Source organism: Camelus bactrianus, chromosome 30, assembly GCF_048773025.1.
Source record: "Camelus bactrianus isolate YW-2024 breed Bactrian camel chromosome 30, ASM4877302v1, whole genome shotgun sequence".
Classification (NCBI taxonomy): domain Eukaryota; kingdom Metazoa; phylum Chordata; class Mammalia; order Artiodactyla; family Camelidae; genus Camelus; species Camelus bactrianus.
This window is the reverse complement of record NC_133568.1, coordinates 14,367,789-14,439,877: the sequence shown is the minus strand read 5'-3', so window position 1 is coordinate 14,439,877 and position 72,089 is coordinate 14,367,789. Positions and strand designations below refer to the sequence as shown.

The 72,089-nt window shown below is 36.3% G+C and overlaps 4 protein-coding genes across 10 annotated transcripts in view; 1 reads left to right on the top strand and 3 right to left on the bottom strand.

Moving 5' to 3' along the window:
• LOC123618641 (uncharacterized) overlaps window positions 1–5,214 on the bottom strand; it is a 14,430-nt gene extending 9,216 nt beyond the window's left edge. The window contains exons 1-4 of the mRNA XM_045521444.2: window positions 5,064–5,214; window positions 2,577–2,807; window positions 1,880–2,086; window positions 388–618 (exon numbers count right to left, since the gene is read on the bottom strand). Coding sequence (XP_045377400.1) covers window positions 388–618; window positions 1,880–2,086; window positions 2,577–2,807; window positions 5,064–5,147 — 753 coding nt within the window. The 5' untranslated portion in view covers window positions 5,148–5,214. The remainder of the gene's footprint in view (window positions 1–387; window positions 619–1,879; window positions 2,087–2,576; window positions 2,808–5,063) is intronic.
• A 20,349-nt stretch (window positions 5,215–25,563) lies between these two features.
• On the bottom strand, window positions 25,564–49,234 carry C30H18orf54 (chromosome 30 C18orf54 homolog). Of its 2 annotated transcripts, none has more exons than XM_045521522.2 (9): window positions 49,040–49,234; window positions 48,352–48,447; window positions 46,427–46,755; window positions 44,745–45,050; window positions 43,783–43,933; window positions 40,885–40,987; window positions 36,208–36,339; window positions 34,173–34,243; window positions 25,564–30,455 (listed from the first exon to the last, which is right to left on the bottom strand). In XM_045521522.2, the coding sequence occupies exons 3-9, from the start codon at window positions 46,707–46,709 to the stop codon at window positions 30,383–30,385; spliced, it is 1,119 nt and encodes a 372-aa protein (XP_045377478.1). In that variant the 5' UTR covers window positions 46,710–46,755; window positions 48,352–48,447; window positions 49,040–49,234; the 3' UTR covers window positions 25,564–30,382. The 2 variants fall into 2 exon arrangements, with proteins under 2 accessions (XP_045377478.1, XP_010959644.1); XM_010961342.3 differs by having other exon boundaries at window positions 44,265–45,050; window positions 49,040–49,233.
• An 85-nt stretch (window positions 49,235–49,319) lies between these two features.
• Window positions 49,320–64,364, top strand: STARD6 (StAR related lipid transfer domain containing 6). 3 transcript variants are annotated; one of them, XM_010961345.3, is made up of 9 exons: window positions 49,325–49,502; window positions 50,090–50,149; window positions 50,771–50,854; window positions 52,257–52,350; window positions 52,551–52,600; window positions 54,364–54,490; window positions 57,535–57,652; window positions 59,904–59,997; window positions 63,842–64,364. In XM_010961345.3, the coding sequence occupies exons 4-9, from the start codon at window positions 52,261–52,263 to the stop codon at window positions 64,038–64,040; spliced, it is 678 nt and encodes a 225-aa protein (XP_010959647.1). In that variant the 5' UTR covers window positions 49,325–49,502; window positions 50,090–50,149; window positions 50,771–50,854; window positions 52,257–52,260; the 3' UTR covers window positions 64,041–64,364. The 3 variants fall into 3 exon arrangements, with proteins under 3 accessions (XP_010959648.1, XP_010959647.1, XP_010959646.1); XM_010961346.3 differs by having other exon boundaries at window positions 49,320–50,149; window positions 54,424–54,490; XM_010961344.3 differs by having other exon boundaries at window positions 49,325–50,149.
• Window positions 64,365–69,772: 5,408 nt separating this feature from the next.
• The window catches only part of POLI (DNA polymerase iota), a 22,094-nt gene continuing 19,777 nt past the window's right edge, over window positions 69,773–72,089 (bottom strand). For 2 of the 4 annotated variants that reach the window (XM_074355368.1, XM_074355367.1), the window contains exons 11-12: window positions 71,267–71,299; window positions 69,773–70,609 (exon numbers count right to left, since the gene is read on the bottom strand). In XM_074355368.1, coding sequence (XP_074211469.1) covers window positions 70,532–70,609; window positions 71,267–71,299 — 111 coding nt within the window. In that variant the 3' untranslated portion in view covers window positions 69,773–70,531. The other 2 variants (XR_012503337.1, XM_074355369.1) reach the window with 2 other exon arrangements.

Sequence of the window (72,089 nt, the reverse complement as noted above, 5' to 3'; positions counted from 1 at the left end):
GATGAAAAATACCTATTTCTCAGGACAAGTGTGGGATCCTCTGCATTAGATTAAGAAAACGCAATTACATTTTGAGTAGCAAAATTTTCCTTGGTGAGCTTATGGCTTTTCAAAGATGAAAATTATAGTAATTTTTATTAATTATATCATAACCACTGAACCAATTCATTACAGTTTCCTACAGAAGTCCTTCATAAAGGAAAACAAAGAGCAATTCAATTTCAACGAGTTTTATGTCTTTAGTAGAAACACGGGGTATGTTCTTGAGCTCATTACCCAATTGTTACCTTGTTGACTGCCACCCTAGAACTCGAATACCCATGCCCTCTTTGTACCTATGTAATGCATACCCTCGTGGTGGGATCTGTTCTTAGCAGTGGTACAGACCTTAAGTGACCTGGAAGCAATGTCCTCAGGTGTGGAAAAAAATACATCATCAACATCCAGGGTCTGAAGTTCATCATGTGTGGAAAAGAAGAGCAAGAAAAAGCAGTCTTCATTCCCCACATTCTTTATCCAATGTACTGTGTTTTTAGGGAAGAAGATCACTTGGCCGGCCGTAACATTGTACGTGGTAACTACACCACCATCATCAACCACCCCAATCCATGCCGTCCCCTGAAACATAAACAGAAGGGCACAACCAACATTACTTTAGAGCAATGTTTCTCAACCTCTTTTCCTTACCTCCCTTCTAAGGTACCAAATTAGACTTTTTTTTTCTAATCACTACCCTATGAAATATTAACGGTACACATGTACTGTAGACCTGTATACTGTGTACACATATTGCTTATGTACTATATGTACATCTATAATTTACACACAAAAAGAGTAATGTTTTTTAAACTCTAAGAACCATTTCTCATCCCCTTTGGGGCGATACCACCCTCATTGAGCATTTAGAGTTCTAAGTTCACGCTAGTTTGAAAAGACTGCAGGCACATGTGTGTGTTCATAGGGGCTCACATAGATATGCATGTGTGCGCATGTGTGTGTTTGTGTGTGTATGCATACAGGTGAATTGTATTTTCCAGGTGAGAAAAAGTCTGCATACAGTTTTAACAGTGATAACAATGCTAATAACATAGTGCTTTTACTGTGTGTCCAGGTTTTCTTCTAAGAAAGGTTTAATCTCATATAGATAAGATTCTCTCTCTCTTCCTGTCATAAATTCTAACTTTGAATGAATTGTCCAAGTACAAAAAAAGGAGTTTTATTACCAACAACAGAAACATGTCACCAAAACAACTGGCTGATCTATTCACAAGATCACCAGGATAAGACCAGACCCTGAAAGTTCTATGAGAGCTTAGTCACTGCCACTTCCCCAGTGTCTGAAATACAGAAGCTAACCCATAAATACGTTTCAGAATTAATGAATTATTTGAAATTCAAGTAAGTACACTCATTTCACTCCCAGCTCTATTTCACTTGACTTCCAGAGAATTCTGAAAGGTCTAAATCACAAAAGGGCATTCAATTGGCCTGAGCTCAGGGACTCCAGGCTGAACATTAGTGAACTAGTTTGTTATTCCAGTCACTGCTATTTCCCTTAGAGGGAAACTATAGTCTCTTTGATCATTAGATCAGAGCTACCAGTTTTAGCTTTGGCTCAAAGGATGGAACAGTGATCTTGGTTTAACAATGTATGAAAAATGATTTCATACTGAAGAAAGAAGTTCAAAGTGTTGCCAAGAATAATTAAAACAAACAGGTTAACGCTTCAAGGCACTGCTAACTAATCTAATTGAGTACACAGCTAAAGCCTGGATGCTGTCTGTCACTTGGTTAAGGAGATTTTGCAACAACTAAAATAACAGCCTAAGGACCCACAGCATAAATGCTTAAGTGCAGAATGCGGGCAGACTGGTTATACCTGAGCAAGATAGCCGTGTTCATTAGCATTGAAGTGCCAGTGAGGGGCCCGGAGGCCATTGCTTTTTATTCTCAGGGTCCCCAGAGTCATCTGTGACCTCTGTCTGTTCAAGCTGCTGCCAAAGGCCTCTTCTTCAATGCTGACATAGTCTTTGACGTTGTTCCTGTACCGGGCCCACTGGATTGCACCACCAGGGAACTCAAACACCTGCAAAGTCAGAAGCAAACCGTCAGCACTGGAGGCCATCTCCTGAGGAACATGAGGCCACCATGGCCTACAGAGTAAGAGGGAGGCACAAGAGAAAAGGCAACGGTGGTGGGGTGAATACTGGAGTCTCAAAAAGGAAGAGGAACTTGGTCTGCAAGACTCACAGTAGGACGTGCAGTGCTATCAGCCCGTTAGACATAAAAATGAACACCTATCCTGGCAAGAGAATAGAAGGCTTTCCACTTGTCCATCTGCACGTCTCCCCTCCAGCGAAACATAGAACTATCTACTAAAGGAAAACTCTTCCTGGAGCCAACATCAACCCAATGTTCCCCTTTCGCAGTGCCTCACCTCCCTTCATCCTGATGGCCCACAGCTGCTTCCTTCCAGTAAGGAGAGAATCAGGCTTAGTAAACAAGCAATAGAAACTTTGTTTTGAAATCACCATTTAGAATAGAGGATTCTTTTTCCCAGTATGAGCAATCCATACCTTGGACTTAGGTAAATGATTAAGAAACTGGAATTTTGTATCAACCACCTTTTGCACCACAGGAATCGTTGCTGTCTGCAGGGCTTCCAATCCTAAATGAACTTCTGAACGGGGCTGAGAGTGGTTAACATAAACCAAGGAGAGAATCAGTACTCCTACTGCTGTGGTAATGGTGCAGGCCAAGAGACACACCAGGAAAATTCTCATCAGTGACCACTGCCTCTTCTTTTCCTAGGAGAAATTACGAAGCCATTATTCTCTATTCGTGATGCATTAGAAACATTGCCTCCTTTCTCAATTTGATTTATTTTCTTTTTTATTTAAAAAAATGCATTTGTGGGATAAATATACTGAGTAAAATAAGACATGTGTAAATAAATACACACACACATGCACTCACTGTATGGTCAGGCTGCATAAGATGGCTGCTCTCACACTCTCTGTACATCCCCTGCCCCACCTGCCTCACCCTTACCTTATGCATATGATCACCTCCCCTTCCTAAACGGAAAGTTTAATCAGTAACTATCCGCATGACTGGCCCAACTCCTGGCTAAGGATTGTTCCAGCCCTCAGACCAGAACAGCTCCAATATGTTCAGTTATCAACAGGCAAGAGTGGCCCCAGCAACGGTTGTTAACCCAAAGAGCTGTGGGGGCGCGCATTTCAACAGTTCCCTCTCCCTGCTCCCAACTGTGGCAACCAAGGAGCCTTTCTAATGTCCTGCCCCCTATAAATGATAGCCTCCTCCTCCCTGGGTAGGGAAGACTGCCGTCGTGTCCCGCCTGCCCTCAGCCATACGCGGTGGGGTGGCACCCCAGAACCTATGCCTCTGACTTCTAAGATTCCCTGTCCCTTAAATCATTGACACCTCTGTCCCTGACTCTGGGTTCTTTCTTCCATCTGGTGGCTGAGCAACTGCAAGGACTGCAGGACTGTAGGGCGCAGCCCAATACTCACACACACTCCATATGCCTACAGCTGACATCAATGGAACAAAGATAAAAATAAACAAACACTTTTGGTTCCAGAATGTACAAATGCATTTCATGTACAGGTACATGCATGGGAATCAGAACATCAGTAATCAACGGGCCTGACAGGTCTCTCTCTATCCCTCCCCTTTCATTGAAATAGCTTCATTAAATTCCCTTCCTTCCCTACACTACCTATGTAAGCTACTAACCCATCTACCAAGTCACAACATTTCCACGTATTTCTGTTACTATTTCCTGGTTTCACACCACAGATATACACTAAAAACAACAGTATTATTTCTCTGAGTTACAATCCACATTACTGAAAGCTGCCAAGAAAATACACACCCTAACCTGCCCTATTTCTCTGACCACTACAGTAATACTCATAAGCAATGACGTCAAGGACTCCTTTTCCACTGCTGTCTGAGTCCCTGGCCTTTCTCTCTGAGTAAGTGTGTCTTTGATCACTAGTAAATCTAACATAGACACTCCCGCTTTAACATTCTTGAATGTTCAAAAGAACACAAATAACAAGTGTTCCAAGGATGTGGAGAAAAGGGAACCCTTGCACACTGTTGGTGGGAATGTAAATTGGTGCAGCCACTGTAGAAAACAGGATGGAGGTTTCTCAAAAAAGTAAAAATAGAACTACCATATGATCCAGCAATTCCACTCCTGGGTACACATTCAAAAAAAAAAAATTCCCACTAATTTGAAAAGATAGATGCCCCTCAATGTTCATAGCAGCGTTATTTACAATTGCCAAGATATGGAAGCAAACTAAATGTCCATTAACAGACAAAAGGATAAAAAAAAGATGGGGGGGTGGGTTGCATACACACACACATACACACACACAATGGACTTGGAGGGCACTACGCTAAGTGAAATAAGTTATACAGAGAAAGACAAATACTGTCTGATATCACTTACATGTGGAATCTGAAAAATACAACAAACTAATATATAAAATTTTAAAAGACTCACAGATTTAGGGAACAAACTAGTAGTTGCCAGTGGGTGGGGGGCAATGTCAGGGTTGGGGAGTGGGAGGTACAAACTACTGGGTGTAAGACAGGTCACAAGGATATATTGTACACCATGGGGAATACAGCCAATGTTTTGTAATAACTGTAAATGGAGTATAACCTTTAAAAATTGTATGAAAAATTAAAAATTAAAATAATTCTTAAATGGTATATTTTGAATAGCATAATCACTCATCAACATGTTCAGTTTAACATTGCATGAGGGTATTATATTGAAAAATAAATAACGCATTAATGCCATAAGCCACAATTCATAGACAATTGGGCCATTAAACAGCTAAAGGAGTGAAGAGTTCATGAGAGAGAAGGCAAGTGGGGAAACACTCAGAACAGGAGATTCTACTCTGACGAGGATCACCTGAAGAGAGCTGGTCTAGAGAGCAGCTGTTTCCTGAGCTCTGCATCCAGGTTTTGGGGGGAACTGATCTCAAGATGAGAATCCCCATTTACATTCTTACCATTCGGGAGGTGGCGTTCATCTTCCCTGCAGACACAGCATTCTGCTTTGCATCTTCATGCATTTCAAATGCTAAGTTGTCCATTGGCAAAGAGGGGCAAGCAATTCACTGAAAGTGAAAAAGTAGGGAGGGATGTAGCTTTAGCAGGAGAGATCCCTGAGAGAAGAATGACACTTCTCAAACAAGGGAGTACTTATATAGAGCTGCAAGTTAAGGAAAGGAAATAAGGAAGCTGTTTCTTAAGCAATAATCTTGATTTAAAAAAAAAAAAAAACAAACCCTAGAAAGAACTGCCAAATTAGAGGCCAATAAAACATTCATTTTGGTCTCCAGCTCCTTGCTCACTGATGACACATACACAGATAATAACAACTATACCTAATATTTATTTCCTTCCCTAAGTACAAGGTACTATACTAAGTGCTTTACATACATTGTGTGATTTATCCTACAGCAATCCTGTCAGGTACTGGGACAATTACTCTCATTTTGTAGCTTAAGAAACTGAGCCATGAAGAGGCGTGATACCTGCCCCAAATCACACAACTAGTTTTAGTGCTGGAGCAAAGCACTTTATCAAAAGAGTCTTCCATAACGTTGGTTCTCTGCAGTTTGACAGTGGGTGCTTAGTCTAGCACAATCTTTTGTCACCCAAATCAGTCCTCATTTTTCTGTGTGGTTTATTGGATAATTTTGTTACCTGAAAGTTAAATCTTCATTTAAAATTCATTTTGTATCATCTTTCCTGGGGATGAGTTGCGACCTGAGTCATCTGAAACCTACTACTATCATCCACAAAGCAGCCATCCACCCTTCTTTCCTTTCTATCTTCCATTCTTTATTTCTTCAGCAAACATGGTTGAATGCCTACACTCTTCCAAGCTGTATATCACTCTGCACATTAAGAAATCTTTTATTAGCTTATAATCCGGTAGGAAAAACAGAAAAGAAAACAAATAGTTCCCCCTCACCCCCAAATGTGCTGTGTTATGATAGAAGCATGTCCAAGGTCTTGTGAGGATAGAGAAGAGAGTAATTGTATCTGAGATGGGAAGTAAAGGCAAGACCACTCTGAAACTGTAATTCTGAGCTCAGCCTTTGAGTCCCAACATGGCTTCACTCCGTAGGCACACTTACTTGCATTCTACTTCACATTTCTGGCTTGTCTACAAGTAGTTTAGTAACAGACCGTGTAGTAAAAACACAGACCCTATCTGCGTCAGGCAGCTCAGGCTCTGACAAGACTGCACCTTAATCTATGCTCCAGTGATGGGGAGCTGACTTTGTGGCTTTCCTACCATTATCTCCTCACGTCTAAGACGCACCAGTTACTCATATCAATTTAGCCTTTTCCCGGAAAGACCTAGAATGCAAATGTATGGCATTGACTTCTGAGGTCATAAAATATTGAAAGTAATTGTTTACCTGTGGGGCCGACAAGGTCATTTCCTCATCTTCTTATCAGAGAACCATAAAACATATTTTTCATGTTAAATTTTCCTCCTGCATTTGTTAGCTGGAATGAATTCTACATTTTAACATCTATAGTGTGTTTTACAACAAGTGGTCCCTAAGATTCAATGACAATATAATATGCCACTTTCCTTTGACCTTATCAGTAAATGATACTCTATGAATCTTCAAAGCAAGTTTTACAGAATTTTCTGTTTTGTTGCTCTTCTTTCTTGGAAGTATGAAGTCACATCCCTCTGTCCCCTGCCTTACTTGGGAGCTACTTTCAGCAGTTATTTAAATGAAAAGACAAGCAAATCATCCACTACACTACACAAAGACTCACTTTAGCACTCAACCAAAGAATGCTGCAGCTGGACGAGGTCCTTCTGACCCTTGCATGTAAGAGAACAGAGGCCCAGAGAGCCTAAGTATTTTTCTCAAAGTAACTCAGTGAGTCACTGGCAGAGCCAAAACCAATGTCCTGTTCTCTCACTTTCAGCCAGAGCTTTTTCTACAACTTCTATTTATTGTACAAAAACCTCATGCCTTTGGTAATAGTTCAAGGTGAAGTGAAGCAGGACAGCTGAAGGCAAGAATATTATCAAAATCATTTTAAAATATGTGAATATAATTCCATGATATAACCTGGAGGTCACCCACCCTCCCCCCGCCTGCCCCCATGGGTGGTATGCCAGCCATTCACATAGCCCTCTGAAGGGAGTAGTTTCCATCAGACCAGAAATATTTGGCAAGCTGGGAAGAAAATAAGCAGAACTGTAAACTGAACCAGATTCTACAAATAGCAGCCAAATCACGAAGCAGGTGCCAGGCTTACAGAGAGAGAAGGACACTGGTGACCCCGTTTAGATTTCTTTGCAACACACCTAATCACACATCTGATAATCACTTTTAAACAAGAACTGAGGGTGGGCAGGGATAAATTGGAGCTTGGGATTTGTAGGTACTAACTACGTATAAAAGAGATAAACAGCAAAATCCTACTGTAGAGCACAGGGAACTATATTCAATACCTCGTAATAGCCTATAAATGAAAAAGAATATGGAAAGGAAAGTATATATATGTATGTATAACTGAATCACTATGCTGTACACCAGAAATTAACACAACATTGTAAATCGATTCAATTAAAAAAAAAAAGAAAACAAGAACCATATACTTACACCTTGTGGCCAAAGACAAACAAGGGTTCATGCCTCAAAACTGGAAAGAATGACTAACAAATTCATGCCCGATACTTTCATTTTCACCTCAAAATGTTTAAGCTCCAATCATAAATATAAACACCTGAAAATATTTCCTGAGGTTCAGTTTTCCTGTCAAATGTACTTGCTCAATTCAAACATAATTAGGAAACATTTGTATTCGTCAGGGGCCATGTTATACCCAAAATATTTAACCACCCTTAGGGCACAGGCACCAAGCAGTCAGAACAGGAGAAGTTACTTGGTGTGGCCACACCAGTATATACGAGATGAATATTGGTCCTGCCAATGGCTATAACCAGGGCACAACTTGATAGTATAGTGGTTAAGAGTGAAAATTTTGGAGCCAGACCACCAAGATTTGAATCCTAATTCTGCCACTTATTAACTGTGTGACCCGTGACAAATTATTTAACCTCCCTGTGCCTCAAATTCTTCATCTGTACAATGCGCCTAATAACGTTCCCCTCATACAGGTATGAGACGATTGAATTAGTTAATATAAGTAAAGCACCTAGCAGCGCCTGCACATAGTAAAATGCCCAATTAATGTTAGCCTTTTCCTTTCTTAATAAGCACAAGTAGACGTGCTATTTTAATATTACCCATATTTTAATACGGTAGAAGGACCTATGAATTCATAAACCACCTATTACCCCTCCTAGGAATTCACAGTACTACATCCTCACCTATTACCTTGAATGCTGTATGGAATTGTCCTTACTTTAGAAATTAGAAAATCAGAATAAAAAGACCTGCTTATATTAAGATAGTAGAATTATAACTAAGACATTGCCATGACCGTGAACTCCGGTCTGGACCACATCTAAGTACTACAGAGCTGTGGCAGTGTATCGCTTATCTTTTAAACCTTTCATCTTCTTCTAACTCACCCTCTCTCCATTTAACATCATTTAAACCATGGTCACTTTAGTCTCCGAAGTGGGCAGTGCTAGGGGGATATCTTACCTATGTAAGATATTCATTAGATATCCACCAAAAAACTCTAGTTTTTAATGAAGGAAACAGAAAATCATTAGATTACCACAGCTGCAGGCAAGATGCTTTGGTGAGCACTGAAATTACTGGTTGAAAGCTGGAAACAGAATATATGCATATTCTTAAAGTATCTCTCCCAAATATTTGATAATTACAAAGGGAGAAACTGTGATTTTATAGTGGAGAATCCTGGCAAACACCACTCTGGCCAAGTGATAAAGGTTAGTATCACCCATAATACATACTGGCAGCACGTACCCTGCCGTGAACTGATGCACAAAAACGGGCAGATCGCCTCCTGTCTATGATTCCTTCTAAATAACGTATGTCCCCAATCTAATCATGAGAAAAAAAACATCAAACAAACCCAAACTGAGTGACGTTTTACAAAATTACTGACAGTAATTACTGACTCTTCAAAACTGACAAGGACACGAAAAGCAAAGACAAGAACTGTCACAGATGAGGAGATGAGGAAACTCAACCACTAACTGGACTGGATCCTGGAACAGAAACCAGTGAAATCTCAATAAGGTCAGTGGTTTAGTTAACAGTATTATGCCAGATTTGGAAAATTGTACTTTGGTTATGTAGATGTTAGTGTAAGAACCTGGGAGATTAAAAAATGGAAAGATATTCCATTCTCTTGGACTGGAAGAATCAATATTGTTAAAATGGTCACACTGCCCAAGGCAATCTACAGATTTAATGCAATCCCTATCCAATTACCCAGGACATATTTCACAGAACTAGAACAAATCACAATAAAATTCATATGGAACCATCAAAGACCTAGAATTGCCAAAGCATTACTGAAGAGAAAGAAAGAGGCTGGAGGAATAACTCTCCCAGACTTCAGACAATACTATAGAGCTACAGTCATCAAGACAGCATGGTATTGGTACCAAAACAGACACATAGACCAATGGAACAGAATAGAGAGCCCAGAAATGAACCCACAAACTTTTGGTCAACTCATCTTCGACAAAGGAGGCAAGAATATACAATGGAATAAAGACAGTCTCTTCAGCAAATGGTGTTGGGAAAACTGGACAGCAGCATGTAAATCAGTGAAGCTAGAACACTCCCTCACACCGTACACAAAAATCAACTCAAAATGGATCAAAGACTTAAACATAAGACAAGATACAATAAACCTTCTAGAGGAAAACATAGGCAAAACATTATCTGACATACATCTCAAAAATTTTCTCCTAGAAGAAATAAAAGCAAGAATAAACAAATGGGACCTAATGAAACTTACAAGCTTCTGCACAGCAAAGGAAACCAGAAGTAAAACAAGAAGAAAACCTACGGAATGGGAGAAAATTTTTGCAAGTGAAACCGACAAAGGCTTGATCTCCAGAATATATAAGCAGCTCATACGACTCAATAAGAAAAAAATAAACAACCCAATCCAAAAATGGGCAGAAGACCTAAACAAGCAATTCTCCAAGGAAGACATACAAATGATCAAAAAGCACATGAAAAAATGCTCAATATCACTAATTATCAGAGAAATGCAAATCAAAACTACAATGAGGTATCACCTCACACCAGTCAGAATGGCCGTCATTCAAAAATCCACAAATGACAAATGCTGGAGAGGCTGTGGAGACAGGGGAACCCTCCTACACTGCTGGTGGGAATGCAGTTTGGTGCAGCCACTATGGAAAACAGTGTGGAGATTCCTCAAAAGACTAGGAATACACTTACCATATGACCCAGGAATCCCACTCCTGGGCTTGTATCCAGAAGGAAATCTACTTCAGGATGACACCTGCACCCCAATGTTCATAGCAGCACTATTTACAATAGCCAAAACATGGAAACAGCCTAAATGTCCATCAACAGGTGACTGGATAAAGAAGATGTGGTATATTTATACAATGGAATACTACTCAGCCATAAAAACCTACAACATAATGCCATTTGCAGCAACATGGATGCTCCTGGAGAATGTCATTCTAAGTGAAGTAAGCCAGAAAGAGAAAGAAAAATACCATATGAGATCGCTCATATGTGGAATCTAAAAAACAAAAACAAACAAACAAAAACAAAGCGTAAATACAGGACAGAAATAGACTCACAGACAGAGAATACAGACTTGTGGTTACCGGGGGGTGGAGGGTGGGAAGGGATAGCCTGGGATTTCAAAATTGTAGAATAGATAAACAAGATTACACTGTATAGCACAGGGAAATATACACAAAATGTTATGATAACTCACAGAGAAAAAAATGTGACAATGAGTGTGTATATGTCCATGTATGACTGAAAAATTGTGCTGAACACTGGAATTTGACACATTGTAAAATGATTATAAATCAATAAAAAAATGTTAAAAAAAAAAAAAAAAAGAACCTGGGAGAAAAGTATTCAAGGAATGTCTTTGCAAGTCTAAGTTCTAAAATGTAAAATTATCTCACTATAAAAAGCAAAATGAAAAAGCAAGAAAGAAAAGGAAAGGGAAAAGAAAAGAAAAGAAACGAAACGAAACTGGGAAGGATGGATGGATGAAGGGGAGAAAAAGAAAAAGACAATTTTTTAAAATATCCTTCACCTCTCTTTCTTAGGCATATGACTAATTTATATTTCCCAGCATCTGAAACAGTTAACGAGTGTCCGTGTGTCTGAGTTTTAGTCAATGATATATGGGCAGAAATGCTGTGTGCCATTTCCAAGCTAAGACATCTTAAAAAGAGGGTAAGCCTCTGTCACTCCTGCTCCTCCTTTCACCAGCTGGTTGCAGTGATGCCCTGGGGGGAATGACAGAAACTCTAAGAGGGAAGGAGCCAAATCCCTGATTTACTATGAAGAGGAAACGCACTTGCCAACCAAGAACACTCATCTCAAGCTCTTGCATAAGCAAGTAATGAAATTCTGTCATATTGCACCATTATACATTTGGGCAGCCTATTTTTTTTTTACCACAAACAAAACCAAACAAATGTATATCCTCGTTAGTCCTTACTTCCACTAAAAGTATACTGCCAGGTTTATTCTTTGAATGCTTATCTGCATCACAAGGACTAGGAGCATATTAATAAATTTGACAAGTGCTAAGAGCAGCTGATTACAGTACCTATCAAAGGGATAAACTGAATACATATTAAGATATAACTCTTCATTAAATGACTTGAGTTTATTTTCCTGGAACACATCCAATCACACACACACACACACACACACACAAAAATATTTTCTTAGAAAAACTGAGCCACCTAGATTCTTCCTTTATGCCATGCTGGTAGGGGAAATAACAGTGCTTCTATGTTCAATAAGAATATTTCCCCAGCCTTCCCCATCTCTAAGTTATCTGCCTTCTATAATGATTCAGGTGATAAGATGATAAGACAATGTTGGGCAATTCTTTCTGATTACTTACTTTAAAACGTCTACCTGTAACAAGATTGATCAATGGTCTTATTATGCAAATGTCTCTTATCTGTTGCTCAACTGTCAGACGACCAGACACTGGAGACAGATGCCAAAATCATAGAAGATATAGACCCTTGTCTCAAAGACTCACAATGATTCATAGCAGCTAACAAATGCACACGGAAAATTAAACAAGAAAAAACACTATGTTTTACATGGTTCCCTAATAAAAAGATGAGGAAATCACCTTACAGGCCCTACAGGTAAAACTTAAATTATTTTAGGTATTTTGTCACCTCAAAATCAATTCCGTACCTTTCAATTTCAGATATTTGTGAGAAAAGGCTCAAGACATGTTCCCATGGCTCCCGAAGCCCACCGTCACCTATTCCAGAATGTTCTCAGGAAGAACTCTAACATGACAGGTGTTATGTGAGTAGAGCTTCTAAAATAAGTGTCAGAGAAGGGAAGAGGAGCTGGGAAAGGGCTCTGAACTTGTGAAGAAAATGAAAATATTCTATTCATGCAGCTCTACATAACAGTCTGACCTTGGGCTAGCTCCTTGACCTTGCTAGGTTGGCTTTCCTCATGTGTATAAGATTAAGGCTAGATTAAACGACGCTTAAGGCTGTCTAGCTCCACCCACTTGAATTGGAGATATAATTATTTTGAGAAATAACACTAAACTGCTAGATTCCCAACACTCCCGCTTTTTTTCAAGATCCCATTCACATAATAAATCAAGATATTCAACACCCCAGCTGCTTGTTCCCCAAAATAAGCAATTCATGTGTAATTTACAGTGCCAATCCGGCAGCGTATTAGAAGGGAATGCTGTTGAGTGGTGATGTGAACAACAAAATCAGCTGAGTCCAACTACAGAAAAGTGTCTGTTACAGCTCACGTGCATTCATTCAGCAAATAGTGGCTGAATGCTCACTATGTGTCAGGCACTGTTCTAAGCATTCAGGATATATCAACAAACTAAGTAGACAACAATTCCCTGCCCAATGTGCAGCTTACATTCTATGAGAAGTCAGGACAAATAAACCAATAAATAAAAAGTGGTGACATACAGACTACATTTAAAAGTGGTAAGTGCTATGGGAAAAGAATAAGCAGGGGTGGGCAGAAGATGTTGGATGAGAGTGGGCAAGTTTAATAAAGTGATTCCAATAGGTCTTGTCGGCAGTTTGCTAAAATTTCCTAGAAAATGAAGTTTTATGCTAGTCTCCACTTTATTGGTGACAAGCCATGTGCCCGTAGACAAGTAATATACATTCTTTGTCTTTCTTACTCTTCAGGTAAGTGGATGAAGTTATAAGCCCTTTCCAACAATGTATCTCAGAAGGTTATGGTAAAAATTCAATGAGCTATAGAAGAAAGGGCTTCAGTAAACTTTTAAACTCACCATAAAATTAAAGGGATTAGTAGTTGCCTGTCTTTCCTCTTCAGAGATAAATTAATATACATCTAGGTTTTTCACATTCCTGCCGATGCTTCCATATCACTGGTCCTTCAAATTTTCACCTCTCCTATCTGCTTTCTATCCACTCCAGAGAAAGATGTTAAGATCCATTCTTTAAATAAATTTAAGAGAGGTTTTGGGTAACCCTTCTGAAAGATGATCAATTCTCTCAAAGCCAGGTTATTTCTCAGACATTTCATACTTCATTTGACTGCTCCACACACCTAGAACAGTCTCTTCCTCTGACACCGTCTCCTGAACTTGCATCCCACAGACTGTAATTTTTTAACAGACAAAAGCAAAAACTCAGGGTTAAGAAGGAAGCAACCAAGTAAATCACTATATACAAGGATCAGTCCATGGACATGAAAAAACTATGACAGCAAAACTAACAGATCAACTGATAATGCACCAAGCACTTGTACTATACAAGCAGTGTGCTGAGGGGCTGAATGGAATACCGCAAAACATACCCCATGATTCAAACCCTCAAGAAAAAAGCTGATATTCATTTTCATAGCAGCTGACCCAGGGGAAAACAAACACATCCAAAAAACCTCTGGACCATTCCAAGCCTTGCCCACTAATGACTCAAGTATATAATGTGAGAACACAGGTAATGAAGGCAGCATCTCTGAGGCAATCATCCATGTTTGGGGAAAGTTGTTTTAAACAATGTCAGTGTATATTTGCTGACAAACACTGACACTGTGACTGGCTGTCACCATGGTGGCACATTCTCACCTCTTTTGCATTCTTAGTCTGAACTAACACAGTCGGCAAACTTTGATTCTTTTTTTTATTGATTTGCAAAGCTTTGAAATAAAAAGTAATAAATTATTTCTTTAAAAACAGCAAGGCTTCAAGAGCTACAATTTCATCTCCTGTCTTTTTTTTTTCTATTTAAGTATAGTTCTTTCACAATGTTTCAAAGTGATTTAATTATACACATATGTATACATATATACTTCTTCAGATTATTTTCCACTTTCATTATAGGTTACTATAAGATAGTGAATATAGTTCCCTGTGCTACACAGTAGGTCCTTGTTGTTTATATTTTATATATAGTAATGTGTATCTATTAAACCCAAATCCCTAATTTACCACTTTCCCCATGGTAACCACAGGTTTGTTTTCTATGTTAGTCCATCTCTATTGTATAAATATGTTCATTTGTACCTGTTTTTAGATTCCACATGTAAGTGATATCATATGTTTGTCTTTGTCTGACTTATTTCACTTAGTGTGATAATCTCTAGGTAATCTCTAGGTCCATCTATGTTGCTGCAAATGATATTATTTCATTTTTTATGGCTGAGTAATATTCCATTGTCTGTGTGTGTGCCCCCCACACACACACACACCACATCTTCTTTATCCATTCATCTGTTGATAAACATTTAGATTGCTCCCATGTCTTGGCTATTGTAAATAGTGCTATGAACATTGGGGTGCATGTATCTTTTTCAGTTTTCATCTTTTCCAGATACATGCTTAGGAGTGGGACTGCTGAATCATATGGTAACTCTATTTTTAGTTTTTTAAGAAATCTCTATACTGTTTTCCATAGTGGCTACACCAATTTACATTCCCATCAATAGTGTTCCTTTTTCTCCATATCCTCTCCAGCATTTATTTATAGACTTTTTGATGATGATCATTCTGACTGGTGAGGTGATATCTCACTGTAGTTTTGATTTGCATTTCTCTAATAATTAGTGAAGTTGTCTATTTAAGTTTTCTGCCCATTTTTTCATTGGGTTGTTTTTTTTTAAATATTGAGCTGTATGAGCTATTTGTATATTTTGGAAATTAACCCCTTATTGGTTGCATCCTTTGCAAATGTTTTCTCCCATTCTGTAGGTTGTCTTTTCATTTTGTTTATGGTTTCCTTTGCTATGCAAAAGTTTTTAAGTTTAATTAGGTTCCATTTGTTTATCTTTGCTCTTGTGTCCCTTACTCTAGAGGATGGATAAAAAAAAAATATTACTGTAATTTATGTCAAAGAGTGTTCTGCCTATATTCCCCTCTAGGAGTTTTATAGTATCTGGTCTTATATTTAGGTCTTTAATCCATTTTATTTTTGTATACGTTAAAGAATGTTCTAATTTCATTCTTTTACATGTAGCTGTCCAGTCTTCCCAGTATTACTTATTGAAGACACTGTCTTTTCTCCATTGTATGTTCTTGCCTCCTTTGTCATAGATTAATTGGCCATAGGTGCATGAGTTTATTTCTGAGTTTTCTATCCTGCTCCATTGATCTATGTGTCTGTTTTTGTGCCAATACCATACTGTTTTACTGTAGCTTGTAGTATCATCTGGAGTCATGGAGCATGATTCTTTCAGCTCCACTCTTCTTTCTCAAGATTGTTTTGGCTATTTGGAGCCTTTTGTTTATCCATACAAATTTAAAAATTTTTTGTTCTAGTTCTGTGAAAAATGCCATTGGTAATTTGACAGGGATTGCACTGAATCTGTAGATTGCCTTAGACAGTATGGATATTTTTAACAATATTGATTCTTCCAATCCAAGAACACAGTATATCTTTGCATCTGTTTGTGACATCTTCAATTTCTTTCATCAACATCTTACAGTTTTCAGAGTACAGATCTTTTGCTTCCTTAGGTTCATTCCTAGGTATTTTATGCTTTTTGATATGATGGTAAATGGGATTGTTTTTTAAATTCCTTTTTCTGATAGTTCATTGTTAGTGTATAGAAACGCAACAGATTTCTATATATTAATTTTGTATCCTGCAACTTTACTGAATCCCCTGATAACTCTAATAGTTTTCTGTAGTGTCTTTAGGATAGTCTATGTATGGTATCAAGTCACTTGCAAACAGTAACAGTTTTATTCCTTCCCAATTTGGATTCCTTTTATTTATTTTTCTTCTCTGATTGCTGTGGCTAGGATTTCCAAAACTATGTTGAATATAAGTGGCAAGAGTGGGCATCCTTGTTTTGTTCCTGATCTTAGAGGGAATGCTTTCTCAGCTTTTCACTGTTGAGTTATGATGTTAGCTGTGAGCTTCTCATACACGTGTGGGCCTTTTAATGTCTCAAAACACAGAAAGTTCCTCTGAACATGGTTCACTGCTCCTTATACCCACTTGCCAGTGCTATTTCCTTGCTTCCGCCTTTCTATACCCTAATACTCAAACTAGGTTAAGCACTCCTATAATACATTCTCAGAACACCTGTGTGTTTCATTTGACATTCTCATTTCAGTTAAATGTAAAATTATTTGTAACATGAGTACCTCCACTGCCAGATTATAGATTATATAGAGCAGAGACATCATCATTAAAGCTTAGCATAAGGCCTGGCACTTAACAGGCTTAAATGAGTAAATCATTGACTCTTACATGATCTTTACATCACATCTCTTCCCCAAAACCATCACCAACTTGTGACCAATGCATCCAGGCTTCATCAGTCTCCCTTTATCTTAACCTTCTAGAATGCTGTTAAATAGGAGAAAAGCCAAATGGTCAATGAAATCACATACAGAATTTTCTTTAAAAAAAAAAAAAAACAGGTATGGTATAGCAATATGACAAGGTAAATAAGAAATATCAATGTGAATTCGTGTAGACATTTCCATGTCTGTCCCTGCTAAAAACAGCACAGCAACACCTGTAGCAGCTGTGCTTTTACCCACCAGCCACTCTTGCGGCTGGTGTCCAGACTTTGGCCTCTAATACAATTTCCTGCTATAAGGAACAAGAACTCCTAGTTCCTTGGGAGGAGGGTGTGACTATGTTTTACTGCAGGAAAAAAATCAGGAGGTTCTGGAATATCCTGTTTCCCAAAAGCAATGATGTTTTCATGAATGTCAGAACAAAGGAGGCTTCCAAAGGACCCCACAAGCCAGACTGTGATAATTTGAACTTCAAATAATAGTTTTATTGTGGTTAACTGTAATAAACCTGTGAAAGGTTCTAAGTTCATAATGATACTCAAAGGATAAAAAGTAATGTAAAGTGTTGATAATGGTAGTTGTAATACAAAAGGATAAACATAATAGAATGTATTCTAGATTTTAATGAATAGAAGAATATTAATATATAGGGACCTTATTTCTTCTACTAATGATACATATGACCCCTGTTATAAATTACAGATATGTTATTTCTACCTAGATATTACAGTAAATGTAGGGAAGAGAACAGTGAGTGAAATGAGTAATACCGGGGAAAGCAGATACTGTGCCCAAACCAGGAACAACTGAAGCCAATGGTCACATATAGTAGCCAGAAGGAAGAGAGTGCAACAATTAACCATCGCCTGTGATTACACACACTAAGGAAAAGAAGGGTTCAAAGTGTGTGTTCTAAAAGGAAGGATTAGCTAAACTTCCAGAGATAGTTATAGAGTCATTCCTCATCCCCTGAGAGAAAAAATTTCTAGATGGTCCTACTAATGATAATAAAATTAAGAAATGCATATGTTTTTTAAAACATAAGCCAACACACCAGGTCAATAAAATACAGTAACAGGACAATGGCTCAGGTATGGTTGTCCAAGGGAAATTTAAAGATTGCATTATTTCTGATACAATGCCAAGTTTCAAAAGTTAAATCTCTGTGAAAGACAAGTACTTAAGGTCTCATGAGGTAGCAGGTAAAACTCATGATGTAACTGTTGAAAAAAAGGGGGGGACTCCCTCTAATGCTCCTATAAGCAGACCCAACATCTCAACCAACAATTAACTGTTAATACTCAGTTCCTGCAACATCACATGATATTAATAAAACCCTGGGTAATAATCAAAATATTACTAAAAGCCCAGGAAGCTATCAAAAGTAGTATACCAATAATCCTTGGAAAATACAGGATCTAATACAGAAATAATGATTTAAAGTCACAGTATTGATGTTTTAGGTTTACCATAATGCTAGAAATATTTTTTGAATCATTGTATTTATGTATTTTTTTATCTCTTATTTAAAGTAGCCAAAAGAATCAGATATATGATTTGGAACTGCAGTTTAAATTACTTCAAGGAATGTAGTCAACTTGCAGTCATTTAAATAATTGAAAAAGTTAGGTTTTAAAATTGTGTATGTTTACAAATTAATCATTTATTGTTAATGGTGTTCTTGTCCATGTTCAGAAGTCTCTGAGACAAAGGATCTATCAATAAGAATTGAAAATATTTGGAAAACTCCAGCCTTAGGCTGTAACTGATTCTCCATAGGACTAGGTATTCAATATAATATTCTGCCATGTACTTGGAGAATTACTTCTCAGTCTAATATTCCAAGAACATTCCTCTAGAGCATGGGTCAACAAAATCCTCCTGTAAAGAGCCAGATAGTGAGTATTTTAGTCTTTGTGGTCCAAGAGGCAAAATCAAAGATATTACATAGGTACTTATATACCAAGAGAAAAAATTAATTTCCAGAAATATTTTATAAAATTCAAAATATGAGTACAATTTTTTTTTGTAATACAAGTCTAATGAGAAAGATTGAATTCTTTTTGGGGAGACAACATCTTGCTTAATTGAGATTCAGAGTTAGAGCTCCTTATCATCAAAACCACTTACAAATGCTCATCTGTTCATACTGACCCATATGAGATTTTACATATTTCATCTCTGAAAACATCCTTTCACACAGTTACTGACAAATACTGATGCCAGTCCACAAGCATATTATTTTAGCTGAGCATATTCATCATTCAGAAAGCATGTAGAGAATTCTATTAGATTCTTCTCTTGATATTTGCCTTTTTTAAATACATTAATCACCTCCAATTGAAGGTGAAAGCTCTTCAACTGCATAACTAGATTTTTAAATATGAAAATCTCCTTAGTACTTGCATGGAGGTCCAAAAAATGCTCCTAGTTTTAGCTTTAAAATAAATACAGTGCAAATCTGTAAAGGAGTGGAGATCTTGCTTTGCATTTTAACATCTGAGAGCGTGGGAAGTTTGATATTACTTAAAATTCAAGCAACATTGGCTGTCATCAAACTGACTTTACCACAATATAAGATATGCATATAATTGATGTTTTGCCTGGCAACTTTAGGTTGAATTCATTAAGAAACTTATGAAGTCTGCCTCAAAATCTAATTTCCAAAACCATTCAGTGTTCCATTATAGTGGAACACTGGTTCTGCTCATTAAAAAAAAAAAAAAATTCAATTTTAGCCCTAAAATTTTTTTAAATCACAATAAAATCACGTTACCACTGCTGAGTCATCAAACAGATATGCGGTAGGGTAAGAGAGAAGGTTCAGCTTCTATTTCTGACAATAATTCACAGAACTGGTAAAGGTTAAGCCCACAAGAACAAATGAAGCTCACCATTGACACTACTGGTTCAGCAACACGTGGGAGACTCAAGTATTTTCTGCAAAGCACCTGCTACTGAATAATTCCACAAATAATCTATAAACATTACATTGTCACAAGCTCTGTAAATTTGTACAGCTAAGTTTTTTTCTGCTTCACACATATTTTTATCACTGTAAGTTGTAATGCATCATGGTAGATTCCACTTCATGTTTACTGATTAATTTTTCTCAAATTCCTTGAAATAGTCCCTTTTTAGTTTTAGCATGCAGACTATTCATAGAGGCTAATTCTATTGTCACTTTAAACTTAGTGTTGACTGCTGGAATGAAAAACAGCTTAGTGGTATCAGTAACATCTTTTGGACTCAAGAACCAAGAAAAACCAAAGAAATTATGTGCCCTTACTTTTCACTATTACTGTTGCTCCCAATATCAACTCTTTGGTTAATTATTCTCCCCAAGAGGCTAATAGTCTTAAACAAATGTATTCTTCCTGGACACATTCCTTCAGTTGCTGCAATCAAGCAGAATTTAATTAACCCACTAGAGTAACTAGTTTTCCTTATTTAGCTAACAAATGTGCCACTCAAAAATTACTGTCACTTCAGCCTTATTTTCATTTTTTATATTTTTTAAGAAATTCTGCTGTGATGATTAAACAATTTTTTTCTAATATGACTGTTGCTTTTCTGAGTTGAAAATATTGTGAGTGCCTAGTCCAGTAATGTCGAGAAAGATTAGTTATTTTTATGTCATAAAATATTCATCTTTTAAATTTTACTCAACCATTTACAAACATAAAAAACATTCCTAGCTTGTGGACTGTCCAAAAAACCAGCAAGTTAAATTTGACTCATGAGTCATATTTGAATCATGACTCATATTTTGTCCGTCCCTGCTCTAGAAAAGAGTTTAATTTCTCCTCCCTAATTCAGGACCTAAGATCATCTAGAAAGGTGTGTGAAAAGAATCAGTCATCATTTATTGGCTTCTCTTCCAGGAAGGGTGGATCCTGCTTTATTCAAGGATAACTGTATCTACTGTTTGTAACCCAGGTCCTGCACAACCAGTGGTTGCTCCCTTTTAGTCAGTGGTTTTGGGGAAACCTCTTAGCTTTCTCTAATTTTCACTCCTTAATTCAACTCTGGCAGCATTAAAAGCATTCCTACCTTGCCCCCTTTTTATTCGAGGTGGTTCTTGGAAAAGATACTGTTCAAATTACTAAACCAAAGCCCTCATTTGGGTCATTCTTGACAAGTGAGGCCTTCCAACAGCCAGAAAGGCCTCTGCTTACATAGTTAATGCTCAGACTGGAGTTTTTCACTTGAATCGGAGACTATGAATCAGAATGTTATAAAAAAAAACTCTGTGCTATAAAAATCTAGACATTTCTGGAACCTAGAACTGAGCTACAGGACTCCAGCTCTTAGTTTTACAATTCAGAACTCCACAAAGATGACTCAGAGGGGAGCCCTTCTTCTAAGCCCACTGGGGATAGAGAACAGAGAATCCCTAGCATTCCAGCCATCCTGGCAGATCCTCCATTCTCCTCCTCACCCCTTACCTGTCCCTTACTCGCCCTTTCACAACTAGGGGTTCTCCTTTGTGGCCACAGCCAGTCGAGGCCTGACATAGTGACCAGGCACCTCACATTTGACATTCCACGCTATACAGACTGAAACAAGGGAGAAAACACTAAGTCACGTGCAAACTAGGGTATGAACGTTACAACATCTCCTGCAGAGGTACTTTGAAGGCATGGTCACCAGCTAGGAATCCGAAGCTATCAATCCATGAGATTAACGCAAGCAGGGTCTGGTAGTTCAAAATAGTGGTTTTATCAAAGTATGTATTTCACCTTTTGTTGCCCCTTTATGCCTTTTCTCTGTTCCCACCTCACAACGTATCTTTCCTCCCTGACTTGAAATGAGTGTGTAGTGGAGGCTAAGGCCACTGGTTTAGTCCACTAGCCAAACCTGCTTTAATCATGTATGGGGATGAGGCCTTAAGTACAAGGGTACTTACCTTGAACCTCCACTCCCAGCTCAAGATGTCAAGTCTGTATCCTGCTCAAGACCCAACAAAGCCAAGTATTTTTCTTTCAAGGGCCACCCCTTTGCAATGACAAACACATGTGCCTAGGCTCAAACACCCTTGTATTGTGTGATTGTGGGGAGGGTAAAGAAGAGATGAGTACAAAAGTAATTAATGGTCTAATAGGATCCATGGGCTGAAGCATGCTGAAGAGAAGGAAGAGAACTGGGGTCCTAATCATAATGCCTACAGTCTTAAAGAATATATCTGGTTTACAGAACGGAGAGATGCTTCTTTCTCCACGGAACAAGATAGTTATACCTTTGTGTGAGAAGGGAGGGAAAGATAAAAGCATTTCTTAGCACATTCCAGCACAGTCTTCAAGAGTTATAACTGGAGAATGAATGCCAGGGGTTGAGCTCAAAGCCAGATTAAGGGGTAGTGAGCCAATCAGAAAGTTTCTTAATCTTGTTACTGCCAAAGTACACAGTGCCCTCTAGTGGGAAATTTTTTTAAACAGTCCTTCCTAACACACTGACCTGTATCTGTTTCTACAAAATACCCATACAGAGGCAGCTAAACGGCAACAATTATAACTAGCTGAAATTCTGAAAACAAGTACTGACATAATCGTATTTAACCAATAATAGCTAGCGCTGGGCACCTCCCATGGTGAGGCGCTGTGCTAACTACGCAAGCACTTAACCGGCATTCTTTCAATCCTTACAACAGTGAGAGGCAGGCTCCATTAGCTCTGCTTTTCAAATTGAAACTTATAGCTGCAACCTGCCCAAGGCACCCCGACTAACAAGGCGGGAAAACAGGACATTTAAATTTTAAACCCTTGTTAAAAATCTGACTCAGAAAAACACACACAGAATGAGAACTACAGCAGAAAGTTGAGAAACGTTACACTTTGCTCATTTTTAATAGAATATTGATTCTGCTTTAACTGGCAATAATGAAATAAATCTGTTTCTGAATAAATTTTTTTTTTATTTCTCCCAAGTTTCCCTAAAAAAACCAAAAACTGAATGATCTGAAGGGGTGCTGAAGGATTGATTACTTTGTTAGGGCATTATCAAGGTCGTCCCAGGGCTCCTGTCATCAGCTTCTGAATCCCATTCCAAGAGACTTCTTTGTGCTCTTTTGTTGTCTTCTTATACTCGTGTCCAAAATCCCACATAAATCACTCAGTAAATCAAATAGCATTTAGTACTGCAACCTGAGACAAATAAACAGCCCTCTAAACATTATTATAGGAAATAAAACCTATATTCTGGAACTTATTTTATAACACAATATCACAGGAACCTCAGTAAAAGTAACTCTACTTTTGAACAAAAGCTAAATAAGGCCTGCTTTCTTTCTTTACTTCCTAAAGAAATTACTAATATAATGCATTTATGCCACAATATCAGGTTTTAAGGACTAACTACTGGAAAGAAGGAAAACTGCTGATTTTAGCATTTAGAAAAAAGTTCAATAGCCACAAATCAACATTGGGACTAACAACAACAAAAACTAACATTCACTTTAAGCCACATCAAAAATATTGGTCCCGTTCATTTTGCCAACAGCATAAAATCCAAAATTCTCAGTTGAGCATATCAACTGCCTCAGATGGGCCCCCAAGTCACCTTCTCAGCCTCATTCATTCAGAGAACCATTTATGAGTGCGCTGTAAATTACTGCTAGGCACTATTCTAGCTGTTGGGGAGTGAATAATGCAAAGTTCCTGCCCTCAACGTTCAGTGCAGAAAAATAAGGCAGTAATAAAGGGGCAAAGTATAAGGGTGTGGGGAGCAGTGGGAGGTCAGTAGGCCTGTCTGACAAAGTGGCATTTGAGCAGACACCTGAAGTGAGGGAGTGAATTAAGGGGTATTCATGGAAAGACTGACCAGATGGAGGAAACACTGCAAAGGCCTGTAGACAGAGGTATGTTTGTAGTTACTTGATAACGGCAAGGCTGTGCAGCTCAGTCAGAGAGCAAATGGAGTGGTACGAAAGGTCTGGCTTTGGGGGGTGAGGGAAGAGGTGTTGGCACATCACATAGCGTCTTTTAGGCCAGGGTAGGAATTTCACAATCACTCTGAGATGGGAAGCCACTGGGAATTCTGAGAAGAGGTGCAACATCATTAGACATGTTTTAAAAGGATAATTCTTGCTATAATGTGGACACACAAGGGTAGAATCAGCCTTATGTCTTATTCCTAGTGCCTCCCTCAACTAGATGAATTACCATATTAGCAGCTAGTGTCGACTGAGATCACATGTGCCAAGCATATCACTTAATCCTTGAAACAAAACTGCAAAATAGCTATTACAAATAGAAGGGAAATTTTAAATAGTCTCAGGCAAGGTCAAATAGCTTGTTCACAGCAAAGAGGTAATAAATGGCGGAATCATAAAACAAATCTGCCTGATATTAAAGCGCGGATTTCTTCCACTACAGCACGCAACATACACTTCCAAGTCAATAAATTTTGGATCAGATCTTTTTAACAATTTAAGTCTTTGCACATCTTACTCTCTGCCTAGAGTACATACCCTTCCATCCACAATTTCTTTGATGGCAAACTTGTTCATTTTTCTAGATCAACTCAAACATTCCCTCCTGAGTGAAATCATTCCTGATTCTTCCGGCCACTTGGCTGTTCCATCGTCTGCACCTTAATAGCAGTGGCTCCATCATTTCTCAGAAACAACACTTACCTGGTGGTAGTGGCACTGTGTCCATCTATACATTTCCACCATGGAGTTCCTCATGATAGTCGTATGTTATTTGTCATCATCTCTCTCACCCCTACTACCTTCTCCTCCATCCACCTCCACATGGAGCCAAGTAAGTGCTGGTTGAATGGAATTATAAATTACCAAAGAATCACGTGTACATTCTTTATGCATCCACTCTGTGCATCTTGGGCATCTGGAGCCAAAATTTTTTTTAATGAAAAAAACTCACCAAAAAAAAGATAATATAAGGTGATAAATGTATTAATAAGATGAAGGCTATCTTTTCACAAAATGTGTATATCAAATCATCATGATACACACTTTAAAAATCTTACAATTTTGCCAATTATACCTCAGCAAAGCTGGAAAAATTACGGATGGCAGTAAGAAAAAAAGTAAATGGATGTTAACTAGACGTATACACAAATGTCAAATCATTATGTTGATTTGAAATTAATATGTCAATCACATCTCAATATAAAAAATAATAAAGTGCATGTGCTAAGAGTTCTGCTGTTAAGTAGGGCTCTGGGTCATTTCTACAATACAAGCTCTTAAACACCAAAACAGGGAAAGCTAAACAGCATTCAAAAAAAAGTGAGACAATTATGAACATAAAACTTTGCCCCAAAAATGTAGAAACTGGAAACAGCCTGAAAGATGGAATGTTACTTTTGTTGGTTTCAATATTAGGAAGACTGAAAGCATTAGGAAGACATGCCTTGCATGTGAAAGGCAAAAGCAGGAAACCATATTCAGTATCTTGTAGTAACCTATGGTGAAGAATATGAGAACGAATGTATGTGTGTTCCTATGTGACTGAAGAAGTATGCTGTACACCAGAAATTGACACAACATTGTAAACTGACAGTACTTCAGTAAAAATATACTGAACATTAAAAAAAAATTTTAATATATACAGAAGATATGGAAAAACAAACCATGGCATAACTGAAGCAATATGCTACAAAACAAAGCATTCCAATTGCAGGAAAAGCTCAATTTCCAGAACCATTCAGATAAAAGTTATGTGGCCACCATGACGAAAAACAATTGAAGGAATGCACTCTACTCCTATTTCTGATATTCTGATTTTCATTCATATGACTCCAGAATATTTATAATAGTCTCAGATTTCTAGTTCAGAACTGTTTTCTTTTACAAAATTATCAAATTAATTAATTTTGAAAATATTGGTCCAAAGTTTCTTATTAGATTTTCTAAATGACTTGACATTTTTGCTATTTCACCTTTATGCCAGGTTCTTGGCTTGGACAGGCTACGTGGTATACTGCAAAACAGGGAGGTCAGAGGTAGACAGGTGAAGCATTTATTATTTCCCTTATGTTTTCTCCCACAAAAACCTTTGTAGAACCTGATGAGTTTCTGTGCCAGCCATCAATTTAGTCTCTCAGCTCCAAATTCACCCTGAAGGGGTTCAGCTGCTGTTTTCTGGCAGCTCCACCATCAGTAAACAAGGTGGGTATGAAGATATCCAGTGGTTGTCTGCCGCAGTCGCAATCCCAGAATGTATGGTTCTCCTTGATGACCTCACAGACCTGGCCCAGGCTGGTGATCACCTCTGACCTTTCCAATACAAACACCTTATGCTCTAGGTGTCCTGCCAGCACTGTCCAGCATGCAGACGGATCCCTCACTCCCTCTACAGGCCCACACACCCACTCACCAGCTGCAGCTTCCCTGAACCTTGGACCGTGGATTCCTGCTGGCCTAGTTACTAAAAACTAAATCTGGTCCAGGCAAGCCAGTAAACTTCTTTGCCATCCAGTGGGCTGCAGCCACACCTTCAACAAGTTCTGATCCCAAATCTTAGATCCCTCTTACAAGTTTGAACTTCTGTGGATACTCTCCCTTAGCTCTGGGGTACCAGAGAGTTCTCCTGTATCTTTTATCCCTTTTGTCATAGTTAAAACTTTTTTATATTATGCTTCCCTTGTTTAAAATCATGATGTGGTTTCTGTTTCTAGACTGGACCCCGCATGATATAGTTTCCCATGAAGCCAGGCTCAAAAAAGCAACACAATGAAAACCATCCAATGAAAGTTTCCCTAGACTTAGTCTTAGATCTGTAAAATAGCTCATGTATCTGGTGCAAAATATACAAAAACTCAAAAAATATTAAAGTTTTGGGGGCTCAAGAGGTTAGAAAGCTTACAGCCAAATCATCCAAAGTACACAAATGTTGCCCCACTTGATATACAGTATCATCAGAAAATAAATAACTCTCCCAAAATAGGTTTAATTTACCTCATTTTTAAAAAGACTTGCAGGATATCACAATAAATAAAGGATGTTTCTCCCATCTTGAGCTTATGACCTTATACAGACTTTTGAATTATCAATTAACACTTTTAAGTTTACATGTTTCTAGTTATACATCGTAATGTAAGAGACACTATCAAGGAGACAAAACAAAATCAATCATCTAATTTTTTTGAGACACTTTCTCCCCGAGAGAAACAATGTGCTACAAGAGGCATATCCAAAACATAAAACAAGAAATGTAACAGCTAAACAAATGGTGGGAGAAGGAAAAAGGAGAGCCAAACTTCCAGAGTCTGGAAGGTTAGAATGTTTGGAAAAGGAAGTATAAACTCTGTCAGAGATTTAAAGAAATAGCAGAGTAAGTTTTAGATAACCAGAATGAAAGAAAACAGAGTGTTTCACGTACAGGAAATAATATGCACAAAGGTGAGAATATACATAGAAAGTTTGGGAGAATATGAGTAAAGCAATTTAGCTACAGCAAACTTGCTGAAATAAATCAGTAAGATTACAGTGGTGGTGTGTACAAGTGTCTTGCAAAAACTAATCAGGCTGTCTTCGGGGGTATGGACTGAAAATGAAGGGAAGAACGTTTATGGTTGAAATAGGTATCAGGAGGCATATGGACTAGTCTCAGTTAAGGTAATAAAGTTACTACACTGTGAGAAAAGTTATTACACAGACAGATCTGGTCTAGGGTATGGACAAAGTAGAATAAACTGGGAGGGTAAAAAGCTAAGATGATGTTGTTGTTGTTGTTGTTGTTGTTGTTGTTGTTGTTGTTGTTGTTGTTGTTGTTGTTGTTGTTGTTGTACAAAAAAGGAAAATGACCTTAGCCGCAGATGAATTTTGTCCCCCTTCATGCTACTTGTTTTTTGGCAAGTTTACTTCTTGAGGGTACTACCAAAGAGGTTTTAAGACATAGTGAAAGGTGGGACAGGAAAAAAAGGATACAAATTCAAATCTATAAGTGATGCCATATATTCAAAAAACAGGAGGAAAAAAGAAATCTTGTCATGATTTATCTTCAGGCAACATTTTGGTAAACCACATACAATTTAACAAGACATTATCCCAAACATTAAATACAAAATACCCACCAAAAACCACACTTACAAATTTCAAAAACAAATAATATAACTAGAGAGACAAATAACTGAAGACAGAGTTTCTCAATTTGGTCAGAAATTTCTACAGAGCGGATATAAACTGTCCCAGAAAAAAAAAAGTAGAGTTACTGATAGTAAAGAACATTTTCACACATTCATCACTTTCATCCCTAGATCTCAAATAATTTCTGGAATTATGTTTGTCAAATTTTTTTCATACCCAATTAAAAATTTGAAATGTCTCATTAAATATTTCTATTTAACATTTTTCAATATACCTAAATGAAAAAAAAAAAGGTTGATGAAATTTTATATTCGCAATGCTATTTCTTAAATCTAATTGTTCTCATTATCTGCTCTATAAATTCCCAACTCAGCAAGTCTCAATACTGTTGCTTCCTTTTTTGTCTCTGGAAGTCTCAAAATAAAAAATACTGAAATATTTCAAATGTAGCTAAGTAAATCAATACCTTAAAGAATTAATTAAACATTTATCATTTCCATTTTTCTTAGCTGAATCTCCTATATATTTCTTTGAGGCTGGAGTTAATCATTCAGATAAAGTTCATTTCCCTTCTTGCTAAAAGACTTAAACTTCCATATTTAATACAAAGGAAAAATACTTAGGGGTCAGTATAATCAAGTTCCTTAAAAAATTTATATTAACAAAACTGTGTAACAAAGCTTTATAACAGGCTGACCTTATATAGTACTGGAGATATGTTCTTGCAAATGAGAGCCTTAACCAAGTCAGTGCTATTCAGTCATTACAGCATAATCCCTTTGGAGATGCTTTCTAAAGGTATACTAAATACATTACGTCTGATCAACATATAATATGTAATTATCTGATGCCTTTGTCTTCTCTGCCTTTAGAATTTGTCTAATACTGGATTTCACTGGAACAGGATTAAAATCTATCTGCATTTTAGACAACCACACTTTAATCGTCAAAGTAATGCCTTGTTGGACCGTATGCAAACTATTTGTCGTGAAGCAGAAGACCATAATCAGAAAATAGAATGTTGGTGGCAAAAACACCTCCACAGAATAAACAAAACAAACGTATTAGCAAGTGATTCTCAAACTGGGCAAAAAGAATCGTACAGTGACTCTGACTCACCAAGCTGGGAAAAGAAAACAGACAGGATTCATTCTACAGCCTTCGACAGGTAAGTTCTATAACCAGGGTCTTATATAATGCTTTAAATTGGGAGGGAAAATTATGTACTTAGAAATCCTTTCTGACAGTAAAGCTACTTAGCAAAAATGCTGCCATTTGGTAGTATATACATATACCGATATTCTTTAACTGCATCAGGCTTCACCATGTCTCACGACTTACTCATTTTTGTTAGTAAAGATGCTTCCTGCTTATTAGAAGCTAACTTGTTAAAAACTGCAAAATTACAGAGCTCTGTTTGGTTCCAGCTTGTGACAAACCTCAAAGACTACAGATAGCTTTCAAGAAAGTTCAGCAATTACAAAATAGCTTTAAAATAGAGAGAGGTGCTTTCTGACTTTCCATACTCATTTTAAGTTATCAAATTTCATAAAGCAAACAGTTCCTATCTCATAGTTTTTACTAGTTTCAGCTAACCTCAAAACTTAAATCTGAAAATAATGTAATATCAAAATAATTAAATTCTCAAATATCCCTCATCAAAATATTTTGTAAACTCAAGTATCATCAAGATCACTTCTTAGAGTGATTCAAAGCAATTAAATGAGGTTTTCTTGAATTTCACAATATGAAACATTCCTTTTAGCACTGCATCAATTAACATGACTTGCAAATACAACATATTCTTAAATGTCTGCTTTATGAAACTTAAAAGGAACACATTTCCATATGATACATGGTAACAATTCTGATATCCCTGTAAGCTCCTTAAAAGTGGATGCTAACTTTATCAAAGTCTATTTAAGAGATTTTGGACAGAAACCAGGAAAAATTTCTTAATGATCCAGAACCAGACAATAAAGTGATAAGGATGCTGAAGGTTAAGTTCACATAAGCTTCAAGAACGGAAATCACCCCCTTGAGACATTAGGCATTTGATGATAGCCTGAAGACCAAAGTTAGATCAGGACACACAGTGTGGGTCCTGCCAGTTCACATTCTGGTATTTTGCCACAAAATGAAGATAGGCCACAAAATTTATGGACATTTTCAAGTTTGCTTTTTAAAAAAATGTTGGAACTAATCACAGAATAACATACGGCTTAAAATTATTTTGTCAGGTTAAGCATAGGAAAAAATACATTTTCGTTTTGTGGTGATTATTTATTGGTTAGACTTTTATTTTCCTCTTCACATTTTCGGTGACTGTCTCCCACTGGTATCATCAACCAGGTCTCTCAGGCGAGATAAATGGTGCAAAGCCCTTCATTAAAAGGTATAAAACACATTATAAACCAATATTAAGGACTGAACAGGCAATGCAGACAGCAAGAAATGGTGATAACATCGTTTATTAACTTCAAAATTAGTAAGAAAAATAAATTTATAGAATATTCATATGACATAACTGGCCAACTATTAGGCAACTCTAAGTCTAGCTGTTTATCCACCAAATAGTGAGGTCTCACTGGTAACCCAGACATCAATGCTTTCTAATATTCCCTTTCTTCAACTGTTTGCTGATAGACAAGTGAAAGTTAAGTAAAAGACCACACCATGGTTTAATGTTTTTATTCAAGCTATGAAAAAGGACTTTACACTAATATATGTTTTTATAAAATGAATTTCAACTTACCTGTATTTTAAATGTATTGTCTTATTTTAAACACAATAAAAAGCAGCATATATTAGTAATTAGAAATTCATTTTAATGTTTTCATAGTTAATTCAACATAACTGGTTTCCTTTATAATCCTACATAGTATATTTTATGCATTTAAAAAACGATATCAGGTAGAAAGGAGAGAAGGGGAGGGGAAGGGGGTGGTATGATGGGAAGGAATTTTAAAAAGCTAAGCAGAAATGCAAAATCTTCAGTCCCCCCCCACCTCAACTACACAATCAGTTGGCAGTTTCTTTCATTTAACCTCTTCCTGTCCTACTGAGAATAAAACAATCAATCTGCTTAGAGAAAATGTTATCAAAAGTGATTGCTATTTCAAAGATAAGTATAGGGAGCAGGGAAGGATAAAACTGTAGAAGGAAATTATTCTTGATTTTCTTCTCTAAAAAAGTGAAAAAGCAACTATTGGGGAAAACATCAACTTAAGGGTTACGTTAAAACACTGAGTAGTCATTCACCTTAAAAACTAGAATTTAAAAATTCATTTTTTATTGTGACAATGTATCTATTGATAACCTTAAAAACTGATCAACCCACAGAAACTCAGTAACACTGATTATGTGATGGCAATTTAGCTATATTTCAATTTCCTCATTGGTATCTTTCATTTGTTTTCTATTAGTACTACTATACTGGCTATTCTCTTAAACACTATGTTTACCGGCCTATATTCAGCCTAGTATCCAGCAAGAACTGAATGAATGAAAGACTTTTCAGAACAACTTGCCTATCACTTCTTAGATTGAAGCAAAGTATGAGTGCACTAGAACAAAGAGAAATCTTTGCTTTAGGGTCATGTTTTACAAGTCCAAGAGCTAATTCTGTCTATTCCTCATATAGAATGAAGACTAGAAAATTGAGCAGGATGAGATATGAGAAATAAGACAACTTTTCAGCTATCATTAAGTTTGGTCTTCAGCATGACATTTAGCATTGAGAATTACAAAAGCTTACACATTCATCTCCAAATTGTATGTAAGACAACATATCCCAAAGCCAAAAACAAATTATTTTTGGATGGCTACAGACTCTGCAATGAAAAATTTAATATGTAAATGCATAAGACAAAGCTGAGTAGTACAGGGATACAAAACAATTACAGCTGTGATTCCTACTAAAAGCAAAATCCCTCTAGAAAAACATTTCAAGCTGCTATCATTCATTTATACTTCAGATCCAGAGTCTTTCTCAGTTATTTCTAATGGGAGAACATAAGAAAAATGAGTGTCCAAGAGAGTAAATAGAGCCCATACTAAGATCTCGGAGTTTCCTAAGGCTAATGAAAGATATTTTAAAACTGGTTAGCAACCCAAACTGTTAAAAACAAAAGTAATTATTTAAAGAACGAGGAGAAACATAATAGGACTTACCCTAGGAAAAGTCATTAAAGCACCCAAGGTACAAGCTGTAACTTCTGAAGGAGTCTACTTAATATTTGAAAATATGAAAAGATGACCATAACCCTAACCAGAACATTTTGCAGTCTAGAAAGAATTCTGAGACTGAATTAATTTTAAATTGTCCTTAAAGCAGTCAATCTAAAGACTAAGTGGGAAAAAAATGTATTAATATGCTTTTCTAAGTCTAAACTTACTTCATAACAGTACAAGTGCTTTACGGATAATATTTTTGAAATGTAAAGTAAAAGCCAAATTAAGAATGCTTCAGCTAATCCAACAGAATCAACAGCTAAAAGCCATCTAACAAAACATGAATCTTACTCTCTAAAAATGGCATTCTTTATGTAAGCAAGATTACTGATTGTCCAAGCTAGAAAAAAGTTACTATTAAAAAGTTATAGAAAATGATATAAACACCTACAGTCAGTATCAATTTTTCTGGTCATTTAATGACTTACGGCCCAGGCTTCATTTTCACCAAGAAAAACATCCTCCAGAAAACACGTTTAAGTCTGTGACACAAGTTCAGTATCAGTGCTTTTAAAAACCACAGAAAGCTTGAGGTCATCTACTTTAAATTTTAAAACAGAGCGAGGTTTCTATCCTAGATAATCAATTGAGGCATTGCACCTAGTCTCAAAGGCTAATGCACCACTATCATTAACGAGAGGTGTGCTAGGTACACAGGCTACAGAATCACACTGCCTGGTTTGAATCCCAGTGCTATGTTTTACTAGCTATGTAACCTTGGGCAAGCTACCTTACTACTTGATTTTTATTACCTGATCCGTAATATGAAGATAATACCAGTACTTTCCTCACAGGGTTGGGAAGAGCATATGAATTACATACAAAAGCACTCAGAACATAAGCTACTTGGTAAATGTCCAATAAATGTTAGTTATTAGTATCATTATTCACAGAATCCTACTAGATATGAAATGCTATACCCAAGCACTACGGCAAGCTACAAAGAAATAACTATTACTTCTACCAGAACACTACAAATTAAGTAGAGGGGAGAAAAATCATACCTATATATATACTTTTTAAACTATGAAAACAAAGGAGACATATATAAATATGTATCATGACAATTAGAGTTTACATGTCTAGTGTTTCACTTTTCCCCCACTTCTTTAGATAAGAGAATCCTAAGCAAATTCTGAAAGGACAAAAGGTTGACAGTATTTTAGTCCCACTTACAGCCAAGTAAAATGGTGTTACAAAGCAAAAAATTTTAATCTTAGCATTTCTCAAGCTCAGTAGTCCATCTTTTGTGGGAACTTCATATTTATACAACCAAACTCATAAAATAAATACTCTTCTCTTCTGCCAATATCATGACTATAAGAAAGATCTGTATTCTTCCCAACTTTTTTATTCAAGATAATGTAACTAAAAAAAAAAGTAGATTAACACCTTAAGGCATTTAGACCTATCTTTATACTCAGGACATTATATCCATTTTAGATTTCTGTGGAGAGATGTCAAATAATAATACATTTATGATTATTATATTTCTTCTAAAGGGAATATATGAAGACACATTTCACAAACAAGTTGTTCTTCCAGGATATCCACACCAATACAGCAGTATCTCAAATTGTTAGTATTACTCAGAAATGAAAAGAGAATTTCTCTAGGCCATTCACATCTATTGTGTTTTAGGTGTCCAAGGTTATCTTATTAAGTCCTAAGAACATTTTACGTAGAAAATAACACAAGTTTTAGGAAAAACCTCAGGATTAAACAATATGCTCCAAGAAGCTTAAATATGCCTAGAATATCTATTCTTATAACTATTTAATTCATCCTGTAACTTTCTGATTTCAAAGAGACAGCTAAAATGGATTTGTATCCATAACACATCCAGAAATTAAGAGAGAACACTTACTTTTGAAGTGACTTAGTAATCGGAACCATACTTTCCTTCAATTGTAATTTAGAGAAATCATCTTCTGATACCTATTATTAAAACACCAAATATAACAACATAGTAAAAATATTACATAATTATAAGCTTAAATACTATTTAATACGTGATTAATAAGAACCTTAAAAAATATTGTCTGCATTTCCAAGGGAATAATTATAGCAAATAACTTTCAGTAAAGCATTAAATAATATACTTTTTTTTATTTTCTAAAAATACTACAGCTACAACTTAGAGTCACCTTTCAGCTGTCCTAAAGTATGCTTCTAAATGTTTGCTCAATAAAAATCAAATCTCGGCTTGAAATCATGACTTTACTGAATAAGGTTATATCTCAAGAATGTTTAAAAGAAGATGGAGAAGGAGGATGGATTATACTCAACATGAATGTTATGATCATTACACTGTATAGAGAAAAATTAAGAAATACAACTTAAGTGAGTAGGCTGTGACAGTCCCAAGAGCTGATCGACTCATTTGTAGTGAAAACTGAATTTCATAAGGATCTACTGAATAACAAAACAAACAATAACAATAAAAACATTCATTAAGTGTTTGCCAGGTATCAGGTTTCTACCAGGTGTCATGCACTATAATAAGTACTTCTACAATTTGTCTCAATTTGTCTTCTCAACAATCTCATGTCAGAGAAGAAGAAACTGAAACTAAAGAGATTAAGTAATCTATACAAATACTGCACTTGCTAGTAAGTGGCAGAATTAGAATTCACTATCAGACTTGGGAAAACATACATTATGTTTATAAACACTATACTACTGTGAGGAAAATTCAACCCCTAGGGAATAGCAGCCCAAAGCAGAAACAGATTCCCAAATTCCTAGGAAATATACAAAAACACAATGGTTTTAAAATAAAACTTTATATAACTGTATTAAGAAGAGTCAATAAACACATGATGACAAAATTAAATTTTAGATGACAAAGGTAATGTGGAGAAGTTTATTGCTGAAAGGTTTTCCAGGCCACCCCAAATATGAATACAAGAAGCTAGACTATACTGAGTAATTTCATAAAACATTAAAAAGTAACTCTTACAATCCTTTCATAATATAGCTGGAATGTCATCATATACAAATAAGATGTTAATCCAGCAGTCCCACTTCTGGGTACATATCCAGAGGGAACTTTTAATTTGAAAAGATACACGTATCCCAATGTTCACAGCAGCACTATATACAATAGCCAAGACTTGGAAGCAACCTAAATGTCCATCGACAGATGACTGTAAAAAGAAGTTGAGGTATATTTATACAATGGAACACTACTCAGACATAAAAAAGAAAAATAATGCCATTTGCAGCAACATGGATGGACCTAGAGATCGTCATTCTAAGTGAAGTAAGCCAGAAATTGAAAGAAAAATACCGTATCAGTCATATGTGGAATCTAAGAAAAAAGAAAAAGAAAAAAACAAACAGACTCACAGTCATAGTAAACAATCTTATCGTTACTGGGAAAAGAGGGTGGGAAGGGATAAATTTGGGAGTCTCAGATTTACAAATGTTAGCCACTATGTGTAAAAATAGATTTAAAAAAAGTTTCTTCCATATAGCACAGGGAACTATGTCCAATATCTTGTAATAACTTTAATGAAAAAAAATATGAAATGAATATATGTATGTATATGCATGAGTGGGACATTGTGCTGTACACCAGAAACTGACACATTGCAACTGACTGTACTTCAATAAAAATAAATAAAAAATAAATAAATAAAGATGTTGTATTTATAACCATAAACTTAACAGAACAATCCATTCAAGGGTACACAACTGAAGAAATCTAATACTACTAAATTTGAATTACTTTCCCAAAAAGAGAGTAACAGTATAACTCTACAACATGTGTTATATTACCATGCTTATTAACATAAAACTAAAGGTTACACTAAAAAAGATCAAGAAAGAAATCTTATCTTTCACAGATCTCAATTTACATTCGCAGATTTCAATTCATAAATTAAGTTCATGCTTACTTGTTTAACTTCTCCTTTTGATTCTGTGATTTTATTCTGATTAAAACTTTCTTGCACTGCTTGAAGATTAAATAACATTTGTTTCAGAGCTTCAACAGGACCATGATGTTTCCCCCCAGAAAGGGTACAGCTCTAAAGTTAAAATAAATGAGTGATGAACCATCCAAATTCAGAAGTGGAAAAGTTATATCTTGTATTATTTTCCCACAGTAGAAAATCAATGCAAAAATCCAAACAATACATGTCGATAAAGTGCTTTAAAAAATCAAAATTTTAACTCATCAACCTCCCCTTACCCAGTTCCTAGATGGAGTCACTTAAAGACAGTCATTAACAATTTGGCATATCCTTTCTAGTCCTTGCTCTTTTAAAATTAATAGTACATGGTGCGGAGAGTACAGCTTAGTGGCAGAGTATGTGCTTAGCATGCACTAAGTCCTGGGTTCAATCCTCAGTACCGCCATTAAATAAATAAACCTAATCACCCACCCACTAAAAATTTTTTAAAGTGAGCACAATTTTTAAACATTAACAGTACATGTTTACATTTGCAATTAATTCATTTAGTATATTTCAAAGCATAGATTTTTAGAACTGAAAGGTCCTCAAAGAGTAGGTAAGCCAACATGCTCCTTCCAAGTGTGTAATGAAATCAGTTATCAGCTGGGCAAGGACTAGAATTTCAAATACAGTATTTTCTGCACACTTTTAAATGTTTTCACACAAAGAATACCAGTTTTTCACCTCTTTATGGACATTCCTTGCTATCTAAAAAACATTCATACCTCGATTATCACTGATCTTACCTGCATCCAAAGAAGGCAACAGCACTTAACCATAAAAGGTGGTCAGTTAAGAGAATCTGTACAGGGTATTTTTAAACTTCTTTTTAAAAATCTTATCTTTATTTTTACATATTTCAAATGAATTGCTGTGTCCTGATAACTATCCACAAGGTGGCAAATAGGCCTCTTAAGATGTCTATAATTTAACATATTCAGCATAGACAGTATAATATATACAAAGTTAAGCACAATGGCTAAAAAGATTTTAAAGACACTCAAGAGTAGGGTATAAGAAAGAAAAAATAAGGTGTGTGAATGTAAAATGGTGCAGCCACTGTGGAAAACAGTATGGCAACTCCTCAAATAACCAGAATTACCATATGATCCTACAACTCCCCTCCTGGTTATACACCCAAAAGCAGCAAAAGCAGAGATTTAAGCAGGTATCTGTACACCTATGTTCATAGCAGCATTATTCATAATAGCAAAAAGGTAGAAGAAACCTAAGTGTCCATCAACAGATAACTGGATAAACAAAACATGATACATACAATATTGTGTTATTCAATCTAGGAAAGGAAGGAAATTTTGAAAGATGGATACAACAAACCCTGTGGTATGACTGGAATCAGAAATATCAGTATGAACTCATGATTTTATACCTACATATAAAATATACATATATAGACATAGAAATATGTATGTGTGCATGTGTGGGTTAGTAAACATTTATGCTTCCTAAATCTGCCTGCTGAGAAAGTCTAGAATAAATATTATAAACTATAGTTTATTTATATATTATAAGATATATTATAAAAATTATAAAATAAACAAAAAATGTAAGTAAATAAGTAATAAGTAAATAAACAAAACTCAGTAGCCATAAGCACACCGAGTGTCTAGATCTTAGTTTCTAAACACTATTTTCCAATAAAAAGAAGCATGGTTCCTCAGAAAGGTGCTCAGAAAAGGACAGGGACATGTCAAAAGGACACAGGAGTCAACCTGAAGGAACTCTTTATGACCTAAACTGGAATAATTTAAACAACAAAATGAGTAACAATATTTGATTATAAACCTAGAATAAAAATATCCACGAGTCTCTTTTGACATAAATATAATTTATATTTATAAAAAATAAATGAGGTAGAAGGAACTATTCATTACACAAGAATTTAAATTAATGCAGAAGACAAAATCCACCAACAGATACAAAAATTAGTGGATGAAAGTTTTGAGACTGCTTACATAGTCTCAAAATATTTCCCATAAAATATTTATTAATTATAAGTGGAAATCATAATTTTACTAAAGAGAAAGCCAGCAGGCACCAAACATTCAAGACTAACATCACAAGTATTAATGTTATTATAATTTTATATTTTATACAGCATTGTGTTAATATATTGCTAATGGGCTGAATGTTTGTGTTCTCCTAAAATTCAAATGTTGAAGCCTAATCCCAATGTGATGGTATTTGGAGGAGAGCCTTTGTGAGATAATTCGGTCATGAAGGTGGAGTTCTCATGAATGAGATTAGCGCCCTTATAAGGAGAGACACCAAAGGCTTGCTTCCTCTTTGCTCTCTGCCACATGAGGATACGAGAAGATGGCCATTTGCAAACTAGAAACAAGATCTCACCATCTGGACTTCTTAGACTCCACAACTGTGAGAAATAAATGTATGCTGTTTAAGCCATTTGATGGCGTATGGCATATTTATTATAACAGCCCCACCTAAGACACAAATCAATATTATTAATAATAACAATATATCATGAACCTTCTGATACGATGCACTGAGGAAGGCACAGCATGATTTCTGTTGCATTCTTGCCAAAAGTTCATAACCTCTTTCTAATCATCATGAGAAAACTTCAGATAAACCCAATTAAGGATCATAAAAAAAAAAAAAAAAACCAACTGACCAGTAACTCCTCAAAACTGTCAAGGTCAATGCAGGACAAGGAAAGACTGAGGAACTGCCACAGACTAAAGGAGATTAAGGAGACCTGACAACTAAATGCAGAGTTGGATTCCGCATTGGATCCTGGAACAGGACATTGGTAGAAAAACTAGTGAAATCAGAATGAGGTCTGTAGTTTAGGAAACAGTATTGTGTCTATGTGATCATTATACTATGATATATGAGATGTCAGCATTAGGGAAGCTGGGGGAAAGGTGACAGGAACTATCTGTATTATTTTTGCAATTTTCTGTACATCTAAAATTATTTAAAAGTAAAATACACCGTGGTGGTGAGAGTTTCTGTATGGACAGGAGAAAAGGGATCAGTTAGTGTTAAACAGTCATCCACCTCAAACTTTATAAAAACTTCTGCAAATCTGTTCCTCTACCAGTGCTCCTTGCCTACATAAACAGCACCACTCAGTCCTTTTGTTGCTTGGCTCAAACATCTTGGAATTATCCTTCAAATCCATTCTATCTCCATCCTACCAGGTCTATCTTCAAAATACATCCCAACACTAACTACTTCTGACCACCTCCAATGCACTCACCCTAACCCAAGCCTTCATATTTATAATCCCTATCCTCAAAGATTGCAAAAGCCTCCTAACTGGGTCCGCTGCTCCTTCTCCAGCTCTTTTCAAGCCTATGTTCCAAACAGCTGCCATTTTGTATTTCAAATGTAAATCTGATCATTTCATTCCTCCAAAGTCTTCCAGTGACTTCTCATCTCACTTAAATAAAATGAAAAATCTTCATTGCATTGCTTACATAGCTACATGACCTGATCCTCGTTACCTCTCTGTCTTATCTCTTAATTACTCTTCCTTGCTCACTCTGACTGAGCTACAATGACTGGACTTTGATATTCCTTAAACATGTCAAACACATTTCTGCCCGGGGTTTCTGCACTTACTATTCCTTCTACATGTAGTTATTTCCTGATTGTACACGGATTATTCATTCATTTTAGGTTTTGGCTCAAGTATCAGCTCACTAGAGAGGCCATTCTTAACTACTCTAGCTAAACTGTACACTCATTTCTCTATCCCAATTAATTTTTCTTCATTACATTCATAGGACTCCCTTATATAGTACACATTATATTTTTGCTTAGCTTATCTTTCTAACTTGGAAAAAAAAATCCAAATGGCAAGGATTCTTCTCTCTTATTCAGTATTAGGAATATAGTTCCTAGAAAAGTAAGTACTTGGTACAAAAATATTTGATAGTTAAGCTTCACTTACACAGCATTGCTGTAGTATTTTATATAGAGCTCTAAGGTTGGACATATTTTAACAGCCTCTACTTTCTCCAATAAATTTCACTTAAGGAAAAGATATATTTTATTAAAACTTTCATGGAATTTTTGTTTTGGGTGTTCAATCTCTCAAATATTCCAGATGTTAAGATCCCAAAAGTATATTTCAATATTTAACAGTCATGGCTTATATTTCTAAATCATATTATATATCCTTCCTTATGTGCATATATACACATTTACACTTTATTTTAGGGCTACTTGCAAGATGCACATATGCTGATTTTGTAAAACTGGATAATAATTCTATTTTAAATTATAAACATGTATAATTGCATTTTAGGAACACAACTCAAAATAAGCAACCTCTCTATGGGAAAATATAATTTACCCCATAAGGATCTGTCATGTGTCTTCCAGAAAAAAAAAAAATTGTAATGACAATTTAGGCTCCCTGTAGAGTTCAATTCCAAGTCCCTCTACTTTAGAATACTAAAATAAAATTATCAATAATTCTAGGAGTGATGGTTTTATGGATTTGTGTTGGGGAAGAAGGGATCTGGGTCATTTTTTTTGTTTTACAGTACCTAAATAACTTAGAAATGTCTATATATTAGTAATAAATCTTCTTTTAATTAATTAAAATGATTTAACTTCACCCACCTGATTATCATTGTTTAAAAAGTCTTCAAGGAACTCTTTAGGATATTTTGCCCTTGAAGTTTGTTGAGGATTATCATCAGCGTTAACAGGAACAGGAGATTTGCTAAATAGGATTTAAGGATACAGGACAGCAACTAAGTTCCCAATTTATAAAAATTAGACAGTATATAACTGATGGTTATCACTTAAATAAAAGTGGTCAACATGAAATAAACATTACAGACACAATTCATATTGATACTGCTTGGTAATTTCTTCATCTTCTCCCTAAACTGCTAACAGAATCCAACCTCCCCTATCTCCTTGCTTCTCCTTTAAAGCTTTAAGAAAAAAGATAAAGACACTGAAGACATTAGTCTTGAACTAAACAAAAAAGCCTTCAAATATAAACATCCTCCAAAAGCTCACTTGTTTGAAATAAGCAGTACATTTTACCAATTAAACATTGTTAGTTACTTAATGATAACACCCAAAACCCCCACACGTATATAAGCATTTCTACTGATGCTAATTACATGCTCTTCTACATCAAGGCAACAGACTTCTCTTCCAGAACTGGCGCTCACATAGAGGACAGATTAAAGTGAGAGAAGAATCAAATGAAATTTGAAATAAAAATTCTTGAGTTCAGATCCCAATCCCACTTGCCATATGACTTCACATAGCTCATCTTAACTTTAGTTTCTACATTTGTAGTCCCACTTATCTCACAGAAGTATTGCATAAATTAACTCTATGTGCCTGGTCTATGTTTAATAGAAGCTCAATAAATAACAGTTTCTTGATGTTCAAGGGGAAGGCAAGGACATCCCCAGGAAAAGTAAAAATTTTCCAAAACCAAATTCTATCAGTCACTGAGAATAAATTCATTCTCTCTTATTTACACAACAATGTAAGATGTGTTTCTAACTCAAGTACTCAGATATCTAAGAACCCTCTTACATTTAAATGGCATAATGCTAATTTTTTTCTCAATACTTAGCAGCACTTCATTATTGACTCATTTGATTTGTAATTTACTATGAACCTTTTCTGATTCTCAAGTAGTCTTTTCTCCCATTCTTTACCAAAGGAACTTGTACATCATCCAAAAGGCATTTATATGATTAAAGAAGATGGATGCTGGATACAGAGGTATTTATTATACTATTCTTCTACTTTTGTATTTGTTTGAAATATTCCATTACAAAAGGTTAAACAAGGGACAGGTATAGCCCAGTGCTAGTAGAGCCTGCGCTTTGCATGCCCGAGGTCCTGGGTTCAACCTCCATTAAAATGAATGAATAAAGAAATCTAATTATCTCCCCTCATAGAAAAATACAAAACAAAACAAAAAAAGAAGTTAAACCAAAAAAAACCCAATTACTCAGTTGTGGTTATTTTATCTTTTAGCACACAATCTTAAGTACTTCCTAGTTAATTTTGTTTTTGATGACAGAATGATAATAATTTGTCAATATCACACTGAAGTCAGGCCTATTTCTTTTTCTCATACCATCATTAAATTTATATAAAACATACTCATCATAACATGAATTCAATCTTCCAAAAATCACCTACTGTATATAAGATACTAGGTCAAACCATTGATAATAATAATTATACAGGTCAGAAATTACAGTATCCAGTTATAAGATACATTAAGTGTATTAAAAAATTTTACTCTTAATTTAAGCATCTCTGATATTATTTTGGTTCAATTTAAAAGCAAAGTATTGTAGCTATGGGACTTTACAAATACAGATATCAACTGGTAAGAAAATAAGAAATTAGTAAGTATGAAGGATAAGAGAAGTTTAAGAATTAAGTGAGCTAATTATTAATTTGAGTTTTTCTTTTTTTTTTTTAAGATCTTATTGAACCAACAATTGAGAAATGAAGCCAAAACAAACAAAAAATATTCTGGATGATCATCAACACCATTACAAGTTACAAGAGAGCATCATAAGTCAGAAACTGTCCTAAGTACCTTATATGTATTTTCTAATCAATTGAATCCTCACAACCCCTAAGTACAAGAACTTATACAAAGTAGAATTAATTTGTACAAAGTATCAACAAGGAAGTGACAGAGCAAAGATTCCAAATTAGAATTAAAGTCAATGTCTACATTCAAAAAAATAAGATGTTTAACTGAGAAGTAATTAAAAAACAGATCCCGGAATTAATAGGCTCTGTCTATAACAGAATGAAAGTTTAGACAACGGAAGATAATAAATTATCAGAACCTAAGGCAGGATGTAGGGTTACCAAAGATGCATTTCTGATGAATACAGAGGTAATAATATCACTAAGGAAAAAAGCTTTCCTACCTAAACTCCCGATTCTTACTCTACATGCACACACATGACTAGGTAAATGCTTTTTAAATTATTCGGAGAAACTATGTCATAGAAAAGACAGGCACACAAACAAAAACAATCTTAGGAACTACAAATATTTACTATACAAGAAAAGGTACCATCATTTATGGAAAATAATGACTTACGGAAAATAAAAACGTAAATAAAAAAATGAATACATCTAATGTGTAGAGAATATAGAGGGAGTAAAAAAAGAAAGTCACAAGAATTCCATAGCCTTCTCAATCTGCAAAATAGTTGCTTTTGGTTCTAATTCTTCATAGTAAATATATATCAATATTTTATAGTGCAACAAAAGAACCATGTAACAAAGACAGAAGTTATATAAAGAACCTAAAGTTAAACATTACATCATCTTGCGGTAACAAGTGAAAAATGCAATTGAAAGCAAGCAACACTGAAAGCTATGTTCTATAGAATTACCATGTTATTATCATTGTTAATTATCATTAAGTCATTTAAAAGATAAATCAGATGTTCACATGACATTCTTCATTTGGAAAACTAAACAGTTTTTCCATTGTAACTTACTTACAAAGTAACAGGAATATTTTCCCATGATCTTTCTGCTTCAAGTTTATCTAATGAACAAGGACTGTCATCCTTTTTCATAGACTTCGGTAATTCTTCAGTACAATCCTCTAGATTTCTCTTGGCCTTCAGGATAAGCAATTCAATTCTGTCACCTAATTTAAAAGATAACATTGATTCTTTAAGAAAAGAAAGAAATGCAAAGCACGGCAAAATCTCACAAAGGCAACAAGAATTCAGATAATTTGCAATATACAAATATCTAACACAGAAAGCTTTGTTTACATGTGACATCTGTTGTGACACAAAGAAAAAAAAAACATTTTCTAGTCACAAAATGCTACATAAGAGACTGTAAGAGTTCAAAACAGATACATCACTTGATCATTACATAGAGAATATAACATAAAAGCTCCTAGATGTCAGGTCAAATTTACAGCAGTTTCTTTTGGTTCTTAAAAACAAAACAGAAAACAAAACAATTACCACTGAATGGCTTTTTGGATCCTGGGAGAAGTGGATTCTCACACTGGCATTGGCTATGTTTTGAATCACATTTATATTCATTAACTAATCCTTTATCATCACTCAAGGAATTTGAAATGTTTGAGGGTTCAAAAGAATATTCAAAACCATCTAATTTATTCATTAGCCGAGAAGTTCTTTGTGCCTGGTAACTATGTCTAGGGGAACACTGATCTTCTTTAAGTATTTTATAAATCCTTTGACCATTTGTATCAGGTAGCAAGTCTTGATTGTAGAGCCAGACTGGGTATTTGAAATCAGGTATACTAGTTATCCCTGAAACATCAAGGTCAGATTTCTGGCTTGTGAGCCACCTTGGGTAATTCTTTTCAAGATTGTGTTCTGAACTGTCCCTAAAAGATGATTTCTTGGAAAAAGATAAAGATGGTACAGAAATGCATTTATGAGCCTTATTCACAAGTTTTGGGTTTTTTAGCCTACCACATTGCTTTCCATTTATATTTGTGTATACAACTGGAGTAACTATGTTATCCTTGCCCATGAGAGCAGAGGATTCTTGAAAATTTTGATTCTTTTCAGTGACAGATGAACTCAGTCTTCCAATGCGTTTCTTGTTTTTCTTGCTACTTCGGTGACGTGATCCAACATAAGTGAAAGAAAATGATCCATCTGCTGGGAGTTTTAATAGTTCATCAGTTGTTAGGCTAATGGAGTCCATGTCATTAATAGTCTGTTCTCTATAGGGTAAGGACAAGGAGTTTTTTTTGTCATCAACATTTTCAAAAGCTGAAAAACAAAGCATAGTTCTGTTTATCTCCCTATATCACATACAAAAATACTTCATTAATTCAACAGTAAATGAATTAAGAATTTAAGAATGGTGTTTGCTGCTTTCCCTTTATCTTCACTAGAGCTTTGAATAAACGTATAAAAGGTATAGGTTGATGAAACAGGATGTGCCCTTCAAATCTCTTCAATTTAACTAATTCCTACACTTTTCTCTCAAAAAGTGAAATTTCTCCTAAATTTTCATATGTTCTTTAACATTTTTCATCTTTTCTTCAACTTTTTTCTAGATATACCCGATGCACTAATAACATTCACATTAATATTAGTCACTTAACACTGGCTGCAACATAAGAAAAAAACATGTCATTAAACTATATGGAAAAATAATTTGCTTTCTTGCCTACTAACCTTGCAATAACATTAGCACACAGAGAACAGCTGTTCAAATTCTCCTCTTGTGGAATATATTGCCCACATCCTTCTAAGAATAGTATGTAAACTCATTCCACACTAGAGGCCATTCTGTAAGCACTCAGTAAAGTGTTAACTGGGTTATTAACAAATGCATTTTTGAAACTTGTCTTCATGGAAACCTTATCACGGAAAAACTGTTAACATCTTATGAATATCACTGTCCCACAGAAAACAGATCAGGAAGACTGATACAGCCCTAATCCATCAATTGGAATTGATCAAATATACATTCTGAAAGACTGAGATTTGTTTAAAATCCTTAAGCTAATTAATGAAAGTTAGAACCACCTAGTCAATGGTCTTTCCGTTACACTATAATAGAATTGCTTAATGGTTTAGGATACGCCACCTGCTAGTATTAGTTACATTCATCAGCTTCCTATCCTCCAAGGTCAAAAGAGGCTCTTAAATAAAATTTAAAAAATAAGGACACAAATGAACTACTTAACTCAGATGACTGATTTCTTGAATATGTATAAGCACAATCTGACTGTCCTTTATGACTGGATTATCGCATTCTGTTGATTCTTATTTTGTGGTTGGCTATGTTCCTTTGATAACTTTGTAAGCTTAAAAAGTTAAAGCTCTAATCTGTTCTTAGAAACAATGATCAATACACATATATAAACTAAAAAAAATGTGCAATATATTGTATATGTGTATTTACATGCAATATAATGTATATTTGCAAACTGTAAAAATTCTACCTAATAAAACTAGAAAAGAGGATCTTAGCTGAAAAATTCTTGAGAACTAGAAAATTATACAATCATTTAAGAAATATATCCAGATTTCAATATTATAAAAGTCATTTTTACCACAAAAGAACAAGGCTGCCACACAACTCTCAATATGCTTTAAATCAGTAGGCAAAAAGAATATAAAGAATAAAAGCATACCATGGTTTGGTTTATAAATATAGTTGGAGAATTCTGGCATATTGGCAGAATATTTATCAATGTTAATCTTTCCAGTGCTTGCACCAGGATACATTTGGCTTAGGTCAAAATCATCAATATAGGCCTGTAGAGCCTGAGATGCAGAACTGTACAGTTTATCCTTATACTGAAAAGAGCCATCAGAGTTAGATGAATTACTACCACTCAGGCTGCAGCTTGCTAACAGAGAAGATACTGAAGATTCCCGAGAACAAACTCTGTGTTTTGTACTTGATCTTGCCATGGCTTCCTCAAAATGGGTTATTTCTATTCATTTCTCTTAAAAACAACTGTAATACAAGAGCAAAAGGTTCCAATTAAAAGGAGTAATTGCCTTGTCATACACAGAGAAATTATTAAACATGTAAACTTTTATAACCTTCTTTAGAGAATAAAATTCATTATAAATTATTTTTAGGTAAAGCACATAATAGATTTTCTATTTTAATTATTCTGAATTCCTTCATCTTTGATTTAGAAAACATTTATTGAGCATCTACTAGGTACCAGGAATTGTGTATACAAAAATTATCTTAGACTATGCATAGGAAGTACCAAAGGAAGAGTACTCACTTTTTTTTAAGTCCTAAAAACCACTGGTGTACAGTCTTATGCTGATGTGGTCTATGACATCACAATACCTAATATTCCCCTATACAAAATATTTTTCAATTCATAAGCCTACTAGCATGCACTGTACATAGCAGGTAATGGATAAATTTTTTAAAGCATCAAATGATGTGATGGAAACATAAAGGAAAAATGGAGAATATACACTCAACGTTTTAAATGCCAATATGTAACTTTGGCCAACTTCTTCCCCTAAAAGATTTGAGAAAACAAATTTACAATATTTACCTATAGAGAAATAAACTACAAGTCTTAAGATAAAATAAGCTACTAAAATAACACTGCTAATAATCATTTTCTGACATACATTTTTTGTACTCTCCTCACTATTTTCAATTCTTACGTAAAACAGATTCAGCCCATCTAAAAATTTGGAAATTGCCTTAATGTATTCATCTGTTTTTCCATTAAAATTGAGAGAATTCCTGTCTACTTTAATATAGCAACAATAGGATCTGTATTTGAAAACCTAATAAATAATAGAATAAACAGGCACTACTTCAGTAAATAATACGACGTTCTTTTAAAATTAAATCAATGATTTCTTAAGTAAAAATGAAAGATTAGTGTCTAGGACTTAATACATGTTGTGAGGTAAAATTAGTATGTTTAATTTGGGCTATGATGTTTAAGTTATAACTGTCAAATTTGACTTTAAAAATATTGAGAACGTTTTCCGTTTAAGAAGAAAAGACAGTAAAGTAAATGTCAGAGCTGACAGCAGTCAGTGGAAGCAGCAGCAGACCATAGGATAACGGTTATTTAGCCTGACTTCCCTGACTGCTGTGACACTACTGGTATACCTCTGAAGCAGGGCTGGACTAAGTCAGCTTTGCCCCCTCCTCACTCCTCTCGCTAATGACTTTAAATTTTCTCAAGTAAATATTGTTTGGATAATAAAATTGACCAAAAGTTTCCTCCCTTATTCAAACACAGTATGGGTTACCGATTTTATTTTTTTATTTCACAAAATCTTAAAAACAAAAACAACACCCTAAAAGGGAAAGCTGCTGGATTACAGTTCTCAGTAAATGGGCAATAACATTTAGTTTAATTCACAGGAGACAAAAAGAAAATCCACAATTGAATTTTTATTGTTTAAAGTTCCCTAAAATACACAAAAGTAGAAAGAATAGTTGAATAAACTATGCACTCATCATCCGGCTTCAATTACCAATACACCCAAACATCTGAGCCACCTACTTCTCCCCACTTCCGCCACAGAATTATTTGGAAGCAAATTCCACGTATCTTACCATTTCTTCCGTAAACACTTCCGTTTGTATCTCCAAAAGAAAATCCATTATTCCGACGAAAAGAATGTTAAACGAGTGGCCTGAGATTTCTATTACCTTTGATGCAAAAACAGAATGCTCAGCGTTAAATAACCCACGGGAATAGCTCACAGGAAATTAAGAACAACTCTTAGAAATAACAGCTCTGTGACTTATGTTATGAAACTTAACATGTGTTTGCTCCGCAGTAAAAAGACAAGAATTAATGGCCCTAGAAAGCGAAGATCGCTGGCGCCCCTGCAGCAGAGCATCTTCGGGTTCAAAGCCTCGGCCCGGAACTAGGAAACACCTGCCACGGGGATTCCAGCACCCGGGGGAGGTCACAGCCTCAGGCTTCTCACACACCACGTGTGAGGCAGCAGGAGTGGGTGCAGCCGTGGGTGAGCAGAGTTTTTCCGAGGCGACGGCTCCTAAAGCCCAAGACCCTCCCTCCCCGCCCGCTTCTATCGCCGAAAGTGCCCTGAGGTCCACATCGGGTCCCATTCGTTCCGTACCGCGACCCTCCCCCTAAAGTTGTCCCCTTTCCACGGGGACCCAGAGGGAGATGCCTTCTTCCTCCCTCCCTCCATACTTCCCTTAGCACTCCCCTCGGGCTGTCAGAGGATGGGGCGTCCCTCGAAAATACACCCCCTCTTGGGGCCGAACTCACCGATGAAGGCCCGAAAAGAGAGAAAAATGCACGTCCACAGCTCTCCACCGAAAGCCTTGGCCTGTCACCAGACGGGAGACGCGACAAAGCATCCTCGACCCGGACGCCGCTCCGCCTCAGGCCCCACTCGCTCGCAGCTTCCTCCGCCGTCACAGCTGAGCGCTACGCCCGCGCTCGCTTTCAAACTGACCCAACATGGCGCTGGCTTGCGGTGCGCATGCGTGGCGCGAGGGGGCTGCTGGGCGAGGGGCGGGGTCGGAGGGGACGCAGGCGCGGCGGGCCGTTAGGGCGCTCTCCGAGCTTGGAAGTGTAGTGTCTCCTCCTGGTTATTCTGGGGTGGGGAGTTCGTGGGCTAAGTCCACGTCGCTGCCCTGCCCACTGTCCCCGCTTTGTTCACGGTTCTTCGCGGCCGGTCGGCGCAGAAGACAGGCTGAGCTTCCTTCGGCCAAGTTTCCGGGACTTTGTGAGGGGACGGGCTGGGGAAGGGGTCTTGGGCGCGCGGGCGGCTGCCGTTTCGGTCGCTGAGAGCCGGCCCCACAGCCGTCCTTCCAGCACGCGCGCCCTCCCGGCTTTCAGAGCACCCCCATCCAGGATAAGAAGCATTTCCGCCGGCTGTGGGGGGGGGGGGGGAACGAGGGAGCAGCTACCACGACCACTTTTTTCCTCCTCCCTCGTCAGTGCCTTCCCGGTCCCACCTCTGAGCCCGGTCCTCCGGGGCTTCCAGCCGGCCCCTCACACTGAAAGCAGACGCGGGATTGCAGGAGGGAGTGTGGTCAGGGATGGGATTTAACAAACTCCTTGGGGACCTTGATTCCCAGGGAAGCATGGCAGTGACCCAGCACGGACTAGGGACCCCGTCAGGTAGCCCAGAAAGAGGGAGATCATACAAATAGATGTAAAGACCCGCTTAACAACATGTGTGAACCTGTCTACAAAGCTGAGACAGGATGTGAGGTGCGAAGAATCCGGTTTCAACCAAGTGGTGTATCAGAAAAAGATGCCATCTCAATATTGGTTTATGTTTTTTTTCCACTGACCCTGTGGGTGAAGATATCCTTGACCATTACAACTTCTGAATATGTTCCAGTTCATCCGATGTTCCATCACCAGGTAATATATAACTGTAGTCTTGCTGTTTGCTCTTTTCTTCTCTTCACCTTCTCTAGCCCACTAAGCTTAACCTTCCCTTTTCTTTTTCTTAGCAAATGAGAAAGTCCAGAAGTTACAAGATTTAGTTAAGTTACATTTTTTTGGTGGCAGTAAGTGGTGCTAGTGATTTGCAAATGAGTAAGACAACGTCCCTGCAGGAAGTTTAAATTCTACTGGTATGTTCCAGAAATCTGCAGTTTCTTGATCAGTCAGAATCAAGTATCTTGCTGATAGGAAATAAAGAGCTGTGTTATGTATGCTGGGAGAAGCCCAGGTCAGGAACCTGGAGCCAAGGATTATTAATGGCATGAGCTTAAAAATTTAGACTTTTTTAAATCCATGTTCCAACTAAGTGTCTTTTTAGTGTGTTCTTTTTAAAGATGATTTCTTAAAGGTTCTTTTCATAAACAGTATTTTCAACCTTTCTCTTTTTCTTTTGTCGAGGAATCATATAGCAGATGTTTCCTAATGACGACATAAAATGTAATTAGAGGACGATGAGAAACTAATGAGGAAATTATCAAATACATAGAACTAATTCATGGATCAAAATAATTCTACTTCCACTTTGTTCCTTCTCAGGTTGAGAGATATGAAGATCTCCACGAGGATTTGGAGAAGACTCCCGATAGTTATTGAAATTCTGGACTAGATCTACTAGGAAAGGTAAAGAAACCAAGAGTCTACTAGGAAAGAGGAATTTTAATGGTTTACTTACTAATGCTTTTCAAATATAGGTGTTAACTAGCTGTGCCTTGCTGGGGAACTAAACAAGAGAAAATAGATTTATGATCCAATCTAAAGGCCTTTAGGTAAAAGCTAAGGAAGACATGTGCTGATAATTAAACTTTAGGAAGGTTTTTTTGAGGCAGCTCTTGAGAGAGTTTTTTTTAAAGGTAGATTTAAATGTGTCCATTTTAAGAAAAGAAACTTAACTTTTTGATTACCGAGAAGGGGCCTGATACTCTTTCAATCACTTTTACGTGTATTAACTCAGTTAATCCTTATCATGACACGATGACATAGGTATTACTATCCCCAACCTATAGAAGTGAAAATTGAAATTCGAGGGGTAAGCTGTTCACCCAAAATGATAAAGCTGGTGGTGAGTGGCAAAGCCAAGTTTTAAATCCAGCTCTGTACCATACAGCTTCCCTAACTGAAAGCTGGATGTTGGCCAAAGGACCACTGGGACTCCAGCCTCCTGAGCTCATTCAAAGCAGAAACAGTTTCTTACTCAACTGTTTTGCCACACCTACCACAATACCTCATACCTAGCAAGGATTCAGTAAATGTGTTTGAATTGAATTGATCCTCTCTGAAGAGGTAACATTTAAGCAAAGACAACAATGAAGAAGAGTCAGTTATGTGAACATACTGGGGAAGAATGTTACAAGCAGAGAGAATAGCAAGTGCAAAAACCCTGAGGTTGGAAGTTACTTGGTTGTATTTAAGGAAGAGCCAGGAGGTGAATGTGTTTGGAGCTAAGTGGGAGAGAAGGAGACAGGTAGGAGTTGTCTTTGGAGAGGAAGCCAGGGGTCAGATCGTTTCATGCCCCTGCCTCTCACTTTAAAAAGATGAATTCTTAGTAACACATGATCAACAGATTATGATGCTTTACAAGAGAAAGGAAGCATGATTTGGCTGTTAGAAATACTAGTGATTTATTGAATAACTATTATGTGCCAGGCAAAGACATTTAAGTGCCTTATTTCATTTAATCCTCATATCTGTTATACAGAGTTAGATATTATCCCAGTTTTACAACTTGAGAAAATGGGAAAAAAGAAATATTAAATAACATGCTTCACAATCAGTCAGGGGCAGAGACAGGAACTGACCCAGGTCTCTTTGACTCCAAAGCCTACTTTGTACTATATCACATTTTCTCATTTGAAAGACTATGAATAAAAAGGAGGAGTTTCATCTAAGTATGCATTCAAAAATTAATTATTATTCGTTGCTATATGACAGGCATTATAGAAATAGTATTAAAATGTAGTACAGCATTTACCTTTTTTTGGTATGATTGCATTCTTACCAATCATTTGTTTTTAAAACTTTGCAGGTAAATGGACTATCAAGCATTTGCCCAACAAACTACTCAAGAAATTTTAGGTTACTATCAAGATACATCGGGCTGGAAAGTGATTAAGACTTCAGTAAGAAAAGTTAAATATGTTTCGAGAGTTTGTTTTTTAATGAGAAACAATTCATTGTAAAGACATTTTAAAAAATATTTTTATTTTACAAACCAAAAAAAAAAAGTTTTTACTTTTGTTTTATTTTTTGTTTTTGTTTTTTATTCATTTTTTCTGTATCTGACAGCTAATTTATATGTGGATTTTTATTCCCCTTTGAGAAAAAGATAACTGTTTCCAGCAAGGCTTCTAAAAAATTCCATGGAAATCTGTGAGTACAGTTGCTTTGAGTTCAATGCTGCTTCTTTAACTATAAAGCATTATTTGATAGTGATCAGAAAATAGAAATTAATTATAAAGTCACTTGACTGAAATCTGATATTAATAAAATAGAGCAGTATGTACCATCTAATTTTCAAACCTGAAGACAATCAGAAAAAAAAAATTACTTCTAGTGAATAATTCACTAAGATAGGAAATTTATACTTCAAGAAATAATTACTATAAAAATAGATTGGTATTTTCTTGGTAACAGTATTTTGTGGTCTTTTAAACACTTCACCTTTCCATTAAATGAACCACTTACAGTTTATTTCCTCAATATATTGCTCTTGCTAACATATGCAGCTTTTTCTGTAAGCTGCTTTTTTTAAAACACCTTTATTGTGGTATGATTCCTGTATAGTAAACTACACATATTTCAGATGTACAATTTGATGAATTTTGACAGATATATACACCAGTGAGACCACCACCACAATCAAGATCGCTAACATTTCCATCCCTCCCCAAGAGGTGCAGATTTCGAATTCCCAATTTATTCCTTCCTGCCCTCTTTGTCCCCTGGTAACCATTTGTTCTCTATGTCTGTGAGACTGTTGCTGTTTTGTAGGTAAGTTCATTTGTGTCCTTTTTTTCTCTGTAAGCTACTTTTAAGGATATTTTTGCTTATCCTGTTGTTTCAAATACAAGTACACTAAGGGAAATTGTGCTGGCATTTTTAACCTTATTTTTAAGAGTTTCATTTATTGTTTATGATATCACATTAATGCCATCAGATCATCATATGTTATTGAGAAAACCAAATTTTATTCCTTTTTTGGGTAAGGGGAATCCACTCCTTTTCAGTGCTTTTTTTGCTCTTTTTTTTTTCATCTGACTAAAATTATCTGTCTTGTGTTTCAATCCAGTTTTTTACTATAGGACAAAGCTGGTAGTCTTTCTCCTATTCATTTTAATAATTATCAGGGAGATAATCCCTACCTTTGTTATCTAAATAATTAATGATTCTAATAATGGTACTTTCAAAAATAGATCGAGCAGGGAGTGGGTAAGGTCAAGCCCCAGCACACTAGGGGAATAAACTTTTGGATATTGTTTTTTGGTGCCTTAGAGATCAAACAAGTGTAGACAGCAACCTATGCATCAAAGAAAGCTTGGAAGTTAAAGCCACGAGATTTTCAGTACTAACTGCTATACATAAATAAACAACAAAGTCCTTCTGTATAGCACAGGGAACTGTATTCAATACCTTGCAACAGTCTATAATGAAAAAGCATATGAAAAGGAATATGTGTATGTATAACTGAGTCACTATGCTGTACACAAGAAATTAACACAACATTGTAAACCGACTGTACTTCACTTTAAAAAAAAATTAAGGCCACAAGATACTGCTTAACCACATAAACTTCTCATCAATTACTGTTGGTTTGTGATAAATACAGAAGGTAAGTGTTTATGAGAAACAGTTTAGAAAAATTCTGAGTAAAAGTAGCCCCTTTAAAAAGACAGCTGTAGAAACAAACAAAATTTATTAAAAAAAAGAATTTTGAGATTTATATTATTACAGTGCATATTTACATTAACCTGGCTACTTTCAATTGAATATTAGTGTCTTAAATTGCAGGTATTACCTTCAAGTTTTCTCTACATCATTTGTTACATTAGTCTGCTTTATACTATGATACATTGTATTTTCAACTTAGACCTAACTTACTAAATTTTGAATTTTCTTTATTTTGTTAACTATAGATACCGTGTTGAAGGAGTAATTCCAGAATCAACATCTCGACTATCTGATTTCCTCTACAGACCTGAAAACAGAGTTACATGGGACAAATCATTGAAAGTGTACAACATGGTACAAAAGATTGATTCGGTAATTTGTTGTTTAATATTGGACTTTTACTGTATTAATACACTTTTGGTTTTATATCTTGGTGATTTGAGTTTATTAAACCTATACACACATATATATGGACATTGTATTTTATAGGTTCAAATCGAGTCAAAATCTTTATGAAAAGCTTAAAACTCTCTTCCTCATTAGTTAAGAGTTCAATTCCAATTAGCTTTATTCTGTTTTAAATGCATATCACGTTCTCAGTCTGGTCAGCTCTCTTGTAGATGTGTGCCTTTGGTTATGAGAGGACTGAACTCATGGATTTACCTCCTCCATTAGGTGGGAAAAAAAGATTAAGTATGCCTTGTTGATGGAAAGTCAGTACATTTATCTTAGTCATAATGCATTAGATAGCAGGAACATTGCAGACACATACCGTAAGGGCTTAAGAACAAATGGCATGAAACTTTTTTAAAGAGTAAATACGAAATAACATTATAAAGACGGTTGTGGTTATAGAAACACTTTCAAACACATTATCTCAGAGATGATGAGGGAGAATAAAAACAAAGAGAAAAGAAAAATGTAGGTAATGGGGTAGAAAGTTAAAGTCAGAGGTGAGAGAAAAGAAAATGGAATGCAAGAGGTAAACAGGGCTCAGAAAGGGAGAGAAGAGAAGATCAGTATGAGGTGAGGGTAGAGTGAAAGCTCCAGAGCAGGAAAAATGAATGAAATGAGAAAGATTGATACATGGTAAAAAGAGGGAGAAATGGGAAGAAGACAGAAGAAGCGGGGTGAGGAATTCTGAACTTCGGTGCAGCACAGGTCTGTCATTTATTAAGACTGCTAGACTTCATCGTGTGTAAATTATACCTCAGTAAGCTGCTTTTAAAAATTGAGTCCTTCTTTGGCTAATAATTTTATAAGAAAGCAGTGGTAAATGTGAATGTTGGAGTAATGCAGACCTTTATGATTTTTACAAACAACTGCATTTGTAAAACTCCAGATCACCAAGTCGTTGGTTCTTCAAGTCTCCAAGCTGCATTTCACTCATAAAAACAAACAAATGTCCTATATATCTGCTGTCACCTTATCATTTATTTATAACTCTATAGGTTAACTTTACCTCCTTTTATTAAACTGATTTTAAAATTTGGGATGGGGAGAGGTTGTAGAAAAGCCCAGGAAGATAAAGCAGTGTTATCTTGTAGAGAGGCCCTGAAGTCCCTACCCACAAAGAATCCATGTCCATGACCCTCTTGGGATTTGAACATGGTCCGTCACAAATGAAAATCCAAACATTGGACTGTTTCATTCATGATTGTATGATACTAATGATACAGTTTCATTAGCAATTCGGGTATTTCTTCTGTTGCTGCAAGTCAGCTGTAATAGTGGAAAGAATACTAGGCTTGGCATCAAAAAACTTGAAAACAGATTAAGAGAAATTTTGTGATTCACCCAAGGTCACCACAGCCAGTACATGGTAGAATCAGGACTTAGACCTGATCTCCTGATTCCAAATTTGATGCCTTTTCCAGTATACCACAGTATCTCTGAATCACATTACATCACTAGAAGAATTATCTTAACCTTCCTTTGAACGTTTGTAGCATTCATTTCCAGGGGTGCATTTTAATTGACTCACTCACCCCGTTGGTGAGGGAGGGAGTCCTGCTGTAGGGTTTTGGGAGTGGTCAAACATGAAACACCAGCACGAGACAAATGAGATCAACAGCAGTTTATAAATCATTAATCACAGCCCAGGAAAGGACTGTTAGGACTTTGTTAAATTAACATTTGTTAGTGGAGCACAGGGTGCTAGCGGTGAGCCAGGTTCAACAAAAGACCACAAGAGAAACTGAAATAGAGAAGTTTATGATGGCCCTGGAGGAAGTATACAGCATGCTTCAAGGGCCCCACGTTGGGAGGTCAAGGTAGGGTGCAGACTGAGAGAAAGGACCTGCAGCACATGCCTTTATTAGGGTCTGTGGGTGGAATGCTTAGGAGTTAAGTCCTGGGCTAAGTCGGGATTGATCAATTTGAACCAAAAAGAGCAGGGTTTTGGTAAGCTCCACGGGGGTTCTTATCTAAAGGACTCACAGGGGAAGATCCTGGGAAGTGGGGGAGACTGTTGATCACAAGAGCTATTGGGGAAGTTGTATCAGGAACTTGCATTTGCTTGTGACCCTGCCAGCTGTTATCGAGGGCATGTGCCTGCATGAGAGGGCCAGTGTCAGTTTCCACCCCACACGCTGCTTGGCCAAATAAAATGGAGTCGCTTAGCTAAGTTCGCACGGGCACACTGTGCCACGCATGTGACGTGGGAGTTGCACCCAGGAACGGAGTGAATGACCAGGGCCTGCGCACGGCAGGTTTTGTAGTATCAAGAGGTGTAGGTGACCCCTGGTTCCTGCAGGGGGATCTGATTGGTTGTTGGAATAATTCTGCAGGGTAGTAGGAGACTGAAAGCCACTATCCAGGAATAGGTAAGAACTGTGTCCGATCCTGCGGAAAAGGACAGTGGTTTGGCCAAGGGTTCTTATCTATGGGAACGGAGTGGGGAGAGGAACTTGCAGTTAGGCCATTCAGGACCCTCCCAATTTTACCAGATGTCAAAGCAGCACATGTATTGGTCTTTAATTTTAGGCTTTATGCCACAGGCTGCTAAATCAACATGTTTCAGAATATATTATCCAGCCAGTATGGAGTAGTAGATACACATTGTACTGGGAATCTCGAAACCTGCGTTCTATTTCTGTACGTATCTCTAGTTCTACATGTAATTTAATGTTTAGGTTTCAATTTCTTCTTCTAAAAATTTGAAGAGTAGGTAGTATCAAGATTCCTTTCTGAATTTTTTGCACTTTATTAATCCCTTATTAGATATATGATTTCCAAGTATTATCTCCCATTCTGTTAGCTGCCTTTTCATTTTGCTGTGCAGAAGCTAAAGTTTTAGTAGTCCCACTCGTTTATTTTTGCCTTTGCCAACATTATGCCGTGAAATTCTCTGAGGAACAGTACAAAGAATAGATGTTAAATAATTGTTGCAATCTTCATGATTTAATTTGTTTCAGGAAACATTCATATGTCATACTATTACACAAAGTTTTGCCATGGGCTCAATTTCCCCCCGAGACTTTATCGACTTAGTGCATCTGAAGTGCTGCGAAGGGAATATGGATATTATCAGCTGTAAGTTGAAGCATTTTTGCCTACTCTTTGGAACTACTATGAGTCCTTAATAACTTTTTTTCTCTCAACTCACAGTTTGGAGGAAACAATATTTTCAATTAATTCCTTATTTTTGTATTTATTTAGGGAGACCAATAAACACATGTATAATGTAGATAAGCCTGAAGTTTACCCAATTCTGGAAGTGCCATTTACATCATAGTCAATGATTGTGGCACCTACTAGCCTTTTTACAGCATATTCCCTGCAGCAGTGAGTATAGACAGACACTTGCAGGCTAAAACAGCACAGCATACATTTTAAAACTACTAGGAAACAAAATGGATCTTTGGATATACAATTTATAGTTGAATTACATAGAATGGGTCTGTCTAGTAACTGATAAAACACCTGAAGAAAATTTCACTTGATGATTCTTTACATAAATGTGCTTATATTTCTTTTAAAAACTAGAGGCCTTGATATATCCGTACCCACCTGCCCTCCCCCCAAAAAAAATGTGTCATTCTGTAAAATGCAAATGTGTAACCACTTCCTAACTGGCATTATTCACTTAAAACAGTTCACACTACACAAATCTTTGCACTCAGACAGTTCAAGATAATTCATGGTGAAGGGACTTTGGTAGGACAGTGGCCTAGAGCCCTGTTTTCTCTGTCTCACTCTTCCTATCTGAAGACTACCTGGGGAGAGGGACAGTTAAGTGTTGTTAATTATTATTTTTCAACGAGCTGCCGTTACTCTGCTGTGTCTGTAGGACTTTACATTTCAGAGTCCGGACTGAGTCATAGCTCTGCTGATAACACGCACTCAAACCCCATACCCCTGGGGGCTGGAGTTCATCACTTTCACGTAGTTGTCTTATGTAGTTTCATACAGTTGTCATTTAGTTGTCTCATTTTTAAATGAGGGCATGTAAAAATTTGTTTACTGCCTACAACACAAAATACTGTCCATTTGAATCATAGATCTGTTATTTTCTATGTTATGAAAGCAGTCCATTTCTATCTTATTTTTAGTGGTCAGAGGGAAGGTAAAAAAGAAATATGGAATTTAAAACAGTAAATATTTGTAATCATTCAGTGATCACTACTGAATTTGCTTTAAGCAATTTTCTTTGAGTTTTTTGATGAATACTGTTAGTTTTCTTCTTAATGTTTCTGTTGTTGTTTAGTTTACTATGTACCTTGCTTACAGCTAAATATTTTGCATGCATTATCTCATCCATGAGGAAACAAGCTCACAGAAATCAAGTTAACATAGTTAATAAGCAGCTCAAGTCTTTCTGATTTTCCAAAATCTGTGCTACTACCACACTATATGCCTCACAAAAGACCCATACTTCTTTGTAGAATATAAAAAATTAGAAGAAAGACAAATATAATCTCCATATTTTAAACAGAGAAAAATATGTTAATATCACTTCTGGCAGTATCGTTTTGCCAACATAAGAGGCTCTGGTAAGCTAATGAAATAGGTGATGAAAATGGAAAATTCATTCAACCACATTTGTCTCCTAAGCTGGTCCTAAGGTACCACTTAACATTGTATTTCCCACAGAATTGATTGCGTATGTTAAAATTATATAGGAAAATTCTCTAACAAGGGCGGGATTCAGCTGCACAAAATAGACATGATTTTTAAAATATTTTTAGGAAGAGTATATATAATTATCATAAACTTAATCATAATCAAATCACCTCCCTTCTACATTCACATGCAATTTGCAGTTACGCTGCACAGTTCCTAAAACAAAATCTACTGGTTTTTAATTATATGTTCAAGTTAGCTACAGGGAATTGGCAGAAAAGGGCATTTAAACTACCTTTATTGATAGACCAAATAACCACATCAGATATTTTATTTTAAAAATAATGAACAAAATGACTATAAGCCCACTATCCTAATAGAATAGGCTTTTTTCTTCATATTTCTGCTTTTGCTTCAAATCTCAAAAAGTAATTAAATGATACTTTAACAGTTTTTCCTGTATGTAAAAGGTTAACGGCACCTTTAGGAACACTGGCATGAAAAAGTTTGAGGGGACAATAGTGCTCATACTGGTACTTTTTCATTTTTGGCCTGTGTACACATTCATATGTGCAAACATACATATATGTATAAAACTGATGTCAGTGCTGATAAAATTAAATGCTATGTCATACATTTTTAAAAATATGCTACTAGAAATGGAATTTTTCATCTTTGTGAAACAGATTTGATTTCAGTTTATTTTTTTTAAATCACATAGCTGCTAGCGTGGATTTCCCCACATATCCTCCATCTTCAAATTACATCCGTGGTTACAACCATGCTTGTGGCTGTGTGTGTTCACCTCTGCAAGAGTAAGTGTCATTTCCTTTTTTAAAACAGTTTTTTAGTTCAATTTGTGATTTGTTAACTAAAGGATTCCTAACTCATCAGAAATACGTTCCGGTATATTCTGTTGGGGAAAAAAATTGCCCCTAAATACAATTTTAAAAATAACTTTTCAGTATATTTGTCTTAAGTATAATCAGAATGGCTAATTCCTTATAAAGTGTGATTTGAGGTTTCTGGCACTAGTCACATTATATACACAAACATCACCCCTAAACGTTAACCTTAATGTTTTTATATTCCCCCATTAGAATCACTTCTGTGAATTATTAAGGAATTTTTGCAAACTAAAAATAAATTTCTCTAGAATTACAGTATGCTTACATTTATCAAAAATGTAATAAATTCTTTCCTTAGAATAAATTCTTACCAGTGGACTACCTGCTGAGAACAGATAACTACAGAAAGAGCCATCCAGTAGGTAAATTCAGATAAGGGGAGAGCTGGAGAAATTAAAGATGAGTCACTGCCTATAGGTGGCCTGCCTAGGGATGAAACAGTAACATATAACACACATATTCTGTAAATGCATGTACATTAATTCAACTAATATTCCACAAATTTCCTCAAATTTTAACTTCTGTTAAATGATTTTCTATTAAGTAAAAGATACTGGCACATAAAAACAGATGTAAACTTTATATTGGTCAGATAAAAACCTCTTGATATGAGGAAAATATTTATGTGAAGGAAGTAAAAATAAAATTACATTTAGACCTGTGTTCCTTAATATTTTCTCTTCTAAATTAGAGAACTAAAAGGAATTCACAGATATTTGCATTAATGGACAATGCAAATATGGTAATAATGATGATGACGATATGGCCTTTGTGACCATCTATCACTTTTGAATCCATGGCCAAGACTTTATTCTCCACAGCTGGAAAGAACAAAACAAGGAAAGAATTATTGCTCCAAGTCAGCTAGGTAAATCAGCTGATGGCAAGGACTCTAGTTGGGAAGCCACGCACCCTGAAGTGTGTTTCACCGGCAAGTCCCCTTCGTGCACCTTGTCAACATTCTCTTTCCACTGCAAGAAAACATAAGACAAAAGCTCTAATTTAGATATCCCACCTAGGGTGGGAACTCTGCCTAGCATCCTGCTGGAGAAAGGTACTGACAAAAAAGTGACTTTTGTACCTTCTCTTTCCTTGCAGTGCAACATTTTAGGCAACCAACATTTATAAACAAGTCAAAACATGTTATCTGTAGTACAGGTATTCTCCAGTAAATCTTGGAAAGCCTTTCTTAAGTGTATAAAGCCCTAGTAAACTCAAATAGAGATTTAAGACCATACAAACTGCTAGTGCATCCAGCCATTTGAGACACTGAAAATACTCTAACCTCCGCTAGAGAGCGATGTAAGAAAATAGACACGTGATTTGCTGAAGCAGTCAGCCTCATACCCCTGCTAAGAGAATTTTGTAAAACTGTATGCCACCTTGCACATATCTAAGTTGATATTAAAATTTTTCATAGGATTATATTAAGAGGGTGCAATTTCCAGCATACTCTAAACATTGACACTCCAAAAAATTGTTATATCACCCTTGTAAGAGCATCCAGTGGAGTCTAAATATCATCACAACTTGAAACCCGCCATTACATTGTCAGCTTCAATATGTATCACTTTTAACAGTCAGATTGTATGTCATCTCCTTTTCTCCTTGTATTTTTACTCTTTTTCCCTTAATATAATAATTTTATCCTAATAGAATATATTTTATGCTTTGGGTTCTTTTATTAGTTATTTTACCATACCTCTGCAAAAATAAATACTTAATTTTTGAAATTTGTTTTATTTCCTGTGACCCTAAGTATTAAATGTTAAAATAAATAGTGTGTACTGGGTTAAGTTGTTACTATTACACATTGATCAAAATAAAAAATATATTACAAAATAGGGTACATAATTGTTAGGTTTACCTTTTTCTTTAGAGGAGGTACTGGGGATTGAACTCAGGACTTTGTGTATGCTAAGCATGCACTCTACCACTTCAGCTATACCCTCCCCACCCATAATTGTTAAATATAAAACAAATTGTTATTGGAAGCATATATTAATAGCACAAGATATCATACGAAGAGGAAAATAAAACTAGTTCCAGAAAAATAAATATATCTTACTTCTATGTGACACTGTTAAAATTTACGTATATTGACTTATTTAATCCTCACAATAACCTCATGAAGTAGGTTATATTACTATTCCCATCTTGCAGAAAAGGAAATGGAAACCCAGAGAGATTAAGTAGCTTTCTCAAGGTTACACATAGATAATGGCAAAGCTTAGCTTCAAACCATGCAGACTGGTTCCAGACTCCATGCTTCTATCAGTTACACTCATGGGAAAAAGTTCTGATCTAGATACTCCATCTAATAGAATGAAACAGCGTTTATTATTAAATCTACTTCTATTTTGTATTTTTATAAACATAAGCATAAGAAACTTTGGTCACATAAATAAGTGTGTTAAAATGGAGAGTATAACTCTAGCACTGTCATTCAATCCCTTGAAATTCTTCTGAATTATATAGTGACCTATAATCAAAAAGTGTTTTTAATGACCTATTAGCTGACAGCTCAATTAGATCCTTAAATTTGACTGAAAGCAAAGAATTGACAACATGATTTTGTGAGGTTTTATTACCCAGTCATCAGTCTTTCTCTTTCTCAACTCACTTCCAATAGATTAATTTTTCCCTTTGGCATCTCAAAGATTTTTATATGCCAGAGTAAAGCACCTTGGTACCATTCAGTGTTAGTAAAGGGGGTAACAGGTATCCCTTTGTTCTGTAAAGCAATAGAAGGGTGTTGTGAACAGGCTGGTGGGAAAGGAAAAGCTGGCATCTCCATTAGAGATGTATTCTCAGATCAGTTTAAGGAAAAGGTACATGGAAGTTAGAGGTTTGAATATTTATTCTCTTAAATGTTACTCAGCATCTCATACACCTTGGCAAGTCTTCATCTACTCTATTTTGAAGGTTACTGGGTTAGAATATAAAACACTACAGTCTTCTTGGAAGACAGTTTGGAAATAACATTTCAAAATGTTAAATGCACAGACAACTTTGTCCTGGCAATTCAGTGTGAACATTTATAGAAGTGAAAATGGATACATTACAAAGATGCTTTATTGCAGATTTCTTTATAGTGGCAAAAAATGAGAAACAACCTCATAACAGTCAACAAAGAACTGGATAAATAGAGTATGAAATAATCATATGTAGTCATGAAAAGCAATTAAGCTGATTTATACAGATTTACACAGAAAAATGCACAAGATATCATACTAAGAGGAAAAAAAACTAGTTCCAAAAAAATAAATATATCTCATTTTTATAAAAACAAAAATGTACATGTGTGTAAGTAGGGTACATATACATGTATGTACATACATGTGCTATCTTTGTATATCCATAGACAATAATCTGAAAAGATACAGTCAAAACTATAAATAAGTGATTATCTCTAGGTAATAGATTGAGGTGAAATAATTATGAAAATGTTCTGTTTAAGTTTTTATATGCATACATTACTTTTGTAATTTTAAAAAGGCAATAAAATGACAAAAAGGAAAAGATAACTAAAATGAAGACTTTAAGATATGGTCTGACTACTTAATATTTTTATGTAAAAATTTATGAGCATGCAGTCTTTTGTTTCCCTTCCTTCCCTCAGTAACTAACTGGCCATAAGCACAATGGGGGCAATCAGTGATGGATAAGGAAACTCCTGCTCCTTGTAAATTTGTAAATGTAATAAATAAACCTAAAAATTCTATTTTTTTAACTCTTCCTTTGTTTACAGGAACCCAGCACATTCCAAACTAGTGATGTTTGTCCAGACAGAAATGAGAGGAAGATTGGCCCCATCAATAATTGAAGCAACCATGCCTTCCCATTTAGTAAGCTTCATCCTCAATGCAAAAGATGGAATAAAGACACACAAAATTCCATCAAGATGTGGATGTCATCATAATGGGCATTCATCATTCCTCAAGAAGTGAGGTCATTTAAAATCATGTGTGGCAGTTCCTGCCATTTACTTCTAAGTCAATATACATAAATACTGTTACACTATTCTAGACAGTATTCTTGAACAAATTACTGAAGGAACTTTGTGAAAATAAGAGCTCATAGTTGTACAAGAGAACAGCATTAAATATTGTTTTTAATCTCACATAAGAATAATGTTAAATAACAAGTGTTCTTAATGCACTTTTATCTTTTGCTTTTTTCCCTGGAAAATGCTCTGCAAAAAGCATCAAAAAGAAAGCACATATAGTCAGAGGTCAGCATTAATTAAAGATTAAAATATATTTTAAATTGTTTTTCCTTCACTTCCTGCTTAAATTGTTAACTGCAAGGAAATGAACATAAAAATTGAAAAGAATTCCACTAGAATGCTTGACAACTGATAACTAGAATCTAAAATTGAATGAGTCATGCATCAGTTTCTGGTCTGGCCAGAATGCAGTAGCCCATTCCTCCCAAGTCCCCATCATAAAGCGAGAAGACCCTGCACATACGCAGCAGACAAGCGTAGGTGGAAAGAAGGCAGACTGGCCAAGGGCCTGGGGACTTGAGGAATGACATAGCAGTGAGTTCTCTGGGTGTCCTTATCGCCATCCATATACCCCAGAGTGGGCACTGCAGACATCTCCTTCCTGGCACTGCTGACAGGCAGGTACAGAAAAGAAAGAGAGGGGGGAGGCTTTAAGAATAAGTCTGCTCCTCTGCTGCTCCTCACCATACAAATGTCTACAAACAAAAGTGTGACCTAAAACAGAACACCAGCCAAACATCAACCTAAAGACTGTAACTACCCCACCATATGGTGTCCCTGGGCAAAGCAGAGAGACATCTTTCACCCACCTCATTGCTGTCCTGCAGAAGCAGGCAGTGGTGCTTTGACAGCTCCACCCTTTGATACTGACAAGGTTGAGCAGGGAACTCATCTTCCATTTTCCAGCTGGCAGAGGCAGGTAGCAGTGCTTTGATATCCCTGTCAGGGTAGTGTTAGTGAGGTCCAGTGACAAAATGAGCTTCCGCCGCCTACCCCCATCCCCACCCCGGCAGCAACGGGACGTAACCAGCTAGTGCAAAGAAGAGCTAGTCACCATTCAGCTGCCCTGATACCTGGTATCACAAAGGCCCCCAGGATGCTCCCCACCCGGCATCAATGTTTCCCCTCTGTAGTGTGTTGAATGGTGGCCCCCAAAGGGTATGTCCTTGTCAACTCCCTGGAACCTTGAATGTGACCTTATTTGGAAAAAGGATCTTGGCAGATGTAATTAAGGATCTTAGGATGAGATCATCCTAGATTATCTGGGTGGGCTCTAAATCCTCAAAAGAGACATGTGGAGAAGAAGAGGCCATGTGAAGACAGAAGCAGAGACAGGTTTTGCAAGCACAAGCCAAAGAACACCTAGAGCCACCAGAAGCTGAAGAGTCGAGGCAGGTTTCTCCCCTAGAGCCTTCAGAGGGAGTGTGGCCCTGTCGACACTTTGATTTCAGCCCTCTTGCTACCAGAACTGTGAGAAAGAATTTGTGTTCTTTTAAGCCACCAAATTTGTGGTAATTTGTTATAGTAGCTGTAGGAAACTAATAACCCCCTCTCGTGTCAGGAGGGCTCATTGGGAACCTGGGCCTCCGCTCCTAGCCGGCATCAGTGGGGTGAAGCAAGGTGTGGGTCGTGGGGCCAGTCAGCACTCCACTTCCCCTTCCCTTCCCCCGGTGTCATTGGGGGCCCCGTGGGAAGTTGGGATTATATTTGCACTTGGAGGCAACAAGCCTATGCAATTTAGGGCCCATTTTTGCCAGGAAGGGAAGCTAAACCACTCCCCGTCTGTAGTTAGTGTCAGTCTTGTTCTACTTTTGCCAGGTTGGTGAGGGCAGGGCCCAGTGGGAAGCTGAACTTATGCACCCACCAGCCCTCTCACTACACCTCAACCAGGAAGCTACCTGCTGCGATGGAAGGGTTCAGTGGGATCCAGAGTCCTTCAGAGAGGAAAGAAGAACATCAGAATGGGTAAAAAAGGGTGAAGAATGTCATATACCATTCTCAAGTATATTTAATCACATTTGATGGTTGGCAAAAGTACAAAAGCAATTCAGTGGAGGAAGGACAGCCTTGCAGCAAATGCTGTTGGAGTAACTGACATGCAAAGGCCTAACCTTGCACTTTATACAAAACTAACAACACAGAATGCGGGCTTAAATGTAAAACCTAAAACAATAAAACTTAGGGAAAAAATCTTCAGAACCTTCAACTGAAATTGATACAGTTTTAATGGAAAAAAGTCCTCAGAAAATGGAGAAGTGAGTTTAAAAGATTTCTATAAATAAACCAAGGGTTGAACATGCAAATAATGAAAGCAAAAACAAACAAGAATATAGCAGAGCTGACATTTTACTCCTAATGTGAGATCTGCAACGTTACAAAGTAAACAATATATGTGGTTAGATCTCATAAGAAGCTAGAAAAAAAAATTGTCAAGGCTATTTGAAATATAAAATTACACCCACTATCAACAAAAATGAGCTTCATCCTAAATGTCTTTCACGTCTTGAGGTATCATCCAACAACATTAGAACAAATTTACAATTTTAAGGTATGTAAAAACAGAAGTACATTGAATTAAATACACATTTTGGCCAAATAGGTGAGTATTAAAATCAGTATTTGGCCAAATCAAGGGCAGCTCCTATTATCACCATCATAGAATGAGCTGGAATATGGGGATAAATCTGAAATGTTATCAAAAAAATCATACTTTTAAAATTTTCTTAAGTCTACATTTTAAAGTTTGACATTAGTGTACAAGGAAAAATAATTTCAGTATTGTCAGCGTCCAGAGTATACCTGCAGGTGCACCTTCCACACTGCGGAGCACAGGTTCAAGTGGCACACGTGATGATACTACTTCCTTGGACATCATATCTGGGAAAAGTTTTTTCAGTAAAATGAGTTGCAGTATGAACTTCGATTTAGTATTCATAGCTTTGGCAAATCTCAAAAATCCTTTAAGTACCAAAATGGCAGTCTGTAATAATTATTTTAATAAATTGTTTTACATTTTATCCTCCATTTAAAGGTTGGGAATTTAACTGGTTGAACAAATTAAGTTGTTTTTCACTACCACCTTTTTTCACTAACACTTTCTTCACATACTTTATTTTTTTCATAAGATTAAGATGATTTATCATGTATATTATTGTAAATTATTATATAACTATCAGGTGCCACAATAATGATGTATAATAGACAATTACAAAACCTCAGGGGCATACAATTAACTTTATTCGTCCCAAGTCTGTAGGTTAGCTGTGCTCACTCACATGCCTGGCAATTGGCTGTGGGTCACCCAAGAAAGGACAGCCTGGGCTGGAAAAACTGGAGTGACATCTTGGCTTCCTGAGTCTCATCCTCCTGCAGCCTAGCCTGGGGGTGTTCTCATGATGAAGTTGAAGGAGCAAAGAAGGAAGCAGAAATACTTTTAAGTGCTTTTTTAAGTCTAATATCCCATTAGCAAAGCAAGTCACTCGGCCAAGCTCATAATCCATAAGCAAAGAAATAGAATCTGCCTGTTTAGTGAAACTGTAAAGTCACAAGGTAAATGAGTATAAATACAAGAGGTGAAGAAATGAGACCATTAATACAACTGACCTATGACTGTCCACCCTCTGGTCATAATCACATTCCTTCCACATGCAAAACACACTCATTACCAAGACCTCCAGAGGTCTCATACAGTTGCAGTATCAGGCTTCAAGTCCAGGATTTTGTGATAATATATCAGGTCCAGAAGCAGCTCCTCTTGATCCAGAGACCAATGAAATAAAAAGACAAGTTTCCTAAACCTCTGCTTCAACACACACACATCTAATATAAAATAATAAAAAAGCAACAGGATAACCACAGTAAAGAGTCCCATGGGAAACGGGGTAGCATGGGAAGCATAGACCCACTAGTTCATAACAACTCTGACGTCCCACTGGGCCTGCCATTCTGGCAGTGGGGACGTGCTCCCTGACCAGACCCAGACCCTTGCTCCTGGGAGCTGCTCGCTGACTCGTCGTTCCCCAGGCTTTGGTCACACTATCTGAGATGTCCTCCTTTCCCCCTTACCCTCCTTTATTCTTTCTGAAGAAATGATCCTTGTTAGCAGCTGAGTAACTTTCTCAGGCTGCTTCTTACCCAAAGAAAGTCAAGGGCCAGAGGCCTTTTTATAGTCTGACCATCTTTAGTCCAAGCAGTTGGTGTTTTTGCTAGTGCTGCTCTCTTTAAAACTTTGGAGCTGGCTGTCTGGTTATGAGCCTTTACATACCCAGAAGTCACACCCCTATAACTGGTAACAACTTATGCTGCTCTGGACTCTCCTGCTTCTACTTTTGGATCAGACTTTGGTGGAACCACACCCTTAGGCTATTGTCCACTTTAGAAGATCTCAGCACAACCTTAACTCAGAAGTCTTATCAAAATACCTGATAATCACAATCTAGATTTGATGTTTGATCTCACTTTGAGGCTTTTCTAACTGGGGTGGCTGGAGATAAGACAACAAGTTATGTTTTCCAGTTTAGTAGTTCTGGCACTCTATATTACCTTTAACTTCTGCTTGCAACCTAACCTTTTTTTTTAAAAGCCTAGCACTAATGTTCTCGTACATAGTACTTCAACCCATGCAGCTAAAAGCCAACAGGGGGCGCTTTCTACATTCTGCCTGGAGGTAAACCTTGCCCAAAGCCAAAAGTTCAATAGATGTATGTTCTGTTTTCCAAGGTACCACAGGCATCTGTTCTATCAAATGTTTCATAAAAGCTTTATAATAAATCAGTTTCCTCCTCATTATTCCAGCCTCTGCTAACAGTTTTCTCAACTCCCTACTGAAGCCAATACCAACATTTTAGGGTTTTGTTGTACAGCTCCCCACTTCTAGGTATTAATTTTTTAATTAATTAATTAATTAATTAAATACTTCTAGGTATTAATTTTTGTAGCAGTTATCTGTAACAAAATAATGCCACAAAACAAATAGCCACACATTTTTTGACTCAAAAAGAATATATGTTCATCATAAAGTTATCAAGTATTTGCACTCTCAACATTCATATTAACTGTCAGTCTCTTTCCCTACTCAATAATTGAATTGATTTCTATAGCTTTCATAATGTTTGCTTACTGAAACATTTTACTTTGCAATAATAATTACAAATTTATACTTTGATGAAATTTGGTTACACCTGGAATGCTTAACTATATTTGAAAGTGAATACTCACGTTAATAATCTAAATGTGATACCTTATTTTTATGACTGGCATTATTAACACTGATTAGATATGATGGTAACCTACGTAATCACATGAAAATTTCATGCACAATTTCGGTGATGCCACAGATGATGCTGAAGTACTTGATTATTTAGCCACCCAAAAGCCAAGTAACTGAATTTGGCTACATACTATACCAGGACTAAAGCTAAACTCTGGCACATCTCTAACTTGATATGTTTTATTTCTTGACCTGGATAGTTACATATTTATAAGTTATAATTACTCATTAACATGTCCATGTATTTCTGTACTTTTCTGTATACAGATTTCACAGTAGAAATTTTCTTATATTGATATTAACTCAGATTTGATGAAAGACATAAATGTGCAAATTCAGAAAGCACCTAAATCCTAAACATAAAAAGAAATACATATTTAGAAGTATAATAAAAACTGCAAATCTCCAAAGATAAAAATACTTCTTTTATTTTTTAAGTATCTTAAAACAGTCCAACAGAAGTCAATTCTAAATCCACAGTTCTGAAGACATGTTGCAGAAAGTTAAAATAATTATACTTTGAAGGAATGTTGAGATGCAAGAAAAAAAAAGGTGAGCCTCCCAAAAAGATAAACATATGGGTAAACCCAAACATTAATTATATAAAATATTAATAATACTGAATTTGGAGCTGATATAAAGAACTAGAGGAACTTGATTAAAATTAATATATTTTAACATCTTTGTGTTGTTTGGGAAAAGGGTACAGATATTTACCATCTTTAGATGTTAAGTTTGTTAAATTTTTAAGGGTAATGAGAAACTTAGGATGTTTAAATTTCAAATCAGTAGAAGGAAAGTATAAAATAGAAAATTCAACCAATTCAAAAAGAAGACAGGAAAGGAATAAGGATGGGAAAGAAGCATAGAAAGCATAGAAAAAGAAAGAGAAAGTACAAAATAAGATGGGAAAAATAAATCCAAACAGACTTGTACTTCTGCACTGTGGTGAGACAGACAATCTTAAGAGTTCTCCCTACAAAATATTAGATTCTGGAGAAAACAGACTTGTTAATTCATCACTGAGTTGTACTATATAAGGGAAATTTCCAGGTCCCACCCCTCTACACTCACACAGAGGGGGAAAAAAAATGAGCTGAAACAAAAGCAGGAAAGGAGCAGGAAGTACGGGCAAGAAGCAAACCTGAAAGGTGGAGTTCACCCTAAAGGCAAATGCAGATAGCAGCCTGCAGCCGACCTCTGGAGATAAAATCTTCGGATAGTGTAGCAAGGTTAGGGAGCTGAAAATAAGACAAAGACAACTGCATTCAGCCAAAAACGCTGAAGGGGATACAGTGGAGCCAGTGGGTTGGTACTGCCTCACTGGAAGCAAACCAAATCATATCTGAAGGGAAGCATACCCAAGTTAGGTCTTTTGTCTTCCCACAGATTACGCTCAGCCGTGCACTAAAGAAAACAAGCCAAAACGGTACACAACAAATCCAAAACTTCAGACTTCTAAGTCTTAAAATATTGAAATGATAAGAAAGAGAATGTGAAATATTTATAAAAATTATAAAATTAGAAATGGACTTACAAAAGACTAATGAATAAACAGGAGAATCAGAAAAATACTCAAATGAAAAATGTAATTACTGAAAATTAAAACCATTATTAATGTTTTAAATAGATCAGACACTGCTGAAAAATTAATCAGTAAATAAGAAACAGGCTGATGAAATTAACCAAAATGCAGCAAAGATAAACAAGATGATGAAAAATACGAGAGAGCAAGGGACATGAAAGATAAGAGTAAAAAATTCCACCTTTGTGCAGAGTCCCAAAAGAATAGAGAAGCAACATTTGAAGAGCTAGTGGTTAAAAATTCTACAGAACTAAAATGAACTGAAAGATACATGAAGCCAGCCTATGCCAAGAATAAATAAAAATAAACTCACATCTCCAAACATTACAGTGTATCTGTGGAACACCTAAGAGGGGAAAAAAAGATTTTATTAAAAGTAGAGATAAAAGATAATATGTCAGATGCTGAGGTACAAAGATGTTGAAAGACTAACTTGAGGCCACAGACTAAGCAGCAGAGTTGGTGATATACCTCTTTTACTCACTTCAGAAAATACACTTTTAACTACTACTTTATGTTCTCTTTTTAAACTGACCCAAACTGTTTAATTTTCTTAAACTTTTTTTTTAACTTTCCAGTTGTCCAATGATTTCTGGCTGAAATAATTACAAGGATTCTTAGAAAATTTTAAAACATGTATTATATGAAAAAGTAATATACGCTTCCCTACGAGTTTAACAACTTTACCAGAATACTACATGTAAAAAATTTTATAGTCGTTGATCCAGAGCGCTAAATATTTACGTGGTGAGTAATTTCTGATATTCTTGCTCCAAGTTATTGTCTTTGATAACCCCAAACTCCCTGTTAAAAATCCTTGTTAGGGAATTTTCACATTTCAAGAAATCTAAAACTAAAAGTTCTTACCTAAATGAAACTTTAAGCTGCTTTCATTCGTGTTTGTATACTTTTATTTTTATTATCTTTTCTTTAGATTACATCCCGGAAGGATATAAACTTGAGAAAATGCCTCCAAATCAGTGCTAAGGGATATTTTGGTGTGTTCTAGAAACATTCTCTGTGCCCACAATCTTGTATCTGATGTTTAATGCAGCAGGCAAAAGGCAAACGCAACAACAAAAGGAGAAAGAGGATACCCATCAATTTAGTAACTGTGTGTATTTGTTGTGGGTATG

Excerpts from the sequence above, each read along its gene's own strand:
- C30H18orf54 (XM_010961342.3), bottom strand. The coding sequence starts at position 46,709 with ATGGCAAGATCAAGTACAAAACACAGAGTTTGTTCTCGGGAATCTTCA. Across the intron at positions 45,051-46,426 it reads TATTTATAAACCAAACCATG|CTTTTGAAAATGTTGATGAC; the intron begins GTATGCTTTTAT and ends TTTGTTTTTCAG. Across the intron at positions 34,244-36,207 it reads CAAAAGGAGAAGTTAAACAA|GTATCAGAAGATGATTTCTC; the intron begins GTAAGCATGAAC and ends TTTTAATAATAG.
- STARD6 (XM_010961345.3), top strand. The coding sequence starts at position 52,261 with ATGGACTATCAAGCATTTGCCCAACAAACTACTCAAGAAATTTTAGGT. Across the intron at positions 52,351-52,550 it reads GGAAAGTGATTAAGACTTCA|AAAAAGATAACTGTTTCCAG; the intron begins GTAAGAAAAGTT and ends TTCCCCTTTGAG. Across the intron at positions 52,601-54,363 it reads AAAAAATTCCATGGAAATCT|ATACCGTGTTGAAGGAGTAA; the intron begins GTGAGTACAGTT and ends TGTTAACTATAG.